General features: G+C 43.1%; 1 protein-coding gene and 1 long non-coding RNA gene across 2 annotated transcripts; both read right to left on the bottom strand.

The window, feature by feature from the left end:
• Positions 1 to 36,365: 36,365 nt before the first annotated feature.
• LOC119331158 (ABC transporter G family member 26-like) lies at positions 36,366 to 39,147 on the bottom strand. The gene is made up of 4 exons (XM_037604332.1): positions 39,002 to 39,147; positions 38,469 to 38,755; positions 37,124 to 38,312; positions 36,366 to 37,027 (listed from the first exon to the last, which is right to left on the bottom strand). Exons 1-4 carry the CDS (start codon positions 39,128 to 39,130, stop codon positions 36,650 to 36,652), a joined length of 1,983 nt encoding a protein of 660 aa, XP_037460229.1. The 5' UTR covers positions 39,131 to 39,147; the 3' UTR covers positions 36,366 to 36,649.
• A 1,400-nt stretch (positions 39,148 to 40,547) lies between these two features.
• Positions 40,548 to 42,460, bottom strand: LOC119330427. The gene is made up of 2 exons (XR_005160104.1): positions 42,413 to 42,460; positions 40,548 to 41,978 (listed from the first exon to the last, which is right to left on the bottom strand). It is a non-coding gene; the product is annotated as an uncharacterized LOC119330427 (long non-coding RNA).
• Positions 42,461 to 72,089: the final 29,629 nt, after the last annotated feature.

Genomic DNA, 72,089 nt, shown 5'->3' with positions numbered 1-72,089 from the left:
TGTTTTCTTATACTAACGGAGCTTATGAGTTTTCTGTTAAGTTTTGTGTTGTGAAGTTTTCAAGTTTTGGGTAAGGATTCGATGGACTATGGAATAAGGAGTGGCAAGAGCCTAATATTGGGGATGCCCAAGGCACCCCAAGGTAATATTCAAGTACAACCAAGAGCCTAAGCTTGGGAATGCCCCGGAAGGCATCCCCTCCTTCGTCTTCATTCATCGGTAACTTTACTTGGAACTATATTTTTATTCACCACATGATATGTGTTTTGCTTGGAGCGTCAATTTATTTTGTTAGGATTTTCTTGCTGTTATTTAGAAAAATGTTTTGCATCTTTTATTTCAATAAAAGTGGCATTGATAGCCTTTACTATGCCTATTTTACAAGTCTTCATGTTGCTGTTTGAAAACATAAAGTTTACCGCTGTTGCAATAATTCCCTAGAAAAGTCAGAATGTGATAAAATGTTGAAACCTTTTGCATATTAAGATCCGATAAATTTACTACAGTGGGAATTTTCTTTCATAATTTTTGGAGCTAGGGAAGTATGGATGTTGCAGCATTCTTTACAGACTATCCTGTTTAGGAAGATTGTTGTTATGTTTGCATTGTTTGCATATGGTTGCTTCTTTAATGATTATATTTGAGGATAGGACTATTAAATATGCAGAGGCATTTAGTATGCAATGTTGAATAATAATTTTAGTGATTTCCTACAGTAGAGTATGGTAAGGTTTTTGCAATGGTTTATACTAACTTATCTCACGAGTCCTTGTTGAGTTTTGTGTGGATGAAGCTTTTGAGATTTAGGGAGACCGTGATATGAGAGGAATTAAGGAGACACAAAAGCTCAAGCTTGGGGATGCCCAAGGCACCCCAAGATAATATTTCAATAAGTCTCAAGCATCTAAGCTTGGGGATGCCCCGGTTGGCATCCCACCTTTCTTCTTCAACAACTGTCGGTTAGTATCGGTTGATCCTAAGTTTTTGCTTCTTCACATGATGTTTGCCATTCTTAGAATGTCATTTTATTTTGCTTTGCTTTCTGTTTGAATAAAATACCAAGATATTAAATTATTAAATGTTAGAGAGTCTTCACATAGTTGCGTAATTATTCAACTACTCATTGATCTTCACTTATATCTTTCGGAGTAGTTTGTTGTTGCTCTAGTGCTTTATATCTTTTAGAGCATGGTGGTAGTTTTATTTTGAAGAAATAGATGAACTCTCATGATTCACTTATATTATTTTTAGAGTCTTAAATAGCATGGTAATTTGCTTAAAATCCTAATATGCTAGGTATACAAGATTAATAATAAAATTCTCTTATGAGTGTGTTGAATACTAAGAGAAGTTTGATACTTGATGATCGTTTTGAGATATGAGGATGGTAATATTAGAGTCATGTTAGTTGAGTAGTTGTGAATTTGAGAAATACTTGTGTTGAAGCTTGTGATTCCCGTAGCATGCACGTACGGTGAACCGTTATGTGATGAAGTTGGAGCATGATTTATTTATGGATTGTCTTCCTTATGAGTGGCGGTCGGGGACGAGCGATGGTCTTTTCCTACCAATCTATCCCCCTAGGAGCATGCGCGTAATACTTTGCTTTGATAACTTGTAGATTTTTGCAATAAGTATATGAGTTCTTTATGACTAATGTTGATTCCATGGATTATACGCACTCTCACCCTTCCACCTTTGCTAGCCTCTCTAGTACCGCGCACCTTTCGCCGGTATCATAAACCCACCATATACCTTCCTCAAAATAGCCACCATACCTACCTATTATGGCATTTCTATAGCCATTCCGAGATATATTGCCATGCAACTTTCCACCGTTCCGTTTATTATGACACACTCCATCATTGTCATATTGCTTAGCATGATCATGTAGTTGACATCGTATTTGTGGCAAAGCCACCATTCATAATTCTCTCATACATGTCACTCATGAGTCATTGCACATCCCGGTACACCGCCGGAGGCATTCATATAGAGTCATATCTTGTTCTAAGTATCGAGTTGTAATTCTTGAGTTGTAAGTAAATAAAAGTGTGATGATCATCATTATTAGAGCATTGTCCCATTGAGGAAAGGATGATGGAGACTATGATTCCCCCACAATTCGGGATGAGACTCCGGACGAAAAATAAATAAAAGAGGCCAAAGAAGCCCAAATAAAAAAAAGAAAAGAGGCCATAAAAAAGAGAAAAGGCCCAAATAAAGAAATCAAAAAATGAGAGAAAAAGAGAGAAGGGACAATGCTACTATCCTTTTACCACACTTGTGCTTCAAAGTAGCACCATGATCTTCATGATAGAGAGTCTCCTATGTTGTCACTTTCATATACTAGTGGGAACCTTTCATTATAGAACTTGGCTTGTATATTCCAATGATGGGCTTCCTCAAAATGCCCTAGGTCTTCGTGAGCAAGCGAGTTGGATGCACACCCACTAGTTTCTTTTGTTGAGCTTTCATATACTTATAGCTCTAGTGCATCCATTGCATGGCAATCCCTACTCACCCACATTGATATCTATTGATGGGCATCTCCATAGCCCGTTGATACGCCTAGTTGATGTGAGACTATCTTCTCCTTTTTGTCTTCTCCAAAACCACCATTCTATTCCACCTATAGTGATATGTCCATGGCTCACGCTCATGTATTGCGTGAAGATTGAAAAGGTTTGAGAACATCAAAAGTATGAAACAATTGCTTGGCTTGTCATCGGGGTTGTGCATGATTTAAATATTTTGTGTGGTGAAGATGGAGCATAGCCAGACTATATGATTTTGTAGGGATAGCTTTCTTTGGCCATCTTATTTTGAGAAGACATAATTGCTTAGTTAGTATGCTTGAAGTATTATTATTTTTATGTCAATATGAACTTTTGTCTTGAATCTTATGGATCTGAATATTCATACCACAATTAAGAAGAATTACAATGAAATTATGCCAACTAGCATTCCACATCAAAAATTCTTTCTTTTATCATTTACCTACTCGAGGACGAGCAGGAATTAAGCTTGGGGATGCTGATACGTCTCCAACGTATCTATAATTTTTGATTGCTCCATGCTATATTATCTACTGTTTTGAATGTTTACGGGCTTTATTATACACTTTTATATCATTTTTGGGACTAACCTATTAACCCAGAGCCCAGTGGCAGTTTCTGTTTTTACCCTGTTTTAGGGTTTCGAAGAAAAGGAAAATCAAACGGAGTCCAATTGACCTGAAACTTCTCGGAACTCATTTTTGGAAGGAAAGAGGCCTAGAAGACTTGGAGTGCACGTCAGGGGATCTGCGAGGAGGTCACGAGGCAGGGGGGCGCGCCCACCCCCCTGGGCTCGCCCTCCACCCTCGTGAGCCCCTCGTGGCCCCCCTGACGTACTTCTTCTGCCTATATATCCCCATATACCCTAAAAACATCCGAGAGCACAATAGATCGGGAGTTCCGCCGCCAGAAGCCTCCGTAGCCACCGAAAGCCAATCTAGACCCGTTCCGGCAACCTGCCGGAGGGGGAATCCCTCTCCGGTGGCCATCTTCATCATCCCGGTGCTCTCCATGACGAGGAGGGAGTAGTTCTCCCTCGGGGCTGAGGGTATGTACCAGTAGTTGTGTGTTTGATCTCTCTCTCTCTCTCTCTCTCTCTCTCGTGTTCTTTAGGTGATACAATCTTGATGTATCGCGAGCTTTGCTATTATAGTTGGATCTTATGTTTCTCCTCCCCCTCTACTCTCTTGTAATGAATTGAGTTTCCCCTTTGAAGTTATCTTATCGGATTGAGTCTTTAAAGATTTGAGAACACTTGATGTATGTCTTGCCGTGGATGTCTGTGGTGACAATGGGATATCACGTGATTCACTTGATGTATGTTTTGGTGACCAACTTGCATGTTCCGCCCATGAACCTATGCATAGGGGTTGACACACGTTTTCGTCATGATTCTCCGGTAGAAACTTTGGGGCACTCTTTGAGGTTCTATGTGTTGGTTGAATAGATGAATCTGAGATTGTGTGATGCATATCGTATAGTCATACCCACGGATACTTGAGGTGACATTGTAGTATCTAGGTGACATTAGGGTTTTGGTTGATTTGTGTCTTAAGGTGTTATTCTAGTACGAACTCTAGGGCTATTTGTGACACTTATAGGAATAGCCCAACGGATTGATTGGAAAGAATAACTTTGAGGTGGTTTCGTACCCTACCATAATCTCTTCGTTCGTTCTCCGCTATTAGTGACTTTGGAGTGACTCTTTGTTGCATGTTGAGGGAAAGTTATGTGATCCAATTATGTTATTATTGTTGAGGGAACTTGCACTAGCGAAAGTATGAACCCTAGGCCTTGTTTCAACGCATTGCAATACTGTTTACGCTCACTTTTATCATTAGTTACCTTGCTGTTTTAATATTTTCAGATTACAAATACCTTTATCTACCATTCATATTGCACTTGTATCACCATCTCTTCGCCGAACTAGTGCACCTATACAATTTACCATTGTATTGGGTGTGTTGGGGACACAAGAGACTCTTTGTTATTTGGTTGCAGGGTTGCTTCAGAGAGACCATCTTCATCCTACGCCTCCTACGGATTGATAAACCTTAGGTCATCCACTTGAGGGAAATTTGCTACTGTCCTACAAACCTCTGCACTTGGAGGCCCAACAACGTCTACAAGAAGAAGGTTGTGTAGTAGACATCATTTCTCTATTAAATGGAGGCCTTAATATCCCTTAGTTTCCGTAAGGACCCCGCTGCCACGGGAGGGTAGGACAAAAGATGTCATGCAAGTTCTTTTCCATAAGCACGTATGACTATATTCGGAATACATGCCTACATTATATCAACGAACTGGAGCTAGTTCTGTGTCACCCTAGGTTATGACTGTTACATGATGAACCGCATCCGGCATAATTCTCCATCACTGATCCATTTCCTACGAGCTTTCCATATATTGTTCTTCGCTTATTTACTTTCCCGTTGCCATTACTATCATCACTACAAAATACCAAAAACATTACTTTTACTACTGTTACCTTTTGCTACCGTTACCACTACTATCATATTACTTTGCTACTAAACACTTTGCTGCAGATATTAAGTTTCCAGGTGTAGTTGAATTGACAACTCAGCTGCTAATACTTGAGAATATTCTTTGGCTCCCCTTGTGTCAAATAAATAAATTTGGGTTGAATACTCTACCCTCGAAAACTGTTGCGATCCCCTATACTTGTAGGTTATCAAGACTATTTTCTGGCGTCGTTGCCGGGGAGCATAGCTCTATTCTTTGAGTCACTTGGGATATATATCTGCTTATCATTATGAAGAACTTGAGAGATTCAAAAACCAATATCTATCCCTCAACTACGAGGGGAGGTAAGGAACTGTCATCTAGCTCTACACTTGATTCACCTTCTGTTATGAGTAAGTTTGCGACACCTACACCTGCTTCTGCTATTCGTTCTGATATGCCGCATGTTATTGATGATGCCACTTCTGCTATGCATGATACTTATGATGAAACTACCTCTATGCCGGATACTACTGTGCCACTTAGTGATTTTCTTGATGAACAACTTGCTAGAGCTAGAGAAATTGAAAATATTGAATCTGATGATACTAATGAAAGTGATGATGAAGAATCACTTGTTATTCCTAAGGGTTATGTTTTTGATCAAGAAGCTTCTTTAGCTATTTTAGCTTGCAGAAATAGAAATGAACTCAAAAGGTTATAGCTAAATGGAGTAAGCAATCTCTAAATGCTAGAATGAAACCTGACCCTGCTTTTGCTACTTCACCTATCTTTGTTACTGATAAGGATTATGAATTCTCTGTTGATCCTGATATAATTACTTTGGTTGAATCTGATCCTTTTCATGGTTATGAATCTGAAACTGTTGTGGCACATCTTACTAAAATATTTCCGTTCTCATTAAAGGGTGATGCTAAGATATGGTTTAATTCTCTTGATCCTGGTTGTGTGCGTAGTCCCCAGGATATGATTTATTACTTCTCTGCTAAATATTTCCCTGCTCATAAGAAACAAGCCGCTTTAAGGGATATATATATCATTTTGTGCAAATTGAAGAAGAGAGTCTCCCACAAGCTTGGGGGAGGCTTCTCCAATTACTTAATGCTTTGCCTGATCATCCTCTTAAGAAAAATGAAATACTTGATATCTTTTATAATGGACTAACCGATGCCTCCAGAGATTAACTAGATAGTTGTGTTGTTTCTGTTTTCAGGGAAAGAACACCGGATGAAGCTGAAATTCTATTGAATAATATGTTCACAAATGAAAATAATTGGACACCTCCGGAGCCAATTCCTGAACCTATTCCTAAACCAACTCCGAAGAAGAGGGGTATTCTATTTCTCAGTCCTGAAGATATGCAAGAGGCAAGGAAATCTATGAAAGAAAAAGGTATTCAAGTTGAAGATGTTAAGAATTTACCTCCTATTGAAGAAATACATGGTCTTAATTTACCGCCTGTTCAAGAAACATATGATCTTAATCCATTACCTATTGAAGAAACTCATGGTCTTGATAACCCGACACAGGTAGTAAAGGTAAATTCTCTCTATAGATATGATAAAGCTGTAATCCCATTTACTAAGTTTGCTAGCCCATGCTTAGATGAGTTTGATAAATTTATGGCTAAGCAAGAAGATTTTAATGCTTATTTTGGTAGACAATTCAAATATGCTTGAACACTTAGGTGATTATATGGCTAATGTCAAAGGTGAACTTAAACTTATTAGTAAACATGCTTCTATGGTTACCACTCAAGTAGAACAAGTACTTAAAGCTCAAAATGATTTGCTCAATGAATTGAATAGTAAGGATAATGATCATGCTGTTAGAGTTATGACTAGAGGTGGCAGAATGACTCAGGAACCTTTGTGTCCTGAAGGCCATCCTAAGAGAATTGAGCAAGATTCTCAGAGAAATAATATAGATGTACCTAGTTCTTCTAAAAAGAAGAAAAAGAAAAATGATAGGACTTTGCATGCTTCTAGTGATCCTATTGCTGAAACACCTGAGAATCCAAATGATATTTCTATTTCTGATGCTGAAACTCGATCTGGTAATGAACCTGAAACTGGTAATGTTAATAATAATGTTCATGATGATGTTCAACCTAGTAATGATAATGACATAGAAATTGAACCTGTTGTTGATCTTGATAACCCACAATCAAAGAATCAATGTTATGATAAGAAAGACTTTGTTGTAGCAAACATGGTAAAGAAAGAGAGCCTTGGGTTCAGAAACCCATGCCTTTTCCTCCCAAACCATCCAAGAAAAAGGATGATGAGGATTTTGAGCGCTTTGCTGAAATGATTAGACCTATCTTTTTACGTATGCGATTAACTGATATGCTCAAAACCAATCCTTGTGCTAAGTATATGAAAGATATTATTACAAATAAAAGAAAGATACCAGAAGCTGAAATTTCCACCATGCTTGCTAATTATACTTTTAAGGGTGGAATACCAAATAAACTTGGAGATCCAGGAGTACCCACTATACCATGCTCCATTAAAAGAAATTATGTTAAAACTGCTTTATGTGATCTTGGAGCCTGTGTTAGTGTTATGCCTCTATCTTTATATCGTAGACTTGATTTGAATAAGTTGACACCTACTGAAATATCTTTGCAAATGGCTGATAAATCAACTGCTATACATGTCGGTATTTGTGAGGATGTGCCTAGTTGCAAACATTACTATTTTAACGGACTTTGTTATTCTTGATATTCCTGAGGAGATAGTATGTCTATTATTCTTGGAAGACCCTTTTTGAATACTGCAGGGGCTGTTATTGATTGCACTAAAGGCAATGTCACTTTTCATGTTAATGGTAATGAGCACACGGTACACTTTCCGAGGAAACAACCTCAAGTTCATAGTATCAACTCTATTGGAAAAATTCCATCGATTATATTTGGAGGTTTTGAATTTCCTCTTCCTACTGTCAAGAAGAAATATGATATTCTTATTATTGGGGATGTGCATATCCCCGTTGAGGTAACATAGTGTTATTTGAAATTTCTCCGGTTCCATGTTATTCGGAATGAGTTCGTTAACAAGACTTGATCAACCTTGTTAGTGGATTCCTTTTGATGATCATGAGATGGATGAAACTAGAAGGCACAACCATCTGTACCCCACTTTCACTTTCTGTTATTTATATTAAATAAAATAAAAATAAATATTTTTCTGTCGGTTATCTGATTATCCGTGCAATATAAAAATACCTCGAAAATAAAAGTTCTCCAAATGCCCTGAAATTTAAATATGATTTTTTTCTAGAATATTTGAGAATATTTGGCACTGACAACACAGCAGGGGGGTCAACCACCTGCCCACGAGGGTGGAGGGCGCGCCCTACCCCCCTGGGTGCGCCCCCTGCCTCGTGGGCCCAGGGTGGCCCTCATCCACTTATTCTTGCACCCACACACTCCTTTTTCCTCCCACAAACGCGAATATCCAGCTCAAGCACGAGTTTTAGCTCATCTTGCTGCCATTTTCGATCTCCTTGCTCAAAGCACCTCTCACAAAACTGCTTGGGGAGATTGTTCCTTGGTATGTGACTCCTCCATTGATCCAATTAGTTTTTGTTCTAGTGCTTTATTCATTGCAAATTTTTGCTGCTTAGGTGACCCTGTTCTTGAGCTTGCATGTCAAATTTATATGGTCAAGAGTAGTTTTGATGCATGATATAGGCCCTAGGCACTTGTAGGAGTAGTTGCTATCAATATTATTGATGGTTTACTTTTATTTTGAAGTTACTAAAAAAATTCAGAATTTTTTCAGAGGAAGACATATGCTCAGGAAAATGTTCCAAGGTGGTTCTTCAAGGAAGCAAGGACCCAGGCTTGCAATGCGTGATGCTGATGACGAGCCACCAAGAGACGCTCCAGTGCGTACTTGTGAATGGCCTTCTGAGAGCTTTATGGATCGAGCAGGAATTAAGGAAGAATTCAACGCATATTTGCATAACGCTGATCTCGTGAGCTTCGAGGAAGAGAAGTGCAGCCAGTATCACAACCTCACCAGTACCTTTGTGAGGAGGTTTGAATTTTCAACTTCACGTAATTCTCCAACTGTCCTGTTTGATCTTTATGATAAATCTTATACTATGGGGTTAGAGGACTTTACCACTGCTTGCAAACTTCCACAACGGGGTAGTATAAGGGATTCTCGCAAATCTGAATTTAGAGATTTTCTTGCTAGCATAACTATGGGAGAATCTAGAGATATAACACAAGCTACCATAGGGAGCATTCATTTTCCTGCTATACATTATTTCGCTCTCTTTATAGGTAGATGCATTAATGGTAAAGATGAGGCATGTCACATGTGTGTCCCCGATCTCAGTATTCTTAGGAGTGCTGTGTTAGGAGACAAATCTTATAATTTGGGAGCCATTGTTGCATGTAGGTTGCATCTTAATAGATTTAATGGAGATTTCTTTGGAGGAATTTATGCAACTTGCATAGCTAATTTTCTTGGTATAGCCATACGTGAAGATGATATTGAATTACCTCCTGCTTATCCAGATTTTAATGCTATGGTTCACCACCAGTTTGTCGAGAGGAACGAATCACCTCTCTAGTAATGCATGTCACAAAAAATGTACTACTCCCTCTGTAAATAAATACATGGTGTTTTATTCCTATCGGCGAGAGAACTTAATGTTTTTTTTGCTAAGTAGAGTAATAATAGGATTACATGCAATGAACTAAACACTGCATGTCATGTTTGGTAGTCTCAAGTCATTGAAAGTATGCACGGCCCACATCTCTCATTGGTTGATATGTCACGAAATAAGAAACAAGGAGGGAGTTAATGCACCGTGCCTAAGTATTTTGGGATTATTTCGTTTTCGTAAGGTGACTTACACAACATTTTTGTTTACATGCATTAACATTTTATTAGTTAAATCAAAGGTCAAAAATTGGCGCAAAATGCAAAGGGGACCAATAAACCAGTAAACATCAAACTTCTCTCGTTTGGCCCCAACTAGAGGTCCGGTGAGATGACTATACTGCACCGGCACAGAGGGGGACGCAGCTTCATTGACTTACGGCAACTGCCAAAGGAGTAGTACGAAATCCTACGCACCTACGCATGCTAACCAAGGGCAAGAGTGATCACTCAAATCGCAAGATCAGTTGACTAGAAGCTAAGCTAGAACCATGGAGGCGATGAGCGCGAGCATCAGCCGGCTGTGCTAGATGGTCCACAATGCCGGCCTGCGGCCCAGCACCGAGGAACGTCTCCAGGTAGTATTGCTTGAGGCCGCCAGGGCGAGGGGCCGCTTGGACGATAGCTTCGTCTCCTTGTTCGACGAGGTCCTCGTCGATTTCCTCGACAAGTTCACCGTCGTCAAGAAGCTTGTGGACGACTTTGACGTAAGCCTCCAGCCAACGTGCCCAGGCTCTGCGATGCCCGCCACCCTCAACGGCCACTATGGTGATAACCTCTTCGACGCATTGGTGGCCCTGCGACTGCCCGCCGTCGTGCCGGAGAATGTCCACCTCGAGGTCGCGCTCGCCGCGTAGCGCCTGGCGCAGCAAGACACCATCGACATAATCACCCGCGTCTACGCGCAAATCGTCCACAAGGACTACTACATGCAAGAGGAGGACGATAGGACGTTGGCCTTCTTGGACTGCAGGGCAACCTTGGACGGCACTATTCAGAAGCACGTTGAGCTCGCCGCCAACGCCGTTGCTCCTCACACGTCGGTTGGTGACCCGGCGCACTAGGGCGTGAGGATGTCGTTGATGGATCCGTATGTATTTTTATCCTTCCGTCAAATCCATGTAGTAGTATATGATACTACAGCAATTATCTTACATTTCGCATCAACTTCATAATTTTCGTACGTACTCCATGCATGAACGGCGCCAGAACCAAACTTCTCATTACTCTAGGCAAAATCGTTATTTTCTATCTATCGGTCGCGCCATGGAGTAGAACCAAATTTTACAAGTTACGAGTTCAAAAGGAAAAGCCTGCCGTGTTCGCGTCGCACCCCCAGACGGTTGGTCTGGCACGCCGCTCAAGCGGGAATGCGTGCGATGTTGCATTTTCACTTATAAGTGGGACCGCAGTTGAGCAAACCGACTATCGGCAAACCCCCACCCCTCCCACCGCGCGATGGCTGAGAAAACAGGAGGGAGAAGAGATGGCTGTAGCATGGACTCCAAGAAAATTGGTGTCGGATGGGACTCGTGTGGGTGGCGTGTGCCGTACTGCTAGACATGAATGCTAGTTATGGCCCATGCCACCCCACTATATCGAGCCTATATCGAGGTAGTACGTAGAACAAATTTCCTGCAGTCCGTGCTCAGCCCTCCTCTATCTCTCTTCTCAGCCAGCCAGCGGACGCGCGGAGCCCATCGTCTGTTTGCTCACATGCGGCCCCACATGTCAGTGAAAATGCAAGAGGACCCACTGAACCTGCACATCTTTCACCTCGACGTGCTGGTGATGAAAAACAAATCCAATAAAGATCTTCGGTGGCCGCTTTTGGAGTTACTCAAGAGTAGTAAGATTCTATTTATAGTTTAACCCAAGATGCACATCTCGTGCCTTCAACTACCACTCTATTTTCTTTCATGACACGACCTGGATGTTGGATGTCCCACGTGTCGGCAAAAGGAGGAAGAACCGGACCAAATCTTCGGTTGTGCTCTCGGATTAGACTAGTTGTGCTAACTTAAAAATTTTATTGTGTACTCCCTCCGTTCCAAAATACTTGACTTCCATTTGTCCAAAAATGGATGTACCTATATACTAAAACATGTCTAGATACATATATATTTTTACAAATAAGGCATGTATTATGCAATGGAGGGAGTAAAATGGATGCAAGTTTTTGTATTGGGAAGAAGAGTACATCCATATATTGATAGAGCGCAATTTAGTAGATGTTCTATCACTTTTAGCTAGCATAGAGGCTAGAGATGAGATTAGTGCACTTGTTGATACTCCTACTAGAATAGAGGCTACACATGAGACTAGATGCGAGGAAGCAATGTCTACTTCTTTACACTCGAAGAAGAAAGAAGCACGCAAGATCGAGCCTCCGCAGATCAACAATGAATGCATCGAGAAGGCACTAATCCAACTTATAGGAGTAGTAAAATGTATTCTTGTGGTTCTTGTTTTCTTTGGTCTTGCTTTTCTAGTCAAAATTATCGTTGGAGTTCGTGCAAAACGGAGGTCCGTTTGGGGTCGTGTGTTGGAGTTGGCCTTACAAGTGGGACCGCAGTTAAGGAAAGCGACTATCGGCAAACCCCCACCTCGCCCGCCACGCGATGGCTGAAGTTAGAGAAACGACGAGGTTGAAGAGATTGCTCTAGCACGGACTCCAAGAAATAATATGGTGTCAGATGGATGTCGTGGTGGTGGCGTGTGCCGTACTCCTGGACGTGAATGCTTGTTCTGGCCCATGCCACCCTACTACTCCTACTACTTACTCCTACTATATAGTACTAGTATCGAGGATTCGAGGTGCTGGTTACGTACAGTGAACACATTAACATATGGCTACAGTAAAAACACCCGCCCGACGCGCGAAGCATGTGAAGATAGTACAGATAGTGTACTACTATTGTTGATTGGCCTCATCCGATAACCTGTTGCAATGCACGTACAATTATGTATTCGGAAAATATTTTTTTGCCTCATCGCACCACTCACTCAGAGAAGCGACTCGAAAGCCATTCATAAAGTTAGTAAGTTTATCACAGGCATATCATTTTATTACATACAACAGGTCATCAACCCACATCGACAACGAGGATACATTATAAATACTAAAGTTTTCACCACACAACAAATAATAAGCAATGAAATGAACTTCTACTCAACCATTCCTCGGCGTTGGAAACGCTTGCTTTGAACCACAAGTGATTCTCTGGGACGGGCCATCGATTGTCGATCTGGAGACCAACGCATGACTGATCATCCAGGCTGAAGCGGCCTACTATATCAGTACCAGGGTAGGGAACCACCCAAATGTCTGAGGTATAGACACAGTTGCTTCTCATAAATGATACTAGTAACGTTGTGTCAACAGCAGTTGGATCGCCTTTCACCATCATCAGATAGTTTTGTCCAAGGAAGAGCGAGTTTTCTCCAAGACTATCAATTCTGTACCAGGGAGAAGGAGTTGGCGCTAGCACACTAGTATCCATCCCGAATACCATGCAACGGGTGTTGGAATAGGTCCGGAGAGTGCGACCATGGGAGACTACACCTGCTTCCTTAGCAGTAACATCATCAGTGGGATGTATACACACAAGAAGATCCATCAGAATTAGTTGCCAGGCGCCATAGAGTATATGGGCGCTGCTCGTACTCATGCTCTTCATCATCACCATCGTCATCTCCCCCTTGGTTATAAAAAATTTCAAGTATAGGTGGTGGGATGTTCACAGGACCTTGGAAACACAAGAAGAAGGTTAATTAGTAAAGGGAAACTTGCTAACCCGCATGCATGTGGATGAAACAATTATAATTACGGTGGAAGACAAACGTACCGAAACTACGAGGATCCCATGCAAAAACAGTGCCACAAGTGGTGGCAGCAAACACAAGGCCCTCGTATTGAATTGCATCACAGTACTCATCCATGTACAGAAACTGATTTTTAAGCAATATCCATCGAGTCAAACCACCAAGGACGGCAACAAGCTTGTCGAAGATAGCAACAACTTTATAGTTGTTGTAATTTCAAGAGCGGTTGGGAACTCGACAAATTGCTATCTTCCGTAGAAGACAGTCACCATGATCATATTTGAACGTGTGTACAATATCGGTGTGCTCAATCTCTGGGCAGTCTGCTGAGATTTTTGGAAGTGGAACCCGGTCACGAGTGTACACATTCACAAGTTCCCACTCGCAGTTGGAACCAATGTAAACAACCCAATCTCCATTTGCGCCCGCCCAAGCCTTGCCCTCAACCGATGGCATCTTAACATCATACGTACCATTATCAAGCGGCATCAACTTGCACAGGGCGAGGCCTACGTCGTGCCAGCGCCAGTCATCAGGGTCACGGCGAAGAAGATAGGGGAGATCAAACCGCTCCTTGACTCTTGGGTTCTTTCTAATTATGTTATTAGTTGAGTCGAGAATGGGCTTGAACGAACCTGCCATGCTAGCCGAGGTGATGACGTCGCACCGACCAATGAGTTCCTCCACCACGTCATCTTTCAGATCGGGGCAAGAATAACGGGGTCATTTCCGGCCTGTTCCCTCCATGGAGAAGACGATCGAACAATGGCAGAAGAAAGGGTGAAGGGCTGAAGGAAAATGGAGGAGGGAGAGGAAGAGCGTGCGACAGCAGTTCCAAATCGAGAGGGAAAGGCGAAGAGTCGGTGGACGGTTGCGAGTTTGCCACGGTTCACGAAGAGGCGCCCCGGCCTACACGTCCTTTTGGAAATACTCCTACTACTCGCCGTCGTCTCACTGATATGTTGGAACGGGACCACATGTCAACGAAACATGGTGTGTAATTTCTCGCGCAAAATGCGATCTGGCCGCGTTGGCCCGAGGTGCCGCATTAGTTATCGACCTTTATTTTTTTAATGGCGTGCCGATCAGTTTTGAAGCACGACTAACTGGTACTGTACACAGAGAAAATATAAACTACTCTACCACTACTCCACCTTCAGTACTAGTAGTATAAAAAGATATATAGGCTGGAGCTTCAGCGCTTTCTTGCTAAGGGCTGCCCACTTGATTCTCACACTACCGCCCTCTCTCCAGATCTAAAAAAGATGACCCCTCTCTCCCTCCTCACCGGTGGTCACAGATCCGCCGGGGAAGAAAAGTACGTGCGGTGTTGACGCACTCGTCGTCGGCGAGCGAGGTCACTCACTGACGACAAGGCCGTCCTCTCAGACCTAGCGCCCGCGCGGGATGGCCTCCGTCCCCAAGCTCGTTGCCATAGTGTGTGTGGAGGACGACGACCACGAGCGAAGCCACTTCCCGCCGACCCTCAGGTATGCTACCTCTTTTCGAACCATAACCTTGTTCTATTGCCCCATCTGCCACGTCGTTGCATGTGGATCTTTTTCCACTCCACCATCTTACCAATTTGCTATCCTCTGCTCTACTAGCCACGCAGACGAAGACCATAATTTGCACTATTAAAGGAAACCCTACTTCATGCAGACTAATCCATGTTTGGGTTGAATAAGGAAAGGAAGGGAGACTGTACTGTCCAAGAGAGTAGGCATCGAACCCGCATCTAGGTTGAAAAGGGGAAAATCAGTAGCTAAGGAACGAGTCTCGTGTCTCTTGGTTGAAGAAGGGTAGAAAGGCATGACAACGCAATAGAGAATGAGCAGGTCGATCGGTTTGTTGTCCTCACATAGGAAAAAGGTGGCTAAAGAGAACAAAAATGGGACGTAATCCACATATGCTGCCTGGATATTTGTTGCTCTGGGCAACCATACCTCCCTCACCACTCTGCGTCCGTGGAGGTACATCGTACTGGTGCGCCCACTGTCCGAGTGGGCCTCCCATGCTCTTATTGCCACTTTTTTTGCTGTTAGTATAACGCCAGCACTCAAGTCAAGCAATGCTACTGCTAAAGTGATGCCACATTTAACTAATGCCGCTCTCAGTCTAATGCCACCGATAAATTTAAGCAATGCCATTTAATGTCACTGGATTATTTCAGGGTTAGCTGTTGATTGTGGATGTATTAAAGATTTTTCAGCTAAGGCATTCTAATGTTGTTGCACTGCCAGTATACCAACGATGAAACTTGTTACTACCTTCAGATTTTTGCACTATTAATGCTTATAGATTACATACCTCACTTTCATGAGATAAGTTAATTTTTTTGTATAGTGTCATCAAAATGCCAAGGCGCTGATGTCATTTTATTTTGGTTAAACTGCACAGACAATTATGAAGACAAGAGGAAAGGTCAAGAGTGGGCACCTCCTCCTTCGGTTGTTCTCTTGATTCGTTCGATCAAGTTTTTCTGTTTGATCGATTATCAAGATTGGGATAGCAATTTTTAAGGTCCCCTCGAGTTCGAAATGATATTTACCTTGGAGGTACATGGTTTGCAACTTTTTTATACTGTCATCAGTTAATAATGCTAGTTACCTTCAGACTTTTGTATTTGGTTTAATGCTCATGCATAGCTAGTATACCAATGCCGAAACTTGTTACCTTTACATTTTGTATTGTTAATTCTTATAGAAACCTTCCAGTGCTAGAGTTTATTGAAATCTGTTTAGTAAAACCATTGTATTGTACCCTGTAATAAACTAACTACTCTACTGTTGCACTAGCCACTGGATTAGTGTATATTTGTAGTATTCGAATGGTGTTGCATTAGCGTATGGACATAAATAAAGTGTGGCAAGCTTTCCCAGATATGTGCTCAAGAAAACTACTACCTGTTTTTCTAAATACTAGACGTTTGGGTACTTTAAATTGAACCGCGAAAATGTCTTATATTAAGAAACAAAGGGTGTAGAGTTCACTCAAATTATCCCAGTAAAGCTAGTCACACCTTTGTTAAAATTAATGTTAATTATGTTATCGGAGGAGGTCTGTATGTTTGTCTCTAATGCCTGTCGACTACATACCTGACATCATGATATAATGTTAAGTCATTCCTTTTGTACAGTGTCACTGAATTGTCAAGGCGGTGATGGCATTTTATTTTAGTAGAACTGCACAAAATTTGCTTAAAAGAAGAGGAAAGGTCAGGAATGGCTCCATTTTTCAGAAAAAACTATGTATGCATTCCTGACATCAGCCGTTGTTGCTTTATTTATTCCTTCAAACAGGTGGTTAGAAACAGTCTTGCTACCTTTTCCCATTAAGAAATTGCAATGCTTATATTTGTGAGTCTATGCTTCAACTAGTGCCACTTTTAGAGTAATCACACTTTCAATATCTATGCAAACAGGGATGCTCGATTTTAGTGGAACTGCACAAAAAGTCCAACTGGTTCAACATTAGGAGAATGTTTTTTTCCAAACCTTTATATCCAATTGGTGGCACTATGAGTTGTTCATTACGAAGGTACATGGTTTGCTACTATCTTGCTACTCTTTTTGTACTGTCATTAGATAGTAATACTAGTGCTTTGCATGTGAATTTATTGGCAGGGTGGACCTACATTAGAGGTGCAAGACAGGATTCAATGATTTGATGCTCAATTTTGGTTGTATCGACTTCACCTCTTCCATCACTGCGAACATGGATATCCTTGGTCTGATGAAGAATAGGTGCTATATTTCTGCTCTAAACCAGCAAATCAATTTAGTATGAAATTGTCCAAGGCAAAACATAACTGTATCAGATTGTCCAGTGCAGAACATGACAGATGCTAAGCGGAAGAGACATGTTTAAACCAAAAATGCAAGGTGTGGTATATGTTTACTAGCTGCTTGATATTTGTGCAGACAGAGATGTCTGCCTGTTGCTATTTGGCAAACAAACAAAGTGTCCGCAATTTTGGTTGAACTACACAAGAGAATAGTATAGTCACTGCATGCAGTGCCATTTGAAAATAGACACAGAAAGATTGGATAGTCACTTCATGGACTGCAGAAAAGTAGTACTGTACTATTTATTGGCCAACACTAGGTGCTTCATTGCTTTGGTCTGATTATACAATGGGCATCATTTTGCCTAAGTTAAAGTTTGTATTCCGAAAATAGTCTCGCGGTGTGATCGAGAGAAGACCAAATCATATTGTAGTGGATGTTCCTCCATCATGTGTGGTTCATTCTCATGGTTCCAGCTGTTGGTGAAACCACTTACATTTGCAAGAGGAATTGTAGACTTCACAAACAAATTTGTCTTTCAGTCTGTACTGAATGTTGGCCAAGAGAAGCATCCATGTTAGTAGGAAGAACAGATGTTTGATACGTCTCCAACGTATCTATAATTTTTGATTGCTCCATGCTATATTATCTACTGTTTTGGATGTTTATGGGCTTTATTATACACTTTTATATCATTTTTGGGACTAACCTATTAACCCAGAGCCCAGTGCCAGTTTCTGTTTTTACCTTGTTTTAGAGTATCGCAGAAAAGGAAAATCAAATGCAGTCCAATTGACCGGAAACTTCATGGAACTTATTTTTGGAAGGAAAGCAACCTGGTGGACTTGGAGTGCACGTCAGGAAAGAAACAAGGGAGCCACGAGGTAGGGGGGCGCGCCCTCCACCCTCGTGGGCCCCTCGTGGCTCCCCTGACATACTTCTTCCGCCTATATATCTCCATATACCCTAAAAACATCGAGGAGCACAATAGATCGGGAGTTCCGCTGCCAGAAGCCTCCGTAGCCACCAAAAGCCAATCTAGACCCGTTCCGGCACCCTGCCGGAGGGGCCAATCCCTCTCCGGTGGCCATCTTCATCATCCTGGTGCTCTCCATGACGAGGAGGGAGTAGTTCTCCCTCGGGGCTGAGGGTATGTACCAGTAGCTATGTGCTTGATCTCTCTCTCTCGTGTTCTTGAGGTGATACGATCTTGATGTATCATGAGCTTTGCTATTATAGTTGGATCTTATGATGTTTCTCCCCCTCTACTCTCTTGTAATGGATTGAATTTTCCCTTTGAAGTTATCTTATCGGATTGAGTCTTTAAAGATTTGAGAACACTTGATGTATGTCTTGCCGTGGATGTGTGTGGTGACAATGGGATATCACGTGATTCACTTGATGTATGTTTTGGTGACCAACTTGCGGGTTCCGCCCATGAACCTATGCATAGGGGTTGGCACACGTTTTCGTCGTGATTCTCTAGTAGAAACTTTGGTGCACTCTTTGAGGTTCTATGTGTTGGTTGAATAGATGAATCTGAGATTGTGTGATGCATATCGTATAATCATACCCATGGATACTTGAGGTGACATTGGAGTATCTAGGTGACATTAGGGTTTTGGTTGATTTGTGTATTAAGGTGTTATTCTAGTACGAACTCTAGGGTTGTTTGTGACACTTGTAGGAATAGCCCAACGGATTGATTAGAAAGAATAACTTTGAGGTGGTTTCGTACCCTGCCATAATCTCTTCGTTCGTTCTCCGCTATTAGTGACTTTGGAGTGACTCTTTGTTGCATGTTGAGGGATAGTTATGTGATCCAATTATGTTATTATTGTTGAGAGAACTTGCACTAGCGAAAGTATGAACCCTAGGCCTTATTTCCATGCTTGCAATACTGTTTACGCTCTCTTTTACCATTAGTTACCTTGCTGTTTTTATATTTTCAGATTACAAAAACTATTATCTACTATCCATATACCACTTGTATCACCATCTCTTCACCGAACTAGTGCACCTATACAATTTACCATTGTATTGGGTGTGTTGGGGACACAAGAGACTCTTTGTTATTTGGTTGCAGGGTTGCTTGAGAGACACCATCTTCATCCTACGCCTCCCATGGATTGATAAACCTTAGGTCATCCACTTGAGGGAAATTTGCTACTGTCCTACAAACCTCTGCACTTGGAGGCCCAACAACGTCTACAAGAAGAAGGTTGTGTAGTAGACATCAAGTTCTTTTCTGGCGCCATTGTCGGGGAGGTGAGTGCTTGAAGGTATATCTTTAGATCTTGCAATCTAGGCTTTTAGTTTCTTGTTTTATCACTAGTTTAGTTTATAAAAGAAAACTATAAAAAATGGAATTGAGTTTGTCTCATACGCTTCACCTTTTTAATATCTTTCGTGAGTATGATGGAAAGGATAATTGTGCTCAAGTGCTAGAAGAAGAAATCTATAAAGTGTTTGGCACTAAATATTTGAATGATGGGCATGATTGCAATGTTGTTAGTATGAATTCTTTGAATATCCATGATACTAATGATGATTGCACTAGTTATGATGAAAATGTCTCCTATAAACATGTCAATTTTTGTGGAGTGCATTGGGTTTGTAAGTACACACCAAATAGGGAAGATAGATATTGCAAGAGGCATAAGTACTTAGAAACTGAATTGTTGCAAGAAAGTCTTGATGATTGTGCTGAAAAATTCAATATTTTTCGCGCCCCTTGTGAACTTTGCAATGAAGATGGTCATTTAAATCTCCAATGCAAATTGTTTCATGACCGAAGCGTATCCAAAAATTGTGATAATTTGATTACCCTTGAGCACCATAAAGAGCTTAATCTTCTTTTGGGGTATGAGGAAATGAAACATGTAACTGAGGGTATTCCAAAGTTTAATCTTGATAGATTTCTTGATTTTGATCTAGAGAAAATTTATATGTATTGTGCGGTGAATTGTATTGAAAATCCTTATATTGCCAACTACATAAAGAAAAGAAAAGAAATATAAGATGAAGAGAATACTAATGAAAGGGAAGAGGCTTCCCAATACCCTCCTATTATTTCTTATGATGAATCAGGTAACGAGGAGGAGCCTCCTATTCAACCAATCTCATTAATAAGGAGCTCCAAAAATAGGATTGAACCCACACATGATGTGGTGAAGAAGCAGAAAAGAAAAAGGAAGAGAGGTAAAAAGATATCTCTCTCAAATAATGTTGCTCCTATTACTATTGTGCCTCATGAAAATATAATTGTGGAAGATAATGATACTTCTTATGATCTTGAAAATCATTTTGGCACTTGCTTGGAAGAATATGATAATTGCTATACTATTGGTGCTATCCATACTATTAATGATGAGAGTGATTATGCTTATAATATGAAAAGGCCCAAGCTTGGGGATGCTATGTTTGATGAAGATGATGTTTTTGAGAATATATTTGCTGCAATTAATGTTTGTCCCAAGCTTGGGGATGCTACGCTTAATGAAGATGATATTTTTAGTATCCCAAGTTTTGATATGCAAATTTATAATGATAATAACATGCCTCCTACTTATGATAATTATTGTGATGATACATATGCTATAAAAAGTAGTGAGGATTATATTTATAAAACTTGTCATGATTATGGTTACCCCTTTTCTGAACATTACTCTTTTAATGTGGAAACAATTTATAGTATCCAAGTCTCTTATGATACTCCCACTATCCCGAATGAGAAGAATTTTGCTTATGTGGAGAGTAATAAAATTTATATGCTTGTAGGTCATGAAAAGAATGCTTTAGGTGCTGGTTATATTGTTGAATTCATTCATGATGCTACTGAAAATTATTATGATGGAGGAACATATGCTTGTAGGAATTGCAATAATATCAAGTTTCATCTCTATGTGCTTAAAGTTTTGAAGTTATGCTTGTTTTACCCTCCTATGCTAGTTGATTATTGTTCCTACAAGTTGTTTGCTCACAAAATCCCTATGCATAGGAAGTGGGTTAGGCTTAAATGTGATAGTCATATTCTTCATGATGCTCTCTTTATGTTTCAATTCTTATCTTTTATGTGAGCATCATCGAAATCATCATGCCTAGCTAGGGGCGTTAAACGATAGCGCTTGTTGGGAGGCAACCCAACTTTACTTTTGTTCCTTGCTTTATGCTCCTGTTTAGTAATAAATAATTCATCTAGCCTCTGTCTATATGTGGTTTTATGCTTTTAATTAGTGTTTGTGCCAAGTAGAACCTTTGGGAAGACTTGGGGGAAGTCTTTGCGATCATGCTGTAAAAACAGAAACTTTAGCGCTCAAGAGAATTGCTGCCATTTTTATTTGGAGAGTTCTATTCAGTTATTTATTTTTGCAGATGATTAATAGATAAATTCCTCAGGTCCAGCAATTTATTTGAGAATTTTATGAGTTCCAGAAGTATACGTTTGATCCGGATTACTACAGACTTTTCTGTTTTTGACAGATTCTGTTTTTCATGTGTTGTTTACTTACTTTGATGAATCTATGGCTAGTAAAAGAGTTTATAAACTATAGAGAAGTTGGAATACAGTAGGTTTAACACCAATATAAATAAAGAATGAGTTAATTACAGTACCTTGAAGTGGTGATTTATTTTCTTATACTAACGGAGCTTACGAGTTTTCTGTTAAGTTTTGTGTTGTGAAGTTTTCAAGTTTTTGGGTAAGGATTCATGGACTATGGAATAAGGAGTGGAAAGAGCATAAGCTTGGGGATGCCCAAGGCACCCCAAGGTAATATTCAAGGATATCCAAGAGCCTAAGCTTGGGGATGCCCCGGATGGCATCCCCTCTTTCGTCTTCGTTCATCGGTAACTTTACTTGGAGCTATATTTTTATTCGCCACATGATATGTGTTTTGCTTGGAGCGTCATTTTATTTTGGGATAATTGCATTTTTACCCCTAGTCGGTTCCTACCCAGGGGTTTTGCCCTTACTTTTCGAGCTTGCTCAGTTTTGCCCTTACTTTTTCCGTCGAGGTCTCTCGAATGCCCTTTGACCGTTTGACCAAAACTTTGAAAATTCATAACTAATTCATATGAACTCAGAAAAATGCAAATAAGATATCAAAATGTTTAGATAAACATTACCTTTATGTGCATATCATTTGCATTCGGGACAAACGCACCCTTTAAACTACTTGAGGTAATTAATGTTATTAACATTATTAAAAATAAAAGGTATAAACAATATTTTTTTCATGAATAAAAATTACATGCAAATGTAGGTGATGTTTTATGAACATCCCGATATCTTATTTGCATTTTTCTGAGTTTGTATCAACTTGTTATGAAGTTTCCAAATAATGTTCAAAGTCGTTAGAACATTCTTAACAAGATGATACCAACTCATAAAAATGCAAATAAGATATCTAGCTGTTTAGAAAACATCACCTACATTTGCATGTAATTTTTATTCATGAAAAAAATATTGTCTATACCTTTTTATTTTTAATAATGTTAATAACATTAATTACCTCAGGTAGTTTAAAGGGTGCTTTTGTCCTGAATGCAAATGATATGCACACAAAGGTAATGTTTATCTGAACATTTTGATATCTTATTTGCATTTTTCTGAGTTCATATGAATTAGTTATGAATTTTCAAAGTTTTGGTTAAACGGTCAAAGGGCATTCGAGGGACCACGACGGAAAAAGTAAGGGCAAAACTAAGCAAGCTCGAAAAGTAAGGGCAAAACCCGTGGGTAGAAACCAACTAGGGGTAAAAATGCAATTGTCCCTTTTATTTTATTTAGTTTTGCTTGATGTTTGAATAAAATACCAAGATCTGAAATTATTAAATGTTAGAGAGTCTTCACATAGTTGCATAATTATTCGACTACTCATTGATCTTCACTTATATCTTCTGGAGTAGTTTGTTATTGCTCTAGTGCTTCACTTATATCTTTTTAGAGCACGGTGGTGGTACTATAGAAATAGATGAACTCTCGTGCTTCAATTATATCATTTTGAGAGTTTTAAATAGCATGTTAATTTGCTTAAATAATCCTAATATGCTAGGTATTCAAGATTAGTAAAATTTTCTTAGGAGTGTTTTGAATACTAAGAGAAGTTTGATGCTTGATGATTGTTTTGAGATATGGAGGTAATAATATCAAAGTCGTGCTAGTTGAGTAGTTGTGAAATTGAGAAATGCTTGTGTTGAAGTTTGCAAGTCCTGTAGCATGCACGTATGGTAAACGTTATGTAACAAATTTAAAACATAAGGTGTTATTTGATTGTCTTCCTTATGAGTGGCGGTCGGGGACGAGCAATGGTATTTTCCTACCAATCTATCCCCCTAGGAGCATGCGTGTAGTACCGAGGTTTTTGATGACTTGTAGATTTTGGCAATAAGTATGTGAGTTATTTATGACTAATGTTGAGTCCATGGATTATACGCACTCTCACCCTTCCATCCTTGCTAGCCTCTTTGGTACCGTGCATTGCCCTTTCTCACATTGAGAGTTGGCGCAAACTTCGCCGGTGCATCCAAACCCCGTGATATGATACGCTCTTTCACACATAAACCTCCTTATATCTTCCTCAAAACAGCCACCATACCTACCTATTATGGCATTTCCATAGCCATTCCGAGATATATTGCCATGCAACTTTCCATCATTCCGTTCATCATGACACATTCATCATTGTCATATTGCTTAGCATGATCATGTAGTTGACATAGTATTTGTGGCAAAGCCACCGTTCATAATTCATTCATACATGTCACTCTTGGTTCATTGCATATCCCGGTACACCGCCGGAGGCATTCATATAGAGTCATCTTTGTTCTAGTATCGAATTGTAATCATTGAGTTGTAAATAAATAGAAGTGTGATGATCATCATTTTCTAGAGCATTGTCCCAAGTGAGGAATAAAAAAAGGAAAGGCCATAAAAAAGAGAAGGCCCAAAAAAAGAGAAGGCCCAAAAAAAGAGAAAGGCCATAAAAAAGAAAAGGCCCAAAAAAGAAAAAAATGAGAGAAAAAGAGAGAAGGGACAATGTTACTATCCTTTGCCACACTTGTTCTTCAAAGTAGCACCATGATCTTCATAGTAGAGAGTCTCTCATATTATCACTTTCATATACTAGTGGGAATTTTTCATTATAGAAATTGGCTTGTATATTCCAACAATGGGCCTCCTCAAGTGCCCTAGGTCTTCGTGAGTAAGCAAGTTGGATGCACACCCACTTAGTTTCTTTTGTTGAGCTTTCATACATTTATAGCTCTAGTGCATCCGTTGCATGGCAATCCCTACTCCTTGCATTAACATCAATCAATGGGCATCTCCATAGCTCATTGATTAGCCTCGTTGATGTGAGACTTTCTCCTTTTTTGTCTTCTCCACATAACCCCAATCATCATATTCTATTCCACCCATAGTGCTATGTCCATGGCTCGCGCTCATATATTGCGTGACAATTTATAGGTTTGAGATTACTAAAGTATGAAACAATTGCTTGGCTTGTCATCGGGGTTGTGCATGATGAGAGCATTCTTGTGTGACGAAAATGGAGCATGACTAAACTATATGATTTTGTAGGGATGAACTTTCTTTGGCCATGTTATTTTGAGAAGACATAATTGCTTAGTATGCTTAAAGTATTATTATTTTTATGTCAATATGAACTTTTGTCTTGAATCTTTAGAATCTGAATATTCATGCCACAATTAAGAAGAATTACATTGAAATTATGCCAAGTAGCACTCCTCATCAAAAATTCTATTTTTATCATTTACCTACTCGAGGACGAGCAGGAATTAAGCTTGGGGATGCTGATACGTCTCCAACGTATCTATAATTTTTGATTGCTCCATGCTATATTATCTACTGTTTTGGATGTTTATGGGCTTTATTATACACTTTATATCATTTTTCTGACTAACCTATTAACCCAGAGCCCAGTGCCAGTTTATGTTTTTGCCTTGTTTTAGAGTATCGCGGAAAAGGAAAATCAAACGGAGTCCAATTGACCTGAAACTTCACGGAACTTATTTTGGAAGGAAAGCAACCTGATGGACTTGGAGTGCACGTCAGGAAAGAAACGAGGGAGCCACGAGGTAGGGGGCGCACCCACCCCCCTAGGGCATGCCCTCCACCCTTGTGGGCCCCTTGTGACTCCCCTAACATACTTCTTCCGCCTATATATCTCCATATACCCTAAAAACATCGAGAAGCACAATAGACCGGGAGTTCCGCCACCATAAGCCTCCGTAGCTACCGAAAGACAATCTAGACCCGTTCCGGCACCCTGCCAGAGGGGGCAATCCCTCTCCGGTATCCATCTTCATCATCTCGGTGCTCTCCATGACGAGGAGGGAGTAGTTCTCCCTCGGGGCTAAGGGTATGTACCAGTAGCTATGTGCTTGATCTCTCTCTCTCTCTCTCTCTCTCTCTCTCTCTCTCTCGTGTTCTTGAGGTGATACGATCTTGATGTATCACGAGCTTTGCTATTATAGTTGGATCGTATGTTTCTTCTCCCCCTCTACTCTCTTGTAATGGATTGAGTTTCCCCTTCGAAGTTATTTTATCGGATTTAGTCTTTAAAGATTTGAGAACACTTGATGTATGTCTTGCTGTGCGTATCTGTGGTGACAATGGGATACCACGTGATTCACTTGATGTATGTTTTGGTGATCAACTTGCGGGTTCCGCCCATGAACCTATGCATAGGGGTTGGCACACGTTTTCGTCGTGATTCTCCGTTAGAAACTTTGGGGCACTCTTTGAGGTTCTATGTGTTGGTTGAATAGATGAATCTGAGATTGTGTGATGCATATCATATAATCATACCCACGGATACTTGAGGTGACATTGGAGTATCTAGGTGACATTAGGGTTTTGGGTGATTTGTGTCTTAAGGTGTTATTCTAGTACGAACTCTAGGGCTGTTTGTGACACTTGTAGGAATAGCCCAACGGATTGATTGGAAAGAATAACTTTGAGGTGGTTTCGTACCCTACCATAATCTCTTCATTCGTTCTCCGCTATTAGTGACTTTGGAGTGACTCTTTATTGCATGTTGAGGGATAGTTATGTGATCCAATTATGTTATTATTGTTGAGAGAACTTGCACTAGCGAAAGTATGAACCCTAGGCCTTATTTCCATGCATTGCAATACCGTTTACGCTCTCTTTTATCATTAGTTACCTTGCTGTTTTTATATTTTCAGATTACAAAAACTATTATCTACTATCCATATACCAATTGTATCACCATCTCTTCGCCGAACTAGTGCACCTATACAATTTACCATTGTATTGGCTGTGTTGGGGACACAAGAGACTCTTTGTTATTTGGTTGCAGGGTTGATTGAGAGAGACCATCTTCATCCTACGCCTCCCACGGATTGATAAACCTTAGGTCATCCACTTGAGGGAAATTTGCTACTGTCCTACAAACCTCTGCACTTGGAGGCCCAACAACGTCTAGAAGAAGAAGGTTGTGTAGTAGACATCAATGTTTTCTAGATCTTTGCTTTTGGAGCTACATATTTGTATATGATCTGTGAATCATTGAGATGCATTAACATGTTGATCTTATGTATGGGAATCGTACTAGTTAGTTTTAGTTGCGACGTAAGATCCGAAGTGGTTGGTCTTTGCTTTTGGAGCTACATATTTGTATATGATCTGTGAATCATTGAGATGCATTAACAATTACTTATTTCTGTTCGCTCAGTGTTTACAAGTTACTGATCGATCACTAGCTAGCCTACAAATGCGCTCATGGCAGTTTTATTTGGGACGCAAGATGCGAAGTGGCAGTTTTTTGAATAAAAATGCCTACCTCTGAAGAAACTGAGAAGCTACACTATCGATCCTACACGGATAAAAATGCCTACCTCTGAAGAAACTGACAAGGTACACTATCGATCCTACACGGATAAATAGCGGATCACGCACGTACTACCTCCTTTCCAGTTTGCAGGGCTCAATTCAAGAAATGACCTACTCGATCCTACACGAATAAATAGTGGATCACGCACGTACTAGTACCTCCTTTTCGGTTTCCAGGGCTTAATTCAAACCTCTCACCAACCAAGGTAGCAAAGCAGCAAGACCAAGGCATGGCAATAGTTAACGGCATGCAGAAGTTTAAGCCTAATTAATTCCAGTGATTTAAGTGGCTGCATGCGTGCCCTCGGCTGCGACTCATTGCATGCTGCTTCACGTACTGCCTGCGAGCGATTCTGAGTGCCTGCATGCAACCGGCCGTAATTAAGGCAGCTAACTGATGCCAAAAAAGATACGCTTTAATTGTTGCGGGCTTTTTAAATCCGTGGAATCATTATTGACGAGGGAGATGATTCGAGTGCACTCGTTTGCCCACCATGCCGGTGTGCGAACCAAACGGGACGGCACAGTCATAATTTTAGTTTCTCTAGTTTTCCATGGCAAGCTGGCGCGCTAAGCCATTATGCATTGAATTCCGATGACCGTCGCGCTACCTTCCGCCTATAAGTACTGTTTCCCGGCCTTCTCCGGTGCCACCGTGACCCAACTCACCATATCCTCCTAAGCCCCCACCGGCCCGACGTTGCTCGCCACGTCCGCCATGCCCCGCCCGTCCGCGGCAGGCGACGCCAGAGGCGGTCACCGCCGGAACTAGTGTTCGGGTTTTCACCGGAAGGCAGATGGAGGGAGGAGGCATTCTATCTGTCTTTAGATGGCAATGCGGAGATCGAGGAGTTGTTGGAGCGCGACCGCATGGCTGAGGAGCAGGAGTTGTTGGAGCGCGACCGCCTTGCGGAGGAGCAGCGTATCGCTGATTTGCGCCGCCAGTGGGACATGGAGCAGAAGCGCACCGACGCTCTGAGTCGCGAGCAGAGCGCCCGCAACTGGGCCGACTACGTGGAGGCCGGCGCCCGGCAAATAGCCCTGGAGGCTGTCGGGCACGCACGCATTCACGACGCCGATTTTTACTACCAGCTCGTCAAGTGGGTTTCCCGCTTGGAAGCCGAAGCTTCGGTGGACCATGACGGCATGGAAATGTTCAACGCACGCGAGCAACGCGCCCTATCGCACCTCTTGCAAGTCCGAGGCGAGGCGCACGACGCCGGTGCCGGCGTTTAGCGTGTACCACAGATGGCGGCCGGCATCGTCTAGTTAGCTAAGAGTAAGTTAGTACTTGTACGCTACTAGAGTATTAGTGGGAGTAGATAGTTAACTTGGCTATGATGGTTGTCAACGTGGAAGTTCAGTACTCTATATGTGGATCAGACCTGTTACTTTGCTCTGAATGTTGAACTTTCCGTTTGAACGTATGGAATGGGCTGTTATTTTTTAAATGGGTTGTATTTGTCCTCCATGGGTTTGGAGGTTGACTTGTGGGCCTAGCAAGTTGACGCGTACACAATCAGGGTCCTCCTAGTGGATTTCTGACATCTGGGTCCCATGCCATTGTCAACATAGTCAATAAATGAGAGAATTGCACAACGAGCGGCTGACACCAGGGACCCAGCAGCTCGTCCAGTTATTTTTGTTTTGGGTTAATTTGATAAATGCCACTCCAAATCTGGTGTATCCGAGAAATGCCACTGCAATTTCCAAACTTTGAAAAATGCTATTTCATGCCATTTCTAGTGGCATTTTTCGAAGTTTGGAGTGGCGTTTTTCAAAGTTTGCAAACTGCAGTGGCGTTTTTCAAAGTTTGCAAAAATTGCAGTGGCATTTTTCAAAGTTTGGAAATTGCAGTGGCATTTTTATGAATCGCCATAATTGGAGTGGCATTTATCTAATTTGTTTTTAAGACGGAAGCAGGGTGTCAACTGGCTGTGCGGGACACTCTGGTCTGTCTAGACAGCCTTTTCTTTTATGTTTACCACAGACCAGCCCAGTAGTTTTTTTTTTCTTTCTGAAAATGGCTAGCCCGGTTTTTTTATGATTTGTCAAGTAAGTCGCTTTATCAGGCCTGTTGGGCTGCAAATCTTTCAAGACGAGGAGAGCTTCATTCGGCTGGCCGAGAAAATGGCCTATCAGTAATGACAAATGGGCTATACATTTTTAAAACACATCAAACCGGCAATTAGTTTCAAATATCTTTTTTTCATTTTGAGATCTTAAATTACATTGATTTTTATGCGTGGACAATTTATTGGATTTTATATTGATATACATTTATTTTTAAAATCAGTCTGAAATTTCGGGATTAAAAATAGTTCAGAATGCACCGACATATGCAAAATTTCGTATAATTTTTTAACCGTGGCCACAATATGGGATGTAACGCTAACAAAAAGAATATGGACTCCAAAAAACCCATAATAATTAGCAAATTAGCTGTAAATTATTTGCAATAATGGCAGATGGGTTGTATGTTGTTTTCCATAGATTTGAGGCTTTCCACAGATGGCCTGTATACTGTTGGATGTCCATCCAACGGTCGTTGTGCTTCTTCAATCTCTGCTCTTCCTGCTCCAGCCTCTCAAACAAGTGCCGGCGGGACTGCCTGCTCCCTCCTCCCCGCGGCCGGCTGTGCTGCCGCGCAGGCCTCACCGCCCCACCATACTCCCATCGCTGGCCTAGCCATCCCTCTACTCACCCACACCTGCTGTTATTCTCCGGCAACGGCAGACGAATCAGTAAACCCTCGTACAGTCGTACTCCCCTCCGCGTGGGAAACAAAAACAATTGCCAAGTCTTCCCTGCCTCCGTGTCGTTCCCTTCCTAGGCCTCGCCATCGTCCACCGCCCTGGTGCTCGGCGTGGTCAACGTGGTCAACGACCGACATGCATCTGAAGTGGACTATACGTGGAGAGGCTGACAGCTAGGTCCACGACCACATGCAAGGAAATGCCTCCTTATTACGCGCAAAATAATGATTCCTCCACTTGACATCTGGGACCCATCGAAAGGGCCTTTGTATTTCACGAAAAAAATGTTACCGCCACTGACAGCTCGGACCCACTAGCTATATCTTCGCACGCAATGAAGTGCCTCCTTATTACGCACAAAAAAATGAATATTCCCCCTGCTAGCTGGGACCCAGTATAGTGGGCCTACTAAGTTGACGGGGACGAAGGGCTTTGTCAACTTAGTCAATATGCACGATTCTAGCTCGACTGACCGTACGATGTCCATCCAACGGCCGTAGTGCTTCTTCAACCTCTGGTCTTCTTGCTCCAGCCGCCCAAAGCAGCGCCGATCGTGCCGCCTACTCCTGCCTCCCGTGGCCGGCTGTGCTGTCGCGGAGGCCTCATCGCCCCCATACTACTCCCACCACTGGCCTGGCCAACCCTCCACTCCACTCACTCACACCCCATGTTATTCTGCGGCGACGGCAGCGCAGCCGAACCAATGAACCCTCGTACTCCTCTCCGCGTGGGCATCCACTGCCGCGTCTTCCCCGGCTCCGCGTCGTCCCCTTCCTAGGCTTCATCGTTGTCCACCGCCTGGTGCTCTCGACGCGGCGTGGTCAATGTGGTCAACAACCGAATTCCATCAGAAGAATACTGTACGTGGAGAGGCTGACAGCTGGGTCCACGACAGCCGCAAGGAAGTGCCTCCTTATTACGCGGAAAATAATTATTCCTCCACCAGACACCAGGGACCCACCGGACGCCCACCAGTATTTCGCGAAAAAAATGTTTGCCCTTGACTACTGGGACCCACCTGACGGGCCACCGTATTTCGCGAAAAAAACGTCCCCCTGCTGTCAGCTCGGACCCACCGGAAGTGCCTCCTTATTACGCACAAAAAATGAATACCCCCTGCTAGCTGGGACCCACCTTGGTGGGAGGCTGACCTGTGGGCCTACTAAGTTGACGGGGACGGAGGGCTTTGTCAATTTAGTCAATATAAACGATTCTAGCTCCGAAATGACCGTACGATGTCCATCCAATGGCCGTAGTGCTTCTTCAACCTCTGGTCTTCTTGCTCCAGCCGCCCAAAGCAGCACCGGTTGTGCCGCATGCTCCTGCCTCCCGTGGCCGGATGTGCTCCCGCGGAGGCCTCACCGCCCCCTACTACTCCCACCGGTGGCCAGGCCCTGCTGCGACGGCAGCATCACACCACAGCCGAACCAGTGAACCATCGTACTCCTCTTGCGCGGGCTTCCACTGCCGCTTCTTCCCCGGCTCCGCGTCGTCCCCTTCCTAGGCCTCACCATCGTCCACCACCCTGGTGCTCTCGGCGCGGCGTGATCAACGTGGTCAAGGAACGACTTCCATCGGACATGGACTGTACGTGGAGAGGCTGACAGCTGGGTCCACGGCCGCAGCAAGGAAGTGCCTCCTTATTACGCGGAAAATAATGATTCCTCCACCTGACAGCTGGGACCCACCAGACGGGCCACTGTATTTCACGAAAAAATATTTTCCCTGACTGCTGGGACCCATCAGCTACATCTTCGCACGCAAGGAAGTGCGTTTGGGCAAAAAACAATTCGCCCCCCTGACTGCTGGGACCCACCAGCTACATCTTCGCACGCAAGGAAGTGCCTGACAGTCGGGACCCACCTGGTCGAAGCGTACGTAACGTTGCCATTCTAGTCGCGAACGTGTGCGTACATATATACTGGTGGATGTAGAGGCGCGCACGTGTCGTAGTAGAGGCGCGCACGTAGCATGTACACATACGTACAACGGCCAAGGTGCAAGAAAGAAAATACGGCCACGTATGTGTACATACGGGCGGGGTCTCGAACGCCTACTCGCGCATACGTACGGCGAGGACTCGTGTACATGGCTGGGTTGGAACGAAGAAATAGCGTCGTGGTCGTGTTCATGGGGAGGCAACGAAATGCGTCGTGTTCATGGGGAGGCAACGGAATGCGTCGTGTTCATCGGGAGGCAATGGAATGCGTCATGTTCATTGGAGGCAACGGAACGCGTGGGAGCCAACCGGCTGGGTCGGAACGGAATGCGTGGTCGTGTTCATCGAGAGGGCTTGGACGGAACAGGCGATGGAAACGAGGCCTGGCATACCGCAGAACGGAGGAAACGGATCTCCTACGGTCGAAACGGGGGTCCTGTTGATCGGGAGGGGTGTGGCGTACCGCAAAACGGAGGAAACGGGTCTCCTACGGTCGAAACGGGGGTCCTATTGATCGGGAGGGGTCTGGCGTACCGCAAAACGGACGAAACGGACCTCCTACGGTCGAAACGGGGGTCCTGTTCATCGGGAGGGGTGTGGCGTACCGCAAAACGGGACTCCACGGGATATTGTTCATCTCCACCGTTGACCTCCTCCAGCCTCCACGGGCTACCGTCGACCTCCTCCAGCCTCCATGGGCTCCTGTTCATCCAGCCTCCACCGCGCGCTACTCCACGGGCTACTGTTCAACCACCCCTCCACCATCTACTGTTCATCCAGCCCTCCACACCACGGGGTATTGTTCAACCACCCCTCCACGGGCACCTCTCCACTGTCTACTGTTCATCTAGACCTCCACACCATGGGGTCCTGTTCATCCAGAGGCAACGCCACCACTCACTATTCATCCAACCCCCCCCCCACAACACTCACTGTTCATTCAATCGATCGGCTTCAGTTAGCAGCAGTAGCGAAGGAATCGCTCGATCGGGTTCAGTTAACAGCCATCGATCGATTGCTCGGGTTCAGTAACACATAGCCTGCAGTGCAATCGCTCGGGTTCAGTTAGAGCCCAACGCCTCGCTCGGGTTTAGTTAGAGCCAACGTCTCGCACACACGCGCGTACATGTACGAGAGAAACGCGCATCGCTCGGCCCCCGACCTCCCACCGTAACCGGGAACTCCCCGAAATTTTCCTCGCCCTCGCTTCTACCATGGTTTTTTCCGTCATGGACGGCCCAAAAAATGTCATGCAGCTGCGTCTCCGGCCCGCCCAGGACGAAAAGCCCATTTTCTGTCATGATTTTTTGTCATAGAAGTAGGAGCCCACCACATCTATGATGATACCGGGTTTTGTCACAATTATCGTCATAGAAGTGTCATATGTATGACAGAAAAAAAAATCATTCGACCCAAAATGTCACGGATGTGTCTTTTTTTTGTAGTGAAGGGCCCAAGTGGGAAGCCCCCCCCCTTTCCTTATGGGGCGAATAGGAGTAGGGGAGGAGTCCTACTCCTCCTCCCCTTAGTTGGGCGCCCCAAGGAGGGTTTCCCTCCTTGGTGGCAGCCCTCCCTCTCCCCCTAACTTGTATATAGTGACGGTTTGGTGCCCAATTGTAGAACACAAGTTTTTGGGTGCCTCTTCTAATTGATCTAGTTCTACTTCTAGTTGGTCCTAGACTAATTAGAGCTAGCCCTAGCCGCCTCTAATCCTCATAATTAATAGCCAAGTGTGGTTCTAATCTCCTCCATCTAATTATCCGGCAAAGATTAGCTCTGGATGGCGAAGCGCTGCCGGATCATGAAGAACGTACACTTGCAACCAAGTAGGGAGGCCGTGCTTTCGGTCTTCTGTTCGAGGGATCGTTAGAGGGCAGTTCACGGGATCTTCATCATCATTCGAGGGACTTCGAGCATGATCTACACCAACTCTTCTTCTTCCGCTGCACTCTGGAGTTGGTAACGATTGTTGATCCCGACCCTTATGCATCTTCACATTGATCTTGGTGATCATAGGTGTGATTTTTTTTGTTTTCTACTACATTTCCCAACATACGATTGATCCCCTGTACTTGTGGGTCATCAACTGCCAGAGGCATTCATATTATCATATTGTTTCAATTATTAAGTTGTAATATCGAGTAGTAAGTAAATAAAAGTGTGATGCATTCTAGAGTGTTACCCCTACCTGTGAGGATATAAAAATTGAAAAAAGAGGACAAAAAGAGCCCAAGAAAAAGAGAAAAGAGAAAAAATGAGAGAAAAGAGAGAGGGGCACACTACTTACTATCCTTTTACCACACTTGTGCTTCAAATTAGCACTATGATCTTCATATAGAGAGTCTTCATGATTTTTCCGTTTCATCTACTAGTGAGAATTTTTTATTATAGAACTTGGCTTGTATGTTCAGATGATGGGCTTCCTCAAATGCCCGATGTCTTCATGAGTAAGCAAGTTGGATGCACACCCACTTAGTTTTCATAGTGAGATTTCATACACTTATAGCTCTATTGCATCTGTTGCATGGAAATCCCTACTCGTCGCATTGATGTCAATTGATGGGTCTCTCTATAGCCTATCAATCCGCCGAGTTGATGCAACACTTTCTTATTTTTTGACTTCCCTTATATATCTCTACCACCGCATTCTATTCCACACATTATGTCAATGGCTCATGCTCATGTATTGACAATGAAGTTGAAAATGCTGAAGCGCGTGAAAAAGTATGATACAGTTACTTGGTTCGGCACCAGGGTACTCTTGATTTGATATATCTGTGTAGGGAAGAACGAGTGTGTCATGCTTACCACAACTCTACACCTTTCACATACTTTTGGCAATAATTTATATGATTTTCTTGGACTAATATATTGATCAAGTACCCAGTGTTAGTTCCTATTTGTTGCATGTTTTTTGTTTCGTAGAAAATCCATATCAAACAAAGTCCAAACACGATAAAATTTTACGGAGATTTTTTTGGAGTATATGTGATTTTTCGGAAAGAATCAACGCAAGACAATGCTTGAGGGAGTCGCGAGCTCAAACGGCGTGCCTCCTACCCTAGGACGTGCCGGGCAGGCTCGTGGCTCCCCTTAAGTCGATTGGGACCTTCTTTCGTCGTAAGAAAGATGATTTCTGGATAAAAATTATGTTAAAATTTCAGCCCAATCGGAGTTATGGGTCTCCGGGAATATAAGAAACAATGAAGGGCTAGAAAACACGAACCTCGAAGGGTTGCTGCCCTCCAAGATCCATGGCGTCCAAGGACCAGAGGGGAAACCCTCCTCCCTTCTAGAAGGGACGCCAAGCAAGAAGGAGGAGGGGACTCTCTCCCGGTGGCGCTGGAATACCACTGGAGGAACCATCGTGTGACGGCAATCTACACCAACAACTCCGCCATCTTCATCAACACCTCCGTCACCTTCCCCCATGTATATTCAGTGATCCACTCTCCCGCAACCCGTTGTACCCCCAACTTGAACATGGTGCTTTATCCTTCATATTATTATTCAATGACGTGTTGCCATCTTATGATGTTTGAGTAGATTTTTGTTGTCCTCTTGGTAATTAATGAATTGATATGATTTGTTTAAATTGTTTGTGGTTATGTTGTTGTCCTTTGGTGCTCATCATACGCACACGTGGATCACACCATAGGGTTGGTTGTATGTTGATAGGACTATGCATTGGAGGGCAAGAGCGACGGAAACTTCTTCTTGCCATAGAAATTGATTCATATGGGATTGAAGGGGGGCAATATATTTTAATGCTATGGTTTATGGTTGGGTTTTATCTGAATGAACTTTAATAGTTGCGAATGCTTGCTAATAGTTTCAATCATAAGTGTATAGAATTCCAAGTAAGGAATGACATGCTAGCAGTGGCCTCCCCCATATAAGAATTTGCAACTGGTCTAGTAACAAAGCCAATTGCTTAGGGACAATTCGGCAAATCCTACTACCACTTTTCCACACTCGCTATACTAACTTAATTGTATTTTTATTAAAACAACACCCAACTTTTATTTTCATGTTCTTTATTATCTTGCAAACTTATCTCACTACACCTACAAAATACTTCTAATTTTATTACTTGTTTCTAGGTAAAGCGAACGTTGGTGTGCGTAGAGTTGTATTGATGGTCGATGGAACTTAAGAGAATATTAATTATACCTTTAGCTCCTTGTTGAATTCGACACTTTTACTTATTAAAAAAGGCTACAGACAATCACTTATACTTGTGGGTTATCACACGCGCGCGCACACACACCTTGCACCCCCAAAGATAAGATAACGGGGCCATAGCTCCCCCTAATAAGATAGATAATAGGGGTCATGGCTTCCCGTAAGATAGATAGCCGGATTATCTTCTCTGGCGAGATCCGACGTGAAGGAAGGAAGAAAGAAGGTACTTGAGAAATAGCAAAACCGAAGAATATTAAGGAAAGCAACAAGAAGGAACTCATACACATTGCTTCCCGTTCCTTTGGGATTTTAATACAATCATCGTATGTGTTGGGATAGCTTGGGCCACCGCTTTTAGCAAAGCCTCATTACCTCCAAGCAAGGAAAATTAAGGAAACAATCAAGAAGAATACCCATGCACATTGCTCTCAGTTCTTGCCTTGTAGGCCTGTACCCATTAACAAACATGCATTACATGTGACAAAGGATATAATTCGGAAGACCTAACTAGCAAAGCACACGCCGTGCCAAACCCCCATGGTGTTTCTCTTTTCACAAGGGCGTGAGGGTGATCCTCTTGAGGAGGCAGAAGTAGGCGAGGAGGCGGTATGCGACGGCCATGGCGAGCAGGATCCAGACCTCGCGCATGCCGCCGTCGAGGTCGACGGTGTCGAAGGACGGCGAGGACTGCAGCCGCTGGCACCCCGTCCGGCTCCCGCAGTTGTAGGTGAGGTGGCCGTGGTACTGCGCCTTGAGCAGCAGGTTGAAGCCGTAGTGCATGAAGGAGACGTACCTCAGCCACCGTATGAACTTGGGTATGTGCTGCACGTAGTACCCTCCGGTGAGCAGGAACAGCATCAGCACCAGCGACGCCATCACCCCCGCCCTCTTCACGCTCAGGATCGCCGCCCCCAGCAGCTCCCCCGTCCCCTGATCACAGATGACCGAACTCTCATCGCCGTTCGCCGTCGATGTCACCGTCGGCATGCACAACAAGAAGAAGTACATACTAACATACGTACGCACCTGGCTGGTGAAGACGATGAGGAGGGTGGCGAGGAGGGTGAGGCAGAAGCAGGGGACGGTGCGGCGGAGGTCGGCCATGAAGTAGAGGATGGCCATGAAGAGGACCGGGTAGACGACGTGCGGCACGGCGTCGCAGAGGGTGCTGCTGGCGTAGTAGGCGCTGAGGCGGTACATGTCGGCCTTGCGCTCCTTGACCAGGTACAGCTTCTCGAAGGGGAACACGTAGACGGAGCCGAAGAGCGACGACGACGTCCAGAAGATGCAGATGTAGAAGATGAGCCCCACCTGGTCCCTCAGCTGCGCCTCGTTGCCGGTCTGCGACTTCCACCACAGGAGGCCGAGCAGGAGCGCCACGCCCACGGCCTGCGCCAGCCGCATCTTGTCCAGGTAGTCGGCGGCGCGCTCCCGGAACGTGCGCCGCGACAGCACCACGAACTGCTGGAACCAGTTGATGCTCCGGTCCTTGCGCATCCGGATGGCCAGCCTCAGCTGCTCCCCGGGCCTCCTCGCCGGCTGCTTCGCCTGGTCCTCCCCGGCGTGGTCCCTGTACTTGGCCTGGAGGTACGCGACGACGCGGGACCTGAACTCCTGCGGCGCCGGCGAGCCGTCCCGGAGCAGCCCCGGGACACTGATGTCCTCGAGGTTGCCCGTGGCGAGGTCCAGCAGGAACTCGGCCGGGTTCATGGGGATCTCCGGCGTGAACCCGAGAGACGAGAAGTGGTGCATGCAGTCCCTGGCCTTGCCGTGGTAGATGGCGTGGCCCTCGGAGATGAGCAGCAGCTTGTCGAACATGTGGAACATCCGGCTGGACGGCTGGTGGATGGTGGTGATGATGGTCCGCCGCGTCGACTTGGCCAGCCGCTGCAGGATGACGATGAGCTTGCTGGCCGACGTGGAGTCCAGCCCGGACGTGGGCTCGTCCAGCAGCAGCAGCGACGGGTCCACCAGGATCTCGTACCCGATGCTCGTCCGCTTCCTCTCGCCGCCCGACACCCCGCGCACGAACGCGCCGCCGATCTTGGTGTGCCGGCACCGCTCCAGGTTCAGCTCCGCGATGATGGCGTCCACCCGGTCGCGCTTCTGCTGCTTGGACATGCGCGCCGGCAGCCTCAGGAAGGCCGCGAACACCAGCGTCTCCTCCACCGTCAGCTGAGGGAACAGCACGTCGTCCTGCGTCACAAATCCCATCCTGCATTCCGCAACGAACAAAAACAACAGAGTTTGATCAATCAACCAATTCATCTTCTCAATCTTTTTCACTCAATCCTCTCGATCTTCTCCATTGTTCTACAAGGAATCGCAAGAATTCAGTCTCTGATGCTCGACAGCTCTCGTGTGTTTTTACCTCCGCTTGAGGCAGGGGCTGTAGGGGGTGTCGTTGTAGGTGATCTGGCCCTTGACGGCGCCGCCCAGCCTGCCCCCGAGTATCTTGAGCAGGGTGGTCTTGCCGCTGCCGGAGGGGCCCATCAGCGCCAGGATCTCGCCGGGGTCAACGCTGCCGCCGATGCCCTTAAGGATGTGCTTGCAGCTGCTGCCGGCATGATCCACCCTCATGTGGGACGAGAAGGCCACCTTTGCCGCCGTCAGGGGGTTCTTGGCACTCAGCTTCACCTTGTACTCCACATTCTCAAACTGCATTTTCCATCCACACACAAGGTGAATTCCCATGAGCAGAGCAAAATTGTTTCTTCTACTGCTTCCTGGTGGTAATTAGCTAGCAGGGGATGAAGCACTTTTAGCCATTCTAGTAGGGAGAAAACGTCCAAAATAGTTTCATCATAAGAATTTTGAAAGAAGTGTATGATGAAGACTCTGTCCCACAAACAGTAAACATGGTGGAAGCATAGGGAACGACATGGGAGACTGGCTGATAGACACCTTGAGGAATATAGGAAGAGGGCCGTCTTTGGTAGGCCATAGATGATCCTCCTCCACGCCGGCGTCGCCATTGTTGGGGAGGTGCTCCACGATGGAGAGCTCCACCCTCTCCTCGCTGCTGATCTCCATGGATGGGAGTTAGAGGTTCAGAGAGAGAAAGCCAGGCACACGGCCGCTCTCTTCTTTTTATTATCAACCAAGTAGAAATCTCATGACAGGAGTGAGCAACTACCAGCAACCAAGAGCGTGCCTACTTTGTTACCGGGTATTTTTACCCTTGTTTGGTGACCCACAATCTTTCCAAGGGCACGCACCGTCTCTAGTTCGTTTGGGAGAAGCTTCCACTCTAGAAGCCTAGCGATAACTGATATGATTACATTATCTACTGCCTAACAGGACTGAATTAATGATAACATTTCCACTCTGTGAGCTATTGGATTCCAGAGTGACTGTGAAACAAAGAACAATAGTCAATGTACAGAGAGTTTTCACAGAAACAAAGGCTTGGAATGAACAGAGTTTTCACAGAAACAAAGAACAATAGTCAATGTAGATCTCCCATGAAAATTGAGGTGGTAAAATGAAGGATCACACCAGGCGCATGAAATTTTCTCACTGTAAGTTGTACCAATACGTCCACAAATCCAACAAGCTAACTGCTAACACAGGAAGGTCACTCCAGTTTGGCTCTATGTGAGATATACACCAGACTAGAGCTGTAGTGGAAACTGAGAGTAAGACCACAAAAATCAGTTCCTAGACGGAAGCAGGTCGTACTCGAGACACATTTCCTCTAATAATGCCATCAACCCCGATCAGTCATCGGGAGGAACTGTCATGGAGTAGGAACAGCCAATCCTTGGATCATCCATCTTTCATGGCTTGTCTCCCAATGGTAGGAACCATCATGGAGTACGAGCAGAGGGGCCGGCCAATCTTCACTGCCTAGGCCATCCATCATTCCTGGCTTGCCTCCCCTGAATCCTCATGTTTGCTCCTTGTAACAACCAAGAGTGTAGAACATGGAAATCTCAAGGCCTGGACAGGGATTCGTCTGTTAACTACATCGACTGTCATGAGCTTGCGAAGTACAACAGCAGAACTGTACACATCTACTAATTCTTTACCATAGGCTGATCATTTATGACCTGCGCACACAGAAGCAACGAGATGAAAAGAGATTGAGCTTCTTTCCTTGTGGTTAGTCGTTACAAAATTAGTATATAATATTGCAAGTGTGGAACATTTTACGAACAATTGAATTCAGATAGTTATAAAAACACAAACTGGAATTGTTCCAGCTAGTGATTAAATATCTCAGACCCGGCATAAATCCCAGTCTCAGCTATCGTAGCACCCACTACTAAGCTAAATGGAATTCTGCACCTTAACAACAATATGATATATAAATTGCACCACACTGTACTTTATAATGTGCAGGCAGGATATAACAAAACAGAAAACACAGTATGCAGAAACAAATATCCTCCAAAACAATACTCTTTGTGCAAGAAACTATAAAGGCTTACTCCAAACGTACTAGCTTTTTTTTCAAGAAAATGCAAAAGAGTTGTGTTTCATTGCATTGAACTTGCATTGAACAGGAAGACATCAGGGGTACAACCTCCAGAAAGGAGGGACACTCACGCGCTCGCGCGCACACACACACACACACGACCGTCCTCACCAAGTGACTACAGCTAGGTGGAGGAGGTGCCCTCAACTACAGACAAGCAACGACATTAGGCCTCACCGGGCCTTGCCTCCAGCCAAAAAATGGCAATGCGCCAAGACTTAGAGCAACAGGGCAGCATCACTGCCATTGCCAGACACCTCCAGGGGAGATTGCAGCTCCAGGACTGCGCAGGCCGACATACCTCACACCTAAGTGCCTAGAGAGTCGGCAGGTGAAAGGCAGGGCCTGATTGGAACTGGTGTATTCGTTGGGGGAGCGCCGGTGCTCCTTGTGTAGCAGTCTACGCCAGAGCAGTGCATCGCCAGCCACCATCTGCAGCATCAAGTACTCCACTTGCAGCCAAAGCAGCCTTTTTCTCTTGCGAAGTACCTAAAGATGTACACTATGCTCTAAAAAAAGAGGTTAGTGGAGCATGTCATGGACCATAAGTGAGCTTACCAGCACAACTGATGTCTGGTAGACCTATTTGTGCTTTCTGTTTTGTCAAGCCTATTGACTGATGTGCATACTATGTGTTTCTAGTATCCTCCCCATGAGTTCTACCTATTCCCCAAGTTGCAAGTGCGTATTGCAAGCATAGATTATGATATATACATACCTGATGATAACATGCAAACAAGTTTGCAAGTCAAAGTAAATCCAACCCAGTTCATCAATGTCCCTTCTTTCATACATAGATCCAAACTGTTTTGAAGCAATAGCCTGGCTTTGATTTTCCTCCAAGCAACTTGAGAGACAAAAATCCGCAATTTTTAACATTATGTTTTCGCCTAGAAATATACTTGCATGTCTAGGTCTAAGTGAACAATACAACTCTTGCGAAGATAATGTAAACCTCACAAATTCCTTGATCATTCAATAGCACTTTTATCATCTGCCTTCACAACTTTTTGTTTAGCTTTTCCATCTTTCTAAGTCAAACACAATATCCAGACTGTATTTTTTTTTACTTTTTCAAGTCATGAATATGCATGTTGGACAACTTGGTTTGTCCAATGCCAAATCATTTCTTTTAAAATAGCGCGCTATGAAATAATCAAGGGAATTTGTGAAGGTTTACAATATATTAACAGAGATCGATATCCTTCACTTAGACCTAAAACCTGCAAATATATTGCTAGACGAAAACATGGTGCCAAAAATTACGGATTTTGGTCTGCCAAGATGCTTTGAAGAAAAGCAAAGTCAAGCCAGCTATCACTTCAAAACCATCCGGATCTATGAAAGCTGGTATCAAGCTTTAATCCATAGCCCACGCTACAAGCTCATCTTCTCCTGGTACTGTAAGAAGAACAAAATAAGAAATGTTAGTTATGAGGCTACTATCCCAACTCCAGTTACTCAGGTACATAAACAGCAAAACTACAAACTCGTATGCTCACATGAAAATATCTGTAAATTTGGTAGGTACACCTTTTACTAGGATAACCAGACACACAGATGGGGCATCACAACTTGTAAATCCCACCGTACTTTTGCTACTCGATTTTTACCAATGCCCTTGAAAGAATGGGTAAAAACTACTTTCAACTGAGATCTACAACAGCGGAGGCTGAACACGACTAATAAGCAGCACCAGCAGCTTCTAATCTAAGTCAAGAAGCTACTGGCGACCATGAGCTAACAAGCTACACGACTAAACAGCACCAGCAGGAGCACCCAGCATAGTTCATCTGGAGAAATATTTGCAAGGGTAAGAAGAAGATGACGATTACCTTGGGGGAGCCCTGCTGCCCGGCGGCTTCAGATCTCGTCTGGAGAGGATAGGGTTGAATGAGTGGAGATGCAGGGATTATATAGCACAATCACGGGTTATTTTAATGGGCCACTAACCGGCTCGGTTGTTGTTGGGTTGGGCCGATGCAGGGAAAATGAAAACCCTAATTCTGTTGGGCTACCAGCCCATACGGACGTACATGTCGCAGCGATTCCGCGGCGGGCCGAAACCAGCGGAGCTTTTCTCCACAGCAGACTCCAAGAAAAACTCCAAAATCCTTAGAGCAACTCCAATAGTTCCTTTTCTCAAAAAAAAAAAACTTCAATAGTTCCTGACCTCAAAAAAAACTCCAACAGTTCCTTGTCTAAAAAAAACACCAACAGTTCCATGATACCCAACCATTTTTTTTTTGCGAGAAAAACTTTCAATGTATTTATCTTCAATCATGGCAGTACAACGAACACCAGAAATAATAAAAATAGCATCCAGATCCATAGACCACCTAGCGACGACTACAAGCACTGCAGCAAGCCGAAGGCGTGCCGCCATCATTGCTCCTCCCTTGCCGGAGCTGGGCAACACTTGTTGTAGTAGACATTCAGAAAGTCGGCGTGCTAAAGCCACATATGACCAGCACAGCAGAATAGCAACCTCCACCGATGAAGTGTAGATCGGAAGGATCCAACTTGAAGACGCACGAATGTAGACGAACTACGAATAGATCCAAGCAAATCCACCAACGATGGATCCGCCGGAGACACACCTCCACACGCCCATCGGCAATGCTAGACACGCCATCGAGACGGGAGCTAGGCGGGAGCTTGTCTTCCTGAGCGGGACATTAACCCTAACAAAACTCGAAGGAACATCTAAAAACATAGCCCTCCCACCAGCAAGGACCGGGATCCACCGCGCCGCTATGGCCCTAAGGCCACTGGAAACAAGGCGGACCTGCAGCAGCATCGGCGGGAGGCGGAGGAGCTCTAGGCTTTTCTAAGGGAAGGAGGCAGCTGCATGAGAGACGTACTTTGATTTACTCCTCTAGGTTTCCGAGACTTCAAGCTTTTCATTTTGGCTTTACTAGCCAAACTGTCATGGCGCTTGTCACACAACATAGATTCGTTATGTACCTGTATGCTAAAAGCTATATATTTCCCCACTGGTAGTATCCTCACGGCATAATTGGGAAGTTGGCCATCTCAGGTATGGAGCACATTATTAGAAGGGAGAGATGTTCTTTGCCAGGGCCTAATCAAAAGAATTGGGAATGGAGCTTCGACTTTGATTTGGGAGCAAATTTGGTTACCAAATAATATTTATGATGAGACCAAGGTTGTCAGAATCGCGATTTTGAATCGGATCGGAGCCCTGATAGTAGGATCGCAAATCGTGGAATCTTCACTATCAGGATCGTAAAAACGTAGATTCTATTAACTAAAATCGTAGAATTAGAGGGATTAGTTTGGATCGTAAAGTCATAGAATCGTATAACAGAATCGCGATTCTGACAACCTTGGATGAGACCGATCACTTGTCTGTCAAGTAACCCTCCAACTAAGGTACATGAACTAATTGATGCCACTAGTGCAACTTGGAAGAGGGAGCTTTTACATCAAGTTTCCCTGGCGTCTAATTTGAATACAATCTTGAGAATTTCTTTATGCACCAAAAACATGGAAGACTTTTGGGCATGGAACTATGAGAAAAACTATGTATTTATTGTTCAATCTGCATATCAAATGATGGTGGACACTAAAAGGAGGAGGGAGGAGTGGATGGAAAATGATGTGGAGAGGTCAAATTATGAGTAATAAGCTAGGTCTTGCTCTTCTTCGTGGTCGGTTGCAGGTGCCCGGGAAAATTAGAAACTTCCTATGGAGACTAGCCAAGCTCTCGATCCCAACGGAGAACATGTGTCACAGAAGGACCATGTCGGATGATGACAGGTGTCAGCTATGTGGAGCCCGATGGCATGGTGTGTGTGAGCTCGATGGAATGCTCGATGGTGTGTGTGAGCTCGATGGAATGCTCGATGGTGTGTGTGTGTGAGCTTTAGCTGATAAGGATGTTGTTGATTCATACGTCTCCAATGTATCTATAATTTTTTATTGCTTCATGCTATATTATATTCTGTTTTGGACAATATTGGGCTTTATTATACACTTTTACATTATTTTTGGAACTAACCTATTAACCAGAGGCCCATCCCAGAATTGTTGTTTTTGCCTATTTCAGAGTTTCGCGGAAAAAGAATATCAAACGGAGTCCAAACGAAATGAAACCTTCGGGAACGTGATTTTCGGAATGAACGTGATCCAGAGGACTTGGACCCTATGTCAAGAAAGCTACCAGGAAGGCACGAGGTAGAGGGGCGCGCCTACCCCCCCCCCCCAAGCGCGCCCTCCACCCTCGTGGGGCCCACGTTGCTCCACCGACGTACTTCTTCCTCCTATATATACCTACGTACCCCCAAACTACCAGATACGGAGCCAAAACCCTAATTCCACCGCCGCAACCTTCTGTACCCGTGAGATCCCATCTTGGGGCCTTTTCTGGAGCTCCGCCGGAGGGGGCATCGATCACGGAGGGCTTCTACATCAACACCATAGCCTCTCCGATGATGTGTGAGTAGTTTACCTCAGACCTTCGGGTCCATAGTTATTAGCTAGATGGCTTCTTCTCTCTTTTTGGATCTCAATACAATGGTCTCCCCCTCTCTTGTGGAGATCTATTCGATGTAATATTCTTTTGCGGTGTGTTTGTTGAGACCGATAAATTGTGGGTTTATGATCAAGTTTATCTATGAACAATATTTGAATCTTCTCTGAATTCTTTTATGTATGATTGGTTATCTTTGTAAGTCTCTTCGAATTATCAGTTTGGTTTGGCCTACTAGATTGATCTTTCTTGCAATGGGAGAAGTGCTTAGCTTTGGGTTCAATCTTGTGGTGTCCTTTCCCAGTAGTAGGGGCAGAAAGGCACGTATTGTATTGTTGCCATCGAGGATAACAAGATGGGGTTTATATCATATTGCATGAGTTTATCCCTCTATATCATGTCATCTTGCTTAAAGCGTTACTCTATTCTTTTGAACTTAATACTCTAGATGCATGCTGGATAGCGGTCGATGTGTGGAGTAATGGTAGTAGATGCAGGCAGGAGTCGGTCTACTTGTCTCGGACGTGATGCCTATATACATGATCATACCTAGATATTCTCATAACTATGCTCAATTCTGCCAATTGCTCAACAGTAATTTGTTTACCCACCATAATACTTATGCTCTCGAGAGAAGCCACTAGTGAAACCTATGGCCCCCGGGTCTATTTTCTATCATATTAATCTTCCATCAACAAGCTATTTCTTGCACCGTTTTTATTTCGCTTTATTTACTTTGCATATTTATCATAAAAATACCAAAAATATCATCTTATCATATCTATCAGATCTCACTTTCATAAGTGACCGTGAAGGGATTGACAACCCATTTATTGCGTTGGTTGCGAGGATTTTCTTTGTTTGTGTAGGTGCGAGGGACTCGTGCGTGGACTCCTACTGGATTGATACCTTGGTTCTCAAAAACTGAGGGAAATACTTACGCTACTTTGTTGCATCACCCTTTCCTCTACAAGGGAAAACCAACGCAGTGCTCAAGAGGTAGCAAGAAGGATTTATAGCACCGTTGTCGGGGAGTCTACGCAAAAGTCAACATACCAAGTACCCATCACAAACCCTTATCTCCCACATTACATTATTTGCCATTTGCCTCTTGTTTTCCTCTCCCCCACTTCACCCTTGCCATTTTATTTGCCCTCTCTCCCCGTCCTCCTTCTCTTTCCCTATTTGCCTCTTTTTGCCCGTTTCTTGTTTGCTTGTGTGTTGGATTGCTTGCATGTCACTTTTATTAGCACTCCGATTGCTCCTCTTACGGTTGCTGAATCTTGTGAAATTAATGCTGCTTTGCTGAATCTTGTCATGAAAGATCTGTTTTCCGGCCTTCCTAGTGAAGATGCCGCTGCCCATCTAAACAACTTTGTTGGTTTGTGTGATATGCAAAAGAAGAAAGATGTGGACAATGATAATGTTAAATTGAAGCTATTTCCTTTTTCGCTTAGAGATCATGCTAAAACTTGGTTTTCGTCTTTGCCTAAAAATAGTATTGATTCATGGAATAAGTGCAAAGATGTTTTTATCTCTAAGTATTTTCCTCCCGCTAAGATCATCTCTCTTAGAAACGATATTATGAATTTTAAGCAACTTGATCATGAACATGTTGCACAAGCTTGGGAGAGGATGAAATTAATGTTACGTAATTGCCCTACACATGGTTTGAATTTGTGGATGATTATACAAAAAAATTATGCTGGATTGAATTTTGCTTCTAGAAATCTTTTAGACTCGGCCGCGGGAGGCACTTTTATGGAAATCACTTTAGGAGAAGCTACTAAACTCCTAGATAATATTATGGTTAATTATTCTCAATGGCACACTGAAAGATCTACTAATAAGAAAGTGCATGCGATAGAAGAAATTAATGTTTTGAGTGGAAAGATGGATGAACTTATGAAAATATTTGCTAATAAAAGTATTTCTTCTGATCCTAATGATATGCCTTTCTCTACTTTGATTGAGAATAATAATGAATCTATGAATGTGAATTTTGTTGGTAGGAATAATTTTGGTAACAACGCGTATAGAGGTAATTTTAATCCTAGGATGTATCCTAGTAATTCCTCTAATAATTATGGTAATTCCTACAACAATTCTTAAGGAAAATTTAATAAGATGCCCTCTAAATTTGAGACTAGTGTTAAGGAGTTTATGAATTTGCAAAAGAATTTCAATGCTTTGCTTGAAGAAAAATTGCTTAAAGTTGATGAATTGGCTAGGAACGTTGATAGAATTTCTCTTGATGTTGATTCTTTGAAACTTAGATCTATTCCACCTAAGCATGATATCAATGAGTCTCTCAAAGCCATGAGAATTTCCATTGATGAGTGCAAAGAAAGAACCGCTAGGATGCGTGCTAAGAAAGACTGTTTTGTGAAAGCGTGTTCTTCTAGTTTCCATGAAAATAAAGATGAAGATCTAAAAGTTATTGATGTGTCCCCTATTAAATCTTTGTTTTGCAATATGAATCTTTATAATTATGGGACTGAATATGATCCACCTTTACCTAGAAGGCGTTCCAAAAATTCGAAGTCTTTAGATCTTGATGCTAAAATTGTTAAAAGTGGGATTGAAGAGGTCAAAACTTTAAATATCAATGAACCCGCTATTTTGGATTTCAAGCAATTTAATTATGATAATTGCTCTTTGATAGATTATATTTCCTTGTTACAATCCGTGCTAAATTCTCCACATGCTTATAGTCAAAATAAAGCTTTTACTAAACATATCGTTGATGCTTTGATGCAATCTTATGAAGAAAAACTTGAGTTGGAAGTTTCTATCTCTAGAAAACTTTATGATGAGTGGGAACCTACTATTAAAATTAAAATTAAGGACCATGAATGCTATGCTTTGTGTGATTTGGGTGCTAGTGTTTCCATGATTCCAAAGACTTTGTGTGATTTGCTAGGTTTCCATGATTTTGATGATTGCTCTTTAAACTTGCACCTTGCGGATTCCACAATTAAGAAACCTATGGGAAGAATTAATGATGTTCTTATTGTTGCAAATAGGAATTATGTGCCCGTAGATTTTATTGTTCTTGACATAGATTGCGATCCTTAATGTCCTATTATTCTTGATAGACCTTTCCTTAGAACGATTGGTGCAATTATTGATATGAAGGAAGGGAATATTAGATTCCAATTTCCGTTAAGGAAAGGTATGGAACACTTCCCTAGAAAGAAAATTAAATTACCTTATGAATCTATTATGAGGGCCACTTATGAATTGCATACCAAAGATGATAATACCTAGATCTATCCTTGCTTTTTGCTCCTGTTTAGTAATAAATAATTTATCTAGCCTCTGTTTTGGTTTTTTGTGTGTGTTTAATTAGTGTTTGTGCCAAGTAGAACCGTTGGGAAGAATTGGGGAAAGTCTTTTTGATCTTGCTGTAAAAAACAGAAACTTTAGCGCTCATGAGAATTGCTGCCATTTTTATTTGGAAAGTGCTATTTAGTTAATTCTTTTTGCAGATGATTAATAGATAAATTCCTCACGTCCAGAAATTTATTTTAGAATTTTGGGGTTCCAGAAGTTTGCGTTAGCTACATATTACTACAGACTGTTCTATTTTTGACAGATTCTGTTTTTCGTGTGTTGTTTGCTTATTTTGATGAATCTATGGCTAGTAAAATAGTTTATAAACCATAGAGAAGTTGGAATATAGTAGGTTTAACACCAATATAAATAAATAATGAGTTCATTACAGTACCTTGAAGTGGTATTTTGTTTTTTTTTTCGCTAATGGAGCTCACGAGATTTTTTATTTTGAGTTTTGTGTTGTGAAGTTTTCAAGTTTTGGGTAAAAGATTTGATGGATTATGGAACAAGGAGTGGAAAGAGCCTAAGCTTGGGGATGCCCATGGCACCCAAGATAATCTAAGGACACCTAAAAGCCAAAGCTTGGGGATGCCCCGGAAGGCATCCCGTCTTTCGTCTACTTCCATCAGTAACTTTACTTGGAGCTATATTTTTATTCACCACATGATATGTGTTTTGCTTGGAGAGTCTTATATTATTTGAGTCTTTATTTGTTAGTTTGCCACAATTATCTTTGTTGTACACACCTTTTGAGATAAACACACATGATTTGAAAATTATTAGAATACTCTATGTGCTTCACTTATATCTTTTGAGTTATATAGTTTTTGCTCTAGTACTTCACTTATATCTTTTAGAGCACGGCGGTGGATTTGTTTTATAGAAACTATTATTCTCTCATGCTTCACTTATATTATTTTGAGAGTCTTAAACAGCATGGTAATTTACTTAAACTGGGAAATTAATCCTAATATGCTAGGCATTCAAGATTAGTAAAAAAAATCTTATGAGTGTGCCGATTACTAAAAGAAGTTTGATGATTGATGATTGTTTTGAGATATGGAGGTAGTGATATTAAAGTTGTGCTAGTTGAGTAGTTGTGAAATTGAGAAATACTTGTGTTGAAGTTTGCAAGTCCCGTAGCATGCACGTATGGTAAATGTTATGTAACAAATTTGAAACATGAGGTGTTCTTTGATTGTCTTCCTTATGAGTGGCGTTCAGGGACGAGCGATGGTCTTTTTCTACCAATCTATGCCCCTAGGAGCATGCGTGTAGTGCTTGGTTTTTGATGACTTGTAGATTTTTGCAATAAGTATATGAGTTCTTTATGACTAATGTTGAGTCCATGGATTATATGCACTCTTACCCTTCCATCATTGCTAGCCTCTTCGGTACCGTGCATTGCCCTTTCTCACATTGAGAGTTGGTGCAAACTTCGCCGGTGCATCCAAACCACGTGATATGATACGCTCTTTCACACATAAACCTCCTTATATCTTCCTCAAAACAGCCACCATATCTACCTATTATGGCACTTCCATAGCCATTCCGAGATATATTGCCATGCAACTTTCCACCGTTTCGTTTATCATGACACGTTCATCATTGTCATATTGCTTTGCATAATCATGTAGTTGACATCGTATTTGTGGCAAAGCCACCGTTCATAATTTTTCATACATGTCACTCGTGATTCATTGCTATCCCGGTATACCGCCGGAGGCATTCATATAGAGTCATACTTTGTTCTAGTATCGAGTTGTAATCATTGAGTTGTAAATAAATAGAAGTGTGATGATCATCATTAATAGAGTATTGTCCCCCAAAAAAGGGAGAGGCCATAAAAAAGAAGAGAAAATGCCCAAATAAAAAAATGAGAGAAAAAGAGAGAATGGGACAATGCTACTATCCTTTTACCACACTTGTGCTTCAAAGTAGCTAGCACCATGATTTTCATGATAGAGAGTCTCCTATGATATCACTTTCATATACTAGTGGGAATTTTTCATTATAGAACTTGGCTTGTATATTCCAATGACGGGCTTCCTCAAAATGCCCTAGGTCTTCGTGAGCAAGCGAGTTGGATGCACACCCACTGAGTTCCTTTTGTTGAGCTTTCATATACTTATATCTATAGTGCATCTATTGCATGGCAATCCCTACTCGCTCACATTGATATCTATTAATGGGAATCTCCATAGCCCGTTGATACGCCTAGTTGACGTGAGACTATCTTCTCCCTTTTTGTCTTCTCCACAACCACCATTCTATTCCACATATAGTGCTATGTCCATGGCTCACGCTCATGTATTGCGTGTAGATTGAAAAAGTTTGAGAACACCAAAAGTATGAAATAATTGCTTGGCTTGTCATCGGGGTTGTGCATGATGAGAGCATTCTTGTGTGACGAAAATGGAGCATGACTAAACTATATGATTTTGTAGGGATGAACTTTCTTTGGCCATGTTATTTTAGAAGACATAATTGCTTAGTTAGTATGCTTGAAGTATTATTGCCTTTATGTCAATATTAAACTTATATCTTGAATCTTTCGGATATGAATATTCATACCACAATTAAGAGGGTTACATTAAAAAAATTATACCAAGTAGCATTCCACATCAAAAATTCTGTTTTTATCATTTACCTACTCGAGGACAAGCAGGAATTAAGCTTGGGGATACTTGATACGTCTCCAACGTATCTATAATTTTTTATTGCTTCATGTTATATTATATTCTGTTTTGGACATTATTGGGCTTTATTATACACTTTTATATTATTTTTGGGACTAACTTATTAACCGGAGGCCCAGCTCAGAATTGTTGTTTTTTTGTCTATTTCAGAGTTTCGCAGAAAAAGAATATCAAACGGGGTCCAAATAGAATGAAACCTTCGGGAACGTGATTTTCGGAACGAATGTGATCCAGAGGACTTGGTCCCTACGTCAAGAAAGCTACCAGGAAGGCACGAGGTAGGGGGCGCGCCTGCCCCCCAGAAACGCCCTCCACCCTCGTAGGGCCCATGTTGCTCCACCGACGTACTTCTTCCTCCTATATATACCTACGTACCCCCAAACTACCATATACGGAGCCAAAACACTAATTCCACCGCCGCAACCTTCTGTACCCGTGAGATCCCATCTTGGGGCCTTTACCGGAGCTCCGCCGGAGGGGCATCAATCATGGAGGGCTTCTACATCAACACCATAGCCTCTCCGATGATGTGTGAGTAGTTTACCTCAGACCTTCGGGTCCATAGTTATTAGCTAGATGGCTTCTTCTCTCTTTTTGGATCGCAATACAATGTTCTCCCCCTCTCTTGTGGAGATCTATTCAATGTAATCTTCTTTTGTTGTGTGTTTGTTGAGACCGATGAATTGTGGGTTTATGATCAAGTTTATCTATTAACAATATTTGAATCTTCTCTGAATTCTTTTATGTATGATTGGTTATCTTTGCAAGTCTCTTTGAATTATCAGGTTGGTTTGGCCTACTAGATTGATCTTTCTTGCAATGGGAGAAGTGCTTAGCTTTGGGTTCAATCTTGCGGTGTCCTTTCCCAATGACGGCAGGGGTAGCAAGGCACATATTGTATTGTTGCCATCGAGGATAATAAGATGGGGTTTATATCATATTGCATGAGTTTATCCCTCTACATCATGTCATCTTGCTTAAAGCGTTACTCTGTTCTTTTGAACTTAATACTCTAGATGCATGCTGGATAGCGGTCGATGTGTGGAGTAATAGTAGTAGATGCAGGCAGGAGTCGGTCTACTTGTCTCGAACGTGATGCCTATATACATGATCATACCTAGATATTCTCATAACTATGCTCAATTCTGTCACTTGCTCAACAGTAATTTGTTTACCCACCGTAATACTTATGCTCTCGAGAGAAGCCACTAGTGAAACCTATGGCCCCCGGGTCTATTTTCTATCATATTAATCTTCCATCAACAAGCTATTTCTTGCACCATTTTTATTTCGCTTTATTTACTTTGCATCTTTATCATAAAAATACCAAAAATATTATCTTACCATATCTATCAGATCTCACTTTCGTAAGTGACCGTGAAGGGATTGACAACCCCTTTATTGCATTGGTTGCAAGGATTTTATTTGTTTGTGTAGGTGCGAGGGACTCGTGCGTGGCCTCCTACTGGATTAATAACTTGGTTCTCAAAAACTGAGGGAAATACTTACGCTACTTTGCTGCATCACCCTTTCCTCTTCAAGGGAAAACCAACACAATGCTCAAGAGGTAGCATTGATCACATTCAGACCACGATGAAGCCGGATGCAAAAGGTTGTTTTTTTGCGATGATAGAGAGTTTGCCACACAAAAGTTTAATTGAGCTGGTTGTTACTTATGGTCAATTTGGATGGCTAAGCGAAAGTCGATTCATGAAGGAACTCTTCAAAGTCCACATGCTACTCATTCCTTTGTGGTTAGCTTTATAACCGAGTTGGTAGCATTACAAAAAGCAGAGAGAGGACATGCGAGAGCCACAGACGAATGTGTTCATGTTGCTCTGCGTCGCCAAGTATGGAGACCCCCGGGAACACGCATTGCAAAGATTCACGTCAACGAAGGCTTATCAATGAACAGAGATAGGAGTGTTTCTTCGGTGGTTTGCATAGACTACAACGGGATGTTTTTAGGCTCCTCTGTAGTAGTATTCGCACAAATAGTTGACCAAGCTACACTTGAAGCTCTCACATGTCGTGAAGCCGTTTGATCTAGCACTGGAAAGACTCATTAGGGCATGTACAATGGTTGATAAGATAGTTTTATCTGAAGTCTTGCATGTTATTTGGAGATGATAAAAAAACATGTCTACGATGAGTCATCTCTTAGCCTTATCTTCAATAATTAGCTATTCCTAAAAACGTGGTGAGACATATTGTGCTAAGAGTTCATCTCTTGTCTTCTCTTAAATAAGAGAAGACAAGTCTTTTCTTATGATTTCTCTCTTCCCCATCTCATCATTTATCATACGTGGCATTCTTAAGATAGAACCATTGTACATGCCCTTATCGCATGTGATTGCAAGATGGTGGTCTCGGACATTAGACAAGGTAGTGAAGGCAGATATGCCACCATTATTACGGAGATTGTTGCCCGGGCGAGCGAGTTTTCTAGCTGTGAATCTGTTTTTGAAGGTTGAGCTACAAACTTGGAAGCTCATAATCTAGCTAAATTTTATGTTTCTTTGAGTATGGTCCCCATGTGTGGTTGGGGTTCTCCATGCCCTCCTAATTATTCCTATAAACCTTTTGGTTGATTCAGGGCCGGCCCTGAGGGGGGTAGGGGGACGGCTGCCCCGGGCCCTCAATGGGAAGGGGCCCCGTATGTGTATATCTTTGCATTAATTAGGCCTTCATTTCTAGCACACTAATAAAGTTTATTGGACGACCCAATTAGGAGCGATACATCCCGGCCCTAACGCACATATCATAAAAATGGGAGGAACTTGAACGAGCCATCGTGCACACATCACGCCGCCTTTCGCCTCGTGACCAAACTGCGTGAATAAGGAAGGAAGTCTGGATCGCAAGGGATAGATGCGGCAGAGCTGCGGAGCTCGACGGCGGAGTGGCGCTACGTTCGTCTACGGAGGCGTGAGTGTTTCAACTAGGTTAGCGCCTTCTGCTGTTTCTGCAGTTTAGTTGTGATATAATTGTGGTGTAGATGTCAAATAGATCATGATGAGAGCATGCCTCTGGATGATGATCCCTCCCGTGAATCTAGTTTTGAGATGAACTGCGCAATGACTAACATTTGAGGTAATTAACTCTTGATTTACTCAAATGCACAACAAGGTAAGATTTAATTTGCAGTATCATGGCGCTGTCGATTTTATTTTTGAAGAAGTGAATGAAATATTTTTCTTACTCATATGGATTGGCTCATCTATCTTAATTTCTATGTGCCATGAACTGAAAATTTTGCATCCCTACTCTGCATTTTTGATGCAAACTTCTTTCAAGACCATTCTTTTTTTTCCTTTTTCCTGAAAAGAAGACAAGAGCTTTGCCTCATAACATTAATTAAGAAGAGTTTTTCATATAATACTTGACCAAAAGACCGGTGCTACAATGAACTACTCCGGTGGCATCGAAGATCCTAAGCATTTGGCCCCTGCCTTTTCCCACAAAAGGGTCTCTCTTTTCAACCACAAAAAAGAGCCTCTCTCTTGATCTTACCAAACATGGTGTCCGGCATGGATGAATAATTTCTAAAAACCCAAGCATTTCTCTCACACCTAATCTCCCACGATGTAAGAAAGAGAAGGGAAGCAAGTTCCTTATAGACGTCATCGTTGACATTTATCACCAAGTGCCACCAATCCTTTACCGATTTGAAGTTGTTCCAACCTTTTGAGACCTCATACACATAACGTAGTCCTATAATTATCATACAATGCTCACATTAAACATGGATATGCATTTATAAAAATAACTTGATAGGCACAGAGACCATTGTCTACTTCCTCCATAAGCCATTACTTTGTTTTTTTATATTAAGGGCCCCGGATTATAGCCTCGCCCCGGGCCCCCGAATTCTCAGGACCGGACCTGGGTTGATTAATAAATGTTGGGGAATGTAGCATGCAATTTTAAAAAATCTACACTCATGCAAGATCTATCTAGGAGATGCATCGCAATGAGAGGGGGAGAGTGTGTCTACATACCCTCGTAGACCGAATGCGGAAGCGTTTGACAACACGGTTGATTTAGTCGAACTTCTTCTCATTCCGACCGATCAAGTACCGAACATATGACACCTCCGAGTTCTGCACACGTTTAGCTCGATGACGTCCCTCGAACTCTTCATGCAGCAAAGTGTCGAGGAAGTAGACGAGTTTCGCCAACACGACGTCGTGGTGACGGTGATGGTGAAGTGATCTCTACAGGGCTTCGCCTAAGCACTGCGAGAATATGACCGGGGTGTAATCTGTGGATGGGGGGCGCCACACACGGCTAACAGATGTCATTGCATGTTCTAGGCACCCCTCCCCATGTATATATAGGTGGGAGAGGGAGTGGAGCAGCAAGGGGGCGCCCCAAGTAGGAGGAATCCTACTTGGGCGCCTCCCCAATTCGGCCTCCCCCTTCCATAAGTTCCGGAGGGGAAAGGAAGGAGGAGGGAGGAGGGAAGGAAGGGGTGGCCGAATCCCTCCCCTTCCTTCTCTCTTCCCCTCTTTCCTTCTCCTGTGGTGCGGCCCATATGGGTGGCGCAACAGGCGCCCCTGCTGGTTGCTGCTACCTCTTGAGCATGCATTGGTTTTCCCTTGTAGAGGAAAGGGTGATGCAGCAAATAGTGTAAGTATTTCCCTCATTTTTTGAGAACCAAGGTATCAATCCAGTAGGAGATTACACGCAAGTCACCTAGTGCCTGCAAAAACAATTAAGAACCTTGCAACCAACGTGATAAAGGGGTTGTCAATCCCTTCACGGCCACTTGCAAAAGTGAGATCTGATAAAGATAATAAGATAAACATTTTTGGTATATTTATTGTATAGATTGAAAAGTAAAGATTGCAAAATAAAATAAATCGTAAACTAGAATTGTAGATCGGAAACTTATATGATATAAAATAGACCCGGGGGCCATAGGTTTCACTAGTGGCTTCTCTCATGATAACATGTATTACGGTGGGTGAACAAATTACTGCCAAGCAATTGATAGAAAAGCGCATGGTTATGAGAATATCTAGGCAATGATTATGAAATATAGGCATCACGTCTGTGTTAAGTAGATCGGAACGATTCTGCATCTACTACTATTACTCCACACATCGACCGCTATCCAGCATGCATCTAGAGTATTAAGTTCATAAGAATAGAGTAATGCTTTAGGCAAGATGACATGATGTAGAGGGACAAACTCAAGCAATATGATATAAACCCCATATTTTTATCCTCGATGGCAATAATACAATACGTGCCTTGCTGCAGGGCCGGGCCCATAGTGGTACAGAGTGTGCGGCCCGCACAGGGCCCATACAATTTGGGGGCCCAAATTTTTATAGGCATAGTATGTATATTTCTCAGAAAAAATGTTATTCCTGGGCCTGGGCCGTTGTTGTCCATGACTCCGCGTGAGTCTACGCGCGAACCAGGCCGCTGCTCGATCTCAGGCGATCCCACGCTGCTCGATCATAACCTTCTCCCATCTTTAAAAGAAAAAGGAAAACGGGATCTTCACGACAGGAGTCTATCGCCGTCTGATTGCTTCAATCCTGATCGCTAACACAAACCCTCACGCACAACAACTGGTACATATCGGCGCCGCCGTCACCTGGCAGTTGCCACATCGCCATCTGCCGGTCTCTCAGCGCCACCGGCAGCGACGCAGCGTCTCACCGATCCATCACGCAATTGCAAGTAAGCTCCATTGATCCACCCTCTTTGCTCTTATTTTGTACCCCATCCATGCTGCTAGTGCCGGGGACTTATGTGAGAGAAACTATTAAGGAGAATTTGCATTCAGATCTCTTCCATACGAACACTTAGATCCATCAACAGAAAAAACATAAACAAACTAGTATGCAACTACAGAGGACTTACGGGAAACTACAGTCTACAGGGGAAGTTGTTCGTACTTTTAGTGCTCCTGAAAATTTATAAGACATAAGTAATTTATTATTAATTTATTTTCTAATGCACTGTTGAACCATTTTATTCATCCTCTACCCATAAATATACCTACCGTATCCGTCTAACATAGGTAGTCAGATCGATCGCAAAACATCGATCACGTCGCCATTGTATAGCCTACAGGAAGATCGATCGACGATTTGGCGACAGTCCTCTGGCAGCCCCTCGATTGAAAACATTAAATTATATACAATTATATATTATAAATATATTTTGCGAGATACATATATACATTATAATTGCTCGTGAGTTCATTTTTTAGTGTGATAGGGCCCTGTTTCGTAGTTCCGCACAAGGCCCCGGATTTTGCCGGCCCGGCCCTGCCTTGCTGCCCCTACTGTCACTGGGAAAGGACACCGCAAGATTCAACCCAAAGCTAAGCACTTGTCTCATTGCAAGAAAGATCAATCTAGTAGGCCAAACTAAATCGATAATTCGAAGAGACTTGCAAAGATATCAAATCATGCATATAAGAATTCAGAGAAGAACCAAATGTTGTTCATAGATAAACTTGATCATAAATCCACAATTCATCGGATCTCGGCAAACACACCGCAAAAGAATATTACATCGAATAGATCTCCAAGAACATCAAGGAGAACTTTGTATTGAGAACCAAAGAGAGAGAAGAAGCCATCTAGCTAATAACTATGGACCCGAAGGTCTGTGGTACACTACTCACACATCATCGGAGAGGCTATGGTGTTGATGTAGAAGCCCTCCGTGAACGAATCCCCCTCCGACAGATCGCCGGAAAAGGCCCCAGATGGGATCTCACGGGTACAGAAGGTTGCGGCGGTGGAAAAGTGGTTTCGTGGCTCCCCTGGATGTTTTTAGGGTATAAGAGTATATATAGGCGAAAGAAGTACGTCGGTGGAGCTACGAGGGGCCCATGAGGGTGGGGGCGTGCCTACCCCCCTAGGCGCGCCCTCCTGCCTCGTGGCCGCCTCGTTGCGTCTCTGACTTCCACTCCAAGTCTCCTGGATTGCGTTTATTCCAAGAAAGATCCTCGCGAAGGTTTCGTTCTGTTTGGTATTCCTTTCCCGCGAAACACTGAAATAGGCAAAAAAAAAGAAACTGGCACTAGGCCTCCGGTTAATAGGTTAGTCCCAAAAATAATATAAAAGAGCATATTAAAGCCCATTAAACATCCAAAATGGATAATATAATAGCATCTAACAGTAAAAAATTCTAGATACGTTGGAGACGTATCAGCATCCCCAAGCTTAATTCCTGCTTGTCCTCGAGTAGGTAAATGATAAAAACAGAATTTTTGGTGTGGAATGCTTCCTAACATAATTTTCAATGTAATTTTCTTTATTGTGGCATGAATATTCAAATCCGAAAGATTCAAGACAAAAGTTTAATATTGACATAAAAATAATAATACTTCAAGCATACTAACCAAGCAATTATGTCTTCTCAAAATAACATAGCCAAAGAAAGCTCATCCCTACAAAATCATATAGTTTGGCCATGCTTCATTTTCGTCACACAAAATGCTCCCATCATGCACCACCCCGATGACAAGCCAAACAGTTGTTTCATACTTTAGTATTCTCAAACTTTTTCAACTTTCATGCAATACATGAGCGCCAGCCATGGACATAACACTATAGGTGGAATAGAATATGATGATGGAGGTTGTGTGGAGAAGACAAAAAAGGAGAAAGTCTCACATCGACGTGGCTAATCAACGGGATATGGAGATGCTCATCAATTGATGTCAATGCGAGGAGTAGGGATTGCCATGCAACGGATGCACTAGAGCTATAAATGTATGAAAGCTCAACAAAAGAAACTAAGTGGGTGTGCATCCAACTTGCTTGCACTACAAAAAAATACACTTCCGTGATGATACGTGTTTGTCACAGTAGGTCGCATTTTCTGTCATGCATGTACATCCATGACGATTTTATGACAGAATCAAGATAGTCATACATGTGTTGTCGTAGAAGTGTTCCATGACATTACCAAAATTATCATCACGGAAGTGTCCACTTCCATGACGATAAATCACGCGTCACAGAAGTGCTTTCGTCAAGGGTGACCGACACGTGGCATCCACTGTAACGGAACGCCGTTAAGCTATCGGGTCGGGTTTTGGATCCGATAACCCGTTAACAGCCCCGACCAATGGGGATTTTCCACGTGTAAAATCATCATTTTCCAATGAGGACCCTAGTAGGCCGGCCCATTAACTGGCTGCCATGTTTTGGGCCAAATGCTGGCCCATATTTGATCCGGTCCATTAATGGACTGCCAAGCTCCGGGCCTAATAGTGGCCCATATGAGATCCAGCCCATTAAAAGCCTACCACATTCGGGGCCAAATTACGGCCCAGATCAGGTCCGACCCTTTAAGAGGCTTTGGGCTCAAATGGTCCATATCAGATTCGGCCCGTCAACTGGACATTATGCTTTTGGGCCCACTTGCTAAAGGCCCACTTAGTAATTCGGCCTGATATTAGTTTTGGCCTATTTATGGCCCGTTTAATATTTCGGCCCTATATTAATTTCGTCCTGTTAAAGCCCATCATATAGTTGGGCCTAACTACGGCCCGGTTTGCATTCGGCCTGCTCGCAGCCGATATCTGATTGGGCCAAACAAGGACCAAGACAATTTTGGCCTGTTAAAAGCCCGTGATTTGATTCACACAATCATGGGCCGGGGTTCATTTCGGGCTGCTGCCGACCTGTGAGCTGTTCGGCATGTTTCTGGCCCAACCTATATTGTGATTGCATGACGGCCCAATTATGTACCGTAATTTTATGGTTTGGCCGGTTTACTACGAAGACAGGATATATATACAGTAAAATAAATGCAGCATCGTGAATAAGAAAAAACCTAGACTATACAATAAAGAAATTACGACATATTACATCCACTGGGCATGAAAGTTCACCACTATGATAATAAAGCACAAGCAGACAGCAGATTACATACACTGAGCATCAAAGATCGCCACCAGTGCAAATAAACACACCGACAAAATAATATACAAAACCGACATCACTTCAATAGATTTCAAGAAAGGTTAGCCCTGCTGGGGAGCTGCAGCGCAAGCAGCTGAGCAAGATGATGAGACTGCGCTTGTTCAACACTTATATCTTCCTCACTCTGAAAGATAAACAAGCAGACAAATGATAGGTTTTGCACATAAAAGTATCAGTGCTGACAATTCATCACATTTCTTACTGACGAATAAAGTGACATAGTTTAAAATTGCATTAACACAATATGGTATTGTTCAGGTCAAGACATGGCAGGAAATGACATTGTGAAGGAGTTGGCAGCTTCACGACACCACTGGATTATAGATCAAGAACTCGTAAGTATCAATGGTTAGTGTGCTGTCAATTTATACCATTTCAGATTGGCAAATAAAGAGACGGTTTAAATAATAGTAGAATGATATGACATTGTTCATAGTTAAGACATTGCAGAATATGACATTGTGTTGTAGTGGGTAGGTTCACCACACCACTGGATTATGGATGAAGAATAGAAGCATACATGCAGTGCAAAAGAAGATCACTTGCTCTGTATAGTTTAATTTACATGGTATGAACTTGGTTGTATAACTGAAAACTTAAATTGAGAAAGGACAAACTTTTGTTTATGAACTACATAATAAACTTTAAACAAGCAATTTGATGCAAACACCAAAAATAAACAGCTGTTGCAGTCATGCCTAACCAAATATATACAACAAAGTTTGAAGGCTTGAGATGGACAAACTTACATTATTGATGAAGACAGGCTCTATAAAGGCCCTGTCCATGCTGATGGGGGGGGGGGGCAATTCAAGAAGTTTACCACAGAATCTTCTTCAAAAGCATTGCCTTTATTCTACATTTTGTTAAGAGTAAATATAGATGTGATAATATACGAAAAAATGGAGAATATTTAAGATAAGATGAAGAGTGATGCTACATAACCAAGTAGCTATAAATGTAAGTGCAGTGATACAGGCAAAAGGTACAACCAAGAGCAATGCACAGCTAAACTTCTTCAGTACCAACCTTATGGTAAGAGTAAATATAGATCTGATGTGTAGAAAATGGAGGGCAAAGGAAAATAAGCTGCAGAGTGATGGTACATGAACAACCACCTGTCATTATAAGTACACTGATAAAGGACATCATGTACTTACAAGAACAATGCAGAGCAAAAAAACATTGGCATTGGATATATTCTACACTAATGTAACCATTCATACAGATCAGATAATTTGGAGTGAACAATTGATAAGCAAGCTATCATGCATACTGCTGTCACATAATGAACCGGGTATCTATGCAAGTACAGTGATACAGGACAACAGGTACTAACAAAAGCAAAGCAGCGGGCAACATATTTGTGATATCCTGTCGTTCTTATCAAACCGAAATTCTTCTTCGAGCAGATTTCCTGCAAAAAAGATCCATAAGGCACATGCGAAAAAGTAGAAGTTCAAATTGTCATGTGATTTTATAGACAGTACCTCATCGTGGGAACGAGACCATTGCATAACAAGGTTTTTCCATTCAATGTCTTCTAAATTTAGCACAAGAGACTTCACCGGAAATTCGTTTATAGACTTTCCATCAAAGTGTGATTTCCTCAGGTAACATCGATACTGCTGCAATGCTTCCTTAAAAAGCACAAGCAAGCTTTGCTCGTCATGACTATCCAAATTGACCCTCGCCTAGTTACAACAATGTAATGTAAATCATTGATGTGTTCAATCAACAGAAAACAGGAAAATAATAACCATGAATAATAGCACTTACACGTAAGTTGGACAGGAAGATGTGAAAATGGTGTTTGTCTTCACAATAATCTTCCCATGATAGGAATATATGCACGTAGTCCCTAACAACATTGAAAGAAGTGTCTTTTAAACTAGGAATAAATGGAATGGGGTTCCAATCTGCAGGAATTGGTCGTCTCTGTAGTTGGGATAGGTCTTCGGCCGGTGGACTTGCTGTACTTTTTGTTGGAGTGGGATTTTTCTGTGGTACAGCTGGTGCTATGGCAAATGAAATCGGTATACCTTTTGCTGGAGTGCAGGTCCTGTGTGGTGGGGCTAGTGGTGTGGCCAGTGAAGTATGGGTACTGTCTGCTAGAGTCGGTCCTACGTTTTGTGTCACTGGTTATACAACCATTATAAGTGGGGTGATGTCTGATTTCTCTGGCACCACCATGTTTTCAAGGACTTTGCTGGTGCTCCTTCAGGTTCGGCAATCACCCTCTTCCTTTTTGATGTCTGATGCACAAGAACAGCATTTGAGTGGGAAAACATGGTATGATGACAGATGGAATATGTATTGATAATGGATGGGCATGGCATCTTGACATATATGATGAGTAAACTAAGCAGATGGCGGTGCAACAAAGTAGAAGAAATGCAAGACAACATATGCAAGATACCCGCAATCAATAAAACATTGCCAAATTAGAACAGGCACCTTGACAGGTGAACAGGACAGGCCATCTGCCTTTGACTCCTCGAGGTTAGAATAGTCATTAGGATCATATTCTGAACAAGAATCAACAGGTGGGGAGCGTATGAGTTTCATTGCATCTAGAATGGCACTCAATGCCTTGGTGCCAATTTTGTAAGTCATTGCAGTGTTTAGCTTCAAGAGTGGACTATTGCTAGTGCGACACAAAGCAGCTACACAGGTCATAGTGTAGATATAACGGGAAAACCTTAAGCATCAGAGTAAAATCAGCAAAGTGGAACTTGCTGGAATATATGTGCTAGTATTGCCGGTACAGCTAGAAAGGCTTCGGATACCAGCTCTCTTCAAGTGAAGGTGCGGTACTGTTAATATCAGTGTAACTCTCAAAGGCGACACAGCTCCCCGCATTTCCTTGCTATTCTTATAGGATTCAAGTGGACTGGCCACTACAAATCCTATTGCTATGTTTACAAGATCCTACGAATCAAAGAGGCTCAAAGTGTCCATCACAACCGACCGTATAGACCTCTACACTGCAAATGTCCCTGCTCATCTTCAGTACAAGGAACATACTGTACTACTATCATACTCCCTCCGTTCCAAAATATAAGTCTTGGTAGAGATTTCCACTATGGATCACATACAGATGTATCCAGATACATTTTAGAGTGTAGATTCACTCATTTTGCTCCATATGTAGTCCATGGTGGAATCTATACAAAGACTTGTATTTAGGAACGGAGAGAGTACATATTAAAGAAGAACGAAAGAGGAACATGGTAAAGAAGAGCAAGCAAATTTTGGATAATAAAATGTTGGTTGCGTAGTGCCCACACATGATGAATCAGAGCGCATTAAGAATGCAACTCCCAGCTGTCTCTCGACCATTTCAGGCGGTTGGATGAAGATCCTACGTCTCCTAACCCTTCCTCTTCCTCGTCTCTGATTCTTCCCATACAGAACACCGCACGGGCCGCCGGCTGGACCACCGGCCCCCATCGCCTGTGTTCCTCTACCACCCCACCCCCCACCCCGCCCCAACCCCCACCCGCGTCGAGTTTTCTTCGTTCGGCGAGGCCCCATAACCACCCGAGCCCCTTCGATCGCACCGGCGAGCTCTGAAAAATCTACTGACCCAATTTTGAAATTTAGTCTACTGTGATTTAACTAGTGTGGAATATAAAAGGGGAAAACCAGAAGCATTGGGAGTATAGTGTTGAGCGTGCCATGGCGGATCTGAAGGTGCAAACCGGACAAAGGCAACATCGCAACCAAGACAAGAAATCAGAGTAAAGCAGTGTCGATCTATTTTCTTGCTGCGGTAAATGAGTTGAGCAGATACAAAAGAGTACTGCCTCTGGTGCGGCGCCGTGTACGCATCTGTTGAGAATTTCACGGTGCTGCGGTAGCGATGGTTGTCGGCGGTGTGGGAGCAGATCTAGGAGGGTAGACGGTGGCGGCGGGGCATGGTGGACGAGACGGTCGTAGGAGCGGCGTCGGCAAGGTGGACGACGTCGGGGATGAAGCGAGAGGACGGGATGCAAGGATCCCGGTTCGAAGCCGTGGATGAGAGAGGTCGATGTCTTGTAATGGACGGCGGTGTCGGGGTATCAACTCCGACATGGTGGAGGAGGACGGCGGTGGATGGGGTGGCGGACGGAGGAGGGTGGGGTGGAGAGGGTGTTTTGGCGCCCATAGAGTACAAATGGGGAAAAAGGAGGTAGAGAGGAAGGGGGAACCATGTATTCAGGGTGCGCTTGTCTCAAATGCGAGGAAATTTACAAACTTAGCCCCCATTTCAAATTTCTACTACATCACAACAACATTAGTCGGTTGGGGATAGAACGGTAATCTTGCATACACCGAATATTTGCCGACGAGAGTTTGTTTTTGGCGCCCACCGTGTATGAATATGAATCGGGGAGGGAGTCGATTTCGGTCGAGGACACACTGTGTTTTGGCGCCCACTGTGTATGAATCCAGGTGATAGGCGGTTACGTCATGTTTGGAGGAAATTACAACCCTACCCCTATCAAAACCTATAGAAATCCAGCAGATAGGCTTTGCGTGGCAAGGATAGGCAGTAGTGATTTCCATCTCGCAGATTTTGGTTTCGGGTGGTTACTGCGACTTTTCCCACTTCGTTCAAATTTTTCAGAATGCACATTTACCGTGCCAACTTAATTCGAATCCCGTTTGTATTCTATTTTTTTCGGGCGGGATCCATTTTCAATCGGAATTACATTCTATATACATCATTTTTTATATATACTTTCAAAAGCACAACAAATAATTCTGCTCCTTTATATGTATAATATGATTTACAAATACAACCATCTCGAAATCTTAAGGTTGAATTCGAAAAAATTAACCAAATTATGTTCTACTAAAATGTATGGATCAGTAATATCTACATATTAAATAACATAGATGTGCGTGAATTCATAGGAGTATGCATGTTTGATAGATCAATTTTGGTTCGAGTATGGATTACATGTATCATCATCTCGAATTCAAATATTTGAATCCCTTTTTTGTTCACTCCTTTCACGCCCATCTCTCTCGCATGCATGCTCCTTCAGGTAGCTATCACTCTCTTTTCTCCAGCTCACCCGCACGCTCACTTCATGTTTCTCCTATCCTCGCAAACATGGTCTCTCGACGTCTCCCTTGAGAAGTGTCACACTCTCCCTATCATTATACATTACATGGTTTTCATTATCTCTCACGTCTCTACTGTTCTCTGGTATCACTCGGTACCTAAGCTTTCTTTTTCACCGCCACACACACAGTCTCCACTCGTCTTTCACTTTGTCTTTCTCTCTATGCGATTCTCTCACACACCCTATATGTCTCTACATATGACTCATAACACTAAAATTACTCTCTCTCTCTCCTGTAGACACAACATTTGTTGCGGTCTCCTTTTCGTCTCCATCCCAGACTGACATTATTCATTTGTTTACCGACCAGACAACCCCGACTACCGTCTCCTCTCTCTCTCTCTCTCTCACACACACACACACAACTCCTGCTTCCACTCCCCTTCTCGACTACCGTCTCTCTCTCTCACACACACAAAACTCTCGCTTTCGCACCCTGACTCGTATTTCTCTCACAAACATTTATTGACTAGCTAGCCTCTAGATAGGTTTATACACCCGCACACTCATGCTTCCACCATCGCATACATGTCTCTCTCCTGCTCCTTGTATCTATGTAGATTTTTCTTCCCTTCTTGAGACACGCCCTCTCGATCATGCACACACACACTATCTCCTCATTTTAAGCTGATACCTATCGCACACACACTCCTTGTGTCTTTGTCACACATGCACTCTGTCCTCCTCCACTCTCCCTCTCTCTCACACACACATGGCTTTTTGCAACAACTAGCAAGATGCCCATGCGTTGCATGGAACATCAAGATGCATTTGTATGAGTAGTTTATCTTGTGGGGGAAAAGGATGAACGAGGGAAGGCCTTATTTGCAAATGTGGAGAGGGGTGTGGGTATCTTTTTGCAAAATTGCCATAGTTTCCTTCCTATCCATCAGATATAGATCAGACGGCCTATATTGTAGGATGGCAGACACACGATCATCATCGACAATGCTTTTTCTAAGAGTAGGGATAAAAAATAGAGTTGGTGATGATGGTGGGCCTGCCATCCTGCAATGTAGGTCGTCCGATTTATATCTGACGGATAGGAAGGAAAATATGGTAATTTACCCGCACTCTTCACCACATTTGCAGATAAGGCCTTCCCTCGTTCATCCTTTTCTCCCACAAGATCTTGATGTTCCGTGCAACACCGGGGCATCTTGCTAGTAAGAGTAGAAATTAGACATATACCACTTCTCGAATCTTGAAACCAACAACATTCCTCCCTTATCTCATCAAAACCGCCAAAGGAATATATTTTGAGTGAAACATAACATATTTTTAGTGATATACGTATTTCAAAACTAGACTTTTTTCTATCAAATCGGTGAATATGTATTAATCTACTTTGATCATGTGGCAACGCATTAGCACATTGCTAGTAGTTATTATATTTTTTTGGACACCAGACAAGCGGTGGAGTACATATACGAAGAGAAGAGGCACGCGCACGCAGTCGGCCTCTCGCTGTCTCGCACGCATGAGTGTTACGTAAAGGCGACGTTAACAAATAAACCCTAAAACCCTAGGTGCACGATTGCTGCATTCGCGGGTACCGGGTACGTGGTGGAGCACCTTCGTATGAATAGTCAGCTCGCGTGATAATTTGATCCGTAGGAGTTGATGGTCGGGACCACAGGTGAACGACTTGGAGCGCGGTGGCTCGCCAGTTGCCACAGATCGAGTAGCCACGTTTAAAATATCATTTTTTTAGCGGGGTTAATTTAATCTGCATGCATGACTCTCCTCCCCCCACGCTCATCCAATCCGTTGTGACCAGCAATATTTCCACCCCTTCGCTCCCCCGTAATTTACTCCAACAAATATGCCCACGTAGCTGTTACCTAACTGCAGGTGCATTGGGTCACTGACATATGGGCCCAATAGGGGTCTGGCCCACATGTCAGTGACGCAACTGGACCTGCAGTTAAGTCAGTGCAGCTCAGTCCATATCTTACGTAGGTGTGCCATTGCTCGCTACAAATATTGCGCCTCCCACGACATCGCTATCTCCTCCCCCTCACGTTCACGTTCATCGCTATCTCCCCTCCCTCTCACGTCGACCACCATGGCATCGCCCCTCCCAAGCCCTAGGAGCCCCTCGCTACACCACGTGGACGGTCACGCGTCGTCATTCTGTTCCTCACCGCCACTGGTCGAGGAGGACGCATCGGTGTTTCACTCCTCGCCGCCACTAGTCGAGGAGGATGCGTCGGCATTCCGCTCCTCGCCGCGACACGATGCGTTGTTGTTCCGTTCCTCGCCGCCACTAGTCGAGGAGGACGCGTCGGTGTTCCGCTCCTCGCCGCGACGCGTCGAGGTGGACGCGTCGGCGTTCCCAATCTCGCCAGCATGTGCGCCGGAGGACGTGTCGGCCACCCGCTACAAGGAGAACGTCGTGCCGCCCGTCGAGCCCCCCAGCCTTGAGGAGCTTTGGAAAGAAATGGATGTCGCCTTGTGGGAGGCTTTGCCTCCAGCAGAGCGCGCCAAAATAGAGGCGGAGAAGAAGGCCAAGGAAGAGAAGCGCACCGCGGAACAAGCTGCCTAGGAGGCCTATGTCGCGTCCGAGAGAGTCAGGCAATTGGCTCTTTGGTAGAAGGCTCATGCGAGGGCCGTGAGGGTGGCGGAGGACGCCCGTGCCGACGCCCTGAGTGCAGTCGGGCCCAAGCGCCTCATCTACGCTTGGCGGTACGTGGACCGGGTGCATGCTTCCAGCGAGGAGGAGTACCTGTTGGCGCCGGATCACCACACCGGTGAGATCGCGCTTGCCCGTCGGCAAGCCGCCAATCAGCACCTCGTGAGTTGCGAGGCTGAGGAAGAGGCGTTGTGTCAGCGCGCTGGGAAACGGTTGCGCACCAGGGCACTCGTGGCGTGCCGCAAGCGCTCCTGCGAGCACAGTGGCTTTTAGGAGGAGTATAATTTTTGTTTCGTAAGGCGGTCTCATTAGTTTTGGGACGCAAATGATAAATCCCGAACGTTCAGGAATTTTTAGCGTCCTTAATTAAGTATGTAAAAGGGAAAGTTTGGAAACCTTGTGTATTCGTACGCATTTTGCAAGTACGTGCATATAACACAAACTTTACTATATACTATCGCACTACACGTCTCTCTCGATATATGCTTGCAGACTGTGCTACTCCCTCCGTCCAGGTCAATAAGTCATCTTTGGTTGTGCACCATGACCAAGAAGGAGGGAAGACTTATACACCTAGACGGAGGGAGTACTACTATTACTTATGTACTCCCTCCGTCCGGGTTTATTAGGCCTCTCAGCATCACAAGCGTGTCCCCTTTTATAAGGCCCCGCGTTGGAAAGGTGCATGCATGCAACCATTTCATTGGTTGTATTGAAAGCTATTGTTGTTGATGCCATGGCTAAAAAGTTAATACACTTCATGTGAGCTTTTTCATTGGCTGCATGCATGTGAGAGAGTGCATTGGGAGTGGAATGGAAGAATTAATGTGAGCAAATTACTATGTGTCTTGGTCTAAGAGAAGTTGTCTTTAGGCCTAATAAACCCGGACGAAGGGAGTACGTGCAAATGCACGTTTTAACATTACGATGCGGTTTTTGTAAAAGTAGAAAAACAACACTAGTCAAGCTTGTGAAACGATTCAATGCAAAAAAATGCAAAAATGCTTGTTTGATTGTTTACTTTTAGCTTCCTTCTCTGTGGTTATTTCTCTGTCGTACTTTGTGCGGAGTATCTCACTGGTTGGAAAGGCATACAAATTCCCAAACCGCTTCCTACACCCTGTATCGAATTTTTTGCCTAACAAGTTGTGTCGTGCAATTGGAATTCCAACTTGAGTACTACTGCTAGTAGGAGTACCAGCGGCCAGTTCTTTTAGGCTTCTAGATTAGTAATCCCATAACTACTACCTCCGTCCTGGTTTATTGGTCCCCATTGTAATCTGTGTCAAATTTCGATCATAAATTTAACTAATGAAATGTTAGTGCATGTCACATGCACTACTCCATCCGTCTAGGTGAGTAAGTCATCTTAGGCTGTGCACCGTGACCAAGGAGGAGGAGAAAACGAGAAACGTTAATGTTTATTTGCTAATTAATAGTATTGCATGCAATGAACTAACCACTGCATGTCGTGTTTGATACCTCAAGTCATTAAAAGCATGCACACTCTTTATCTCTTATTGGTTGATATGTCAAGAAACAAGAAACGAGGTAGAAGTTAATGCATCGCGCCTAAGTGTTTTGGGATTATTTGGTTTTCGTAAGATGACTTACACACCTAGACAGAGGGATTACAATGGTGAGGAATAAACCAGTTAAATCTTTGGTCAAAATTTAGCACAAATTACAATGGTGAGGAATAAACCAGGACGGAGTAGTAGTTTAGAAGCCCAAATAAATGAGTGAGGCGCCTTATTGTTACTCTCCACTGTGACTAGTCTTGTGGGAAAAGCTGGGGGAGCCGCCAAAATAACTGGCCCTAGGAGTAGTAGCTGGGATCGAGTGTGAGAGATGAACCGGAGAAAGTAAATGCAGAGAGGTGAAATGCAAAAAAGACAGAGGGATGTGATGGTTGCTTGTCCATTTATTTTACCAAGCCACTTATTACTGGGAGTGGTTGGGTTTTGTGATATGACGGCTTTACTACCGCGCCACGAGCGGGGTGAGAGGTGAGACTCCCATGCAGCGTCGCCCTCTACACTTGTACTACATCGGTCGTGGTTTATTAGTCCCCCATTGAATTTGACTGAAGATTTAACTGACAAAATGTTAGTGCATGTCAACAAAAACTATATCGTTGGATTCGTATTTGAACATAGTTTTGAATGATATAATTTTAGGTGACATGCATCAACATTTATCGTACTATATATAATGTTAGTTCAAGTTTTGGTCATACTAATCTATAGTAGTAAGGTGCCCGTGCATTGCACCGAAGAGTGAAATGCATTGATCGGGGAGTTGTTTATTTTGACAAAGGATGTGGGGGTCATCTCATGTGTAACGGGTATCGATAGGTTTCTTCGGATATTATTTCATCTCTAGAGCTCACAAACATCCGGGTGAAATAGATAAAAAGGTATCTTTTGCAAACAAAAGCATTCAACTGTTCAACCTGCATCCAAAACTTGTGAAGAAATAACACTTATTGTGCTTTGCAAGAAATGACCTTTAAGAATTAGTTTTTGAGTATCGATTGTTATACATGTTGGCTATAGATGACATGGCACTTTCTTATAGTCAACAGTTGGCTATACTATTAAGTAATATTAACCATGCCCTTATACACCTAGACGGAGGGATTAAATCAGGATGACTTGCAAGCGGGCAGAGGAGATGTAAGAAATGGTTCATCGTAAGTCTTTCACCAGTACTGTAGTAAAAATACATACATGGAAGATTCTAGACTAAACCATAAACGGATACACTTTTATAAATGGATTAGTGTCAAAGCTAGCATCGACGTAACCATTTACGACGAGCTCTTTGTCACCTTCATAAATGAGAAACATATCCTTAGTCCTTTTCAGGTACTTCAGGATGTTCTTGACCGTTGTCCAGTGATCCACTCCTGGATTACTTTGGTACCTCCCTGCTAAGCTTATAGCAAGGCACACATTAGGTCTGGTACACAGCATAGCATACATGATAGAACCTATGGCTGAGGCATATGGAATGGCTTTCATTTTCTCTCTATCTTCTGCAGTGGTCGGGCATTGAGTCTGACTCAACTTCACACCTTGTAACAGAGGCAAGAACCCTTTATTTGACTGATCCATTTTCAACTTCTTCAAAACTTTATTAAGGTATGTGCTTTGTGAAAGTCCAATTAAGCGTCTTGATCTATCTCTATAGATCTTGATGCCCAATATATAAGCAGCTTCACCAAGGTCTTTCATTGATTTTTTTATTCAAGTATCCTTTTATGCTATCCGGAAATTCTATATCATTTCCAATCAACAATATGTCATCCACGTATAATATTAGAAATGCTACGGAGCTCCCACTCACTTTCTTATAAATACAGGCTTCTCCAAAAGTCTTTATAAAACCATATGCTTTGATCACCTCATCAAAGTGTATATTCCAACTCCGAGATGCTTGCACCAATCCATAGATGGATCGCTGGAGCTTGCACACTTTGTTAGCACCTTCAGGATCAACAAAACCTTCTGGTTGCATCATATACAACTCTTCTTTAAGAAATCAATTTAGGAAAGCAGTTTTGACGTCAATTTACGAGATTTCATAATCATAAAATGCGGCAATTGCTAACATGATTCAGACAGCCTTAAGCATCGCTACGTGTGAGAAAGTCTCATCGTAGTCAACTCCTTGAACTTGTTGAAAACCTTTCACGACAAGTTGAGCTTTGTAGATAGTAACATTACCATCAGCGTCAGTCTTCTTCTTGAAGATCCATTTATTCTCTATGGCTTGCCGATCATCGAGCAAGTCAACCAAAGTCCACACTTTGTTCTCATACATGGATCCTATCTCAGATTTCATGGCCTCAAGCCATTTATCAGAATCTGGGCTCATCATCGCTTCTTCATAGTTCGTAGGTTCGTCATGGTCTAGTAACATGACTTCCAAAACAGGGTTACCATACCACTCTAGTGCGGAACGTGCTCTGGTTGACCTACTAGGTTCGGTAGTAACTTGATCTGAAGTTTCATGATCATTATCATTAGCTTCCTCTCTAGTTGGTGTAGGCATCACGGGAATGGTTTTCTGTGATGAGCTACTTTTCAATTCGAGAGAAGGTACAATTACCTCATCAAGTTCTTCTTTCCTCCCACTCACTTCTTTCGAGAGAAACTCCTTCTCTAGAAAGTTTCCATTCTTGGCAACAAATATTTTGCCTTCGGATTTGTGGTAGAAGGTGTACCCAATTGTTTCCTTAGGGTATCCTATGAAG

This window comes from Triticum dicoccoides, chromosome 7A, assembly GCF_002162155.2.
Source record: "Triticum dicoccoides isolate Atlit2015 ecotype Zavitan chromosome 7A, WEW_v2.0, whole genome shotgun sequence".
Taxonomy (NCBI): Eukaryota; Viridiplantae; Streptophyta; class Magnoliopsida; order Poales; family Poaceae; genus Triticum; species Triticum dicoccoides.
The sequence above is the reverse complement of the archived record's forward strand: the minus strand, read 5'-3'. Positions and strand labels throughout refer to the sequence as shown.

Coding starts and splice junctions, on each gene's coding strand:
- LOC119331158 (XM_037604332.1), bottom strand. CDS start 39,130: ATGGAGATCAGCAGCGAGGAGAGGGTGGAGCTCTCCATCGTGGAGCAC. Junction 38,756..39,001: donor CTCTTCCTATATTCCTCAAG/GTGTCTATCAGC, acceptor TGGAAAATGCAG/TTTGAGAATGTGGAGTACAA. Junction 37,028..37,123: donor TCATCGTCTTCACCAGCCAG/GTGCGTACGTAT, acceptor ATCTGTGATCAG/GGGACGGGGGAGCTGCTGGG.